General features: G+C 44.5%; 2 protein-coding genes across 4 annotated transcripts; both read right to left on the bottom strand.

Annotated features, from left to right (window-relative positions):
• Positions 1 to 16588: 16588 nt before the first annotated feature.
• Positions 16589 to 32943, bottom strand: LOC104633684 (transmembrane protein 182). 3 transcript variants are annotated; one of them, XR_012837218.1, is made up of 6 exons: positions 32671 to 32943; positions 29964 to 30081; positions 27807 to 27905; positions 25075 to 25212; positions 16828 to 17437; positions 16589 to 16750 (listed from the first exon to the last, which is right to left on the bottom strand). XR_012837218.1 is itself a non-coding variant. In XM_075763044.1 (5 exons), the coding sequence occupies exons 1-5, from the start codon at positions 32821 to 32823 to the stop codon at positions 17208 to 17210; spliced, it is 738 nt and encodes a 245-aa protein (XP_075619159.1). In that variant the 5' UTR covers positions 32824 to 32943; the 3' UTR covers positions 16589 to 17207. The 3 variants fall into 3 exon arrangements, 2 of the variants coding, with proteins under 2 accessions (XP_075619159.1, XP_075619161.1); XM_075763044.1 differs by having other exon boundaries at positions 16589 to 17437; XM_075763046.1 differs by having other exon boundaries at positions 16589 to 17437; positions 29969 to 30081; positions 32671 to 32841.
• Positions 32944 to 41852: 8909 nt separating this feature from the next.
• LOC104633683 (sodium/hydrogen exchanger 2-like) lies at positions 41853 to 70545 on the bottom strand. Its single transcript, XM_075762925.1, has 12 exons — positions 69525 to 70545; positions 67747 to 68210; positions 67125 to 67375; positions 62142 to 62359; positions 58440 to 58636; positions 53530 to 53619; positions 51388 to 51458; positions 50122 to 50286; positions 49335 to 49449; positions 47853 to 47987; positions 43402 to 43468; positions 41853 to 42823 (listed from the first exon to the last, which is right to left on the bottom strand). The coding sequence occupies exons 1-12, from the start codon at positions 69799 to 69801 to the stop codon at positions 42687 to 42689; spliced, it is 2187 nt and encodes a 728-aa protein (XP_075619040.1). The 5' UTR covers positions 69802 to 70545; the 3' UTR covers positions 41853 to 42686.
• Positions 70546 to 71283: the final 738 nt, after the last annotated feature.

Genomic DNA, 71283 nt, shown 5'->3' with positions numbered 1-71283 from the left:
TACAGTTGGTAAAGCCTGGCACGATAATTTGGAAACCGCAGCATCCCCAGCCCCACGGGCATTGCTGAGAGCCTGGAAGGGCTCCTGCTCTGAAAGCATCCCAGCTCACAGATGCTGGTTGTTGAGGTGTCAGAAGAGCACGTGGGGGTTTTCACTGTGTAATGGAGTGGAGAGAAAAGGTAGAAGAGCTTTTCATCATTGAATTGTATATTCCAACTGGAGTCAGCGTTCTCCAAGACCAATGCTGTGGCCATTCTGGCAATATCTGACTGCTTCAAGCTCAGGCGATTTTCCCCAGGGCTGTGCTCTGTAGTGGAGCTGGGCGTCACAGGACGGGCTATGAATATTTACAAACAGGAGCAAGAGCTTATTGGGGAACTGGGGTCCATCAGACTATGGCTTGTCTGGCTTGAATCAGCAGGTACAGAGACTTTGGCATCTTGATTTCTATCTTTCTAGTCCTTTATTTACTTATTTATTTTAAATAACTATGTCCATCTGCAGGACTTCAAAACTCTTGGAGTTACCCTAACCCTATGTTTACAGAATCCTTAAGCCAAAAGGAAGTGTGTGATGAGGTTGTTTTTTGGTTTTGGTTGTTTGGGTTTTTTTAATGTAGTCTTTTTGAGAGTCTCATTAGCGGGCTTGAGCTAGAGAAAATATTTGCCGATCTCTTAAGTGCACAGATGAACGTTACCGCTCACCGAGTGGGAGCGGCATATAAATGGCAGGGGCTATGTTGGTGGGGTCTGTAAGTGGCAAAGGAAATCACATTTGGGAGCAGATGATTTGAACAGAAAATTGTAATGATGAAGCCAATCAAGCTCATTAAAGCAGTTATTTTAATTCCATCTTACATGACTGAGTATACTTAAAACAGCCAGGGCAGAGGGACCTCATGTGAATGATGACTCTTCTGAGAAGCCTTTTAATTCTGAAAGGGAAAAAGTAACTGAGCACTTTCCGAGCTTGTCGCTGACACTGCTGAAGCTTTGCTGCTGCTGCTTCTTCCCAAAGGTCAGGTTCCTGTCCTGACTCAGAGTAAAAACATTATTATTGATATGTATTGAAGGTAAATCTCTGCGTGCGTTATTTGGGTGGGAACGTGCAGGCGCTTGCAATGACAAACTTTCTTTCAGCAACTTCTCAGCTTTGCTTGACTCTCCCACATTTACTTTTTTAGAAGGATCTTCCTTTATACAACTTACAAAATATGTATTTGCACTTTGACCTGTGCAAAAAAATGATCAAATATTGAGTACCTGCACCTCCGAGCTTTTCAGCTGCAGGTGCGAAAATCCAGATGCATAGTTTGCAAAGAACAATGGAGCTTAAAAAGAAAAGACTTCCCTTCCGAGTGAGTCCTGAATACATATGCTTCTTTTCCCTCTAACTCATGTGCCACTCTAGGACCAGAAAGCACAAGAACGATCTTGGGCAAACTGTTGCTGCACGTGCACAAACCAGTCCCAGGCAGCACCATGAAGGGTTTTGAGCCAGACGTTACCGTGCAAAAATGCCTGCTGATGTAATATGAGTGGGTGTAAAATCATGGGAAATGGGCGCTACAGATAAAGCAAAGAGCCGCAAAAAATGCATAGAGACTGAAAACGGGAGGGTGAACTTCTTTCATCCTTTGTTGAGCATGTTGGGATGAGAAATGGGAACACTGGTAAAACCCCAAAACTTTTAGAAGGCTTTAAGGGACGATGAGAGGTTAAGGGGCAAGGGTTGGGGTTACTGGGAGAATCAGAGGTTCAAGCAAGGCATTAAGCAGTCAAAGTCTCAATAAAAGAAACACCATCTAAAAAAAGTCACGGCATTGTGAACAGTAGGAAGAATATTCAAATACCAATGAGATAATAAACATGGGACTGAGAAACGTGAGTAGGATATATGGGAAAAGAAGGTGGCCAAAATTAAAGGCAAAAGAAGAGCCGAAGAAAATAAAAGGTCTAAGTGATAACCAGCATCAGACCTAACTGTACTTTTTTTAAAACAAGCCACTTAGATGCTAACCTGGAGATTTATAAAGGTCTTCTTGGGCAGAACATGCTAGTTACCTTCCAGTTGAGATGAGAAAGTAACTCAGCTGCGGAACTGTGATGAGTTTCTCCAAAAGACACAGCAAGATTTGTTAATTTACAATGGGGAAGCAATATTATCCCTTTAATAATAGATTATTTTACACCTCGGTCCTCAGCACAAGCCACCAGCCATTCAGAACCAAGCAGGGAATAGATAGGAGTTTGCAATATCAAGTAAATGTAAATGTAAATAACAGCCTATAGAGACTTACTGCCTTGTTACTATGTGCAAGTAGCTACAACCAGGAGCACTGCGTCTCCTACTCCAGCTGATGAATCCAAGCGTGATGCTGAAGTTTCAAAACACTGGAGCCTGGGCAATATTTTTAACAAGACAGACTGACAGTTTTAATAATTCCTAGATCCCAAACACATATGAAATGAGCCCTTGATGAGAAAGGTCTGATTACAAATAACCTGCAGAGAGATGAAAGTTCGCTTTTAATATCTGTTTTTTTAAGTCTGCTTTAGACTTTCAAGAGGCTTCAAAAGAAGGCAAAGACTAGAAAACAGTTTGATTTAATACTGTTAGATGTGTGAAATAGAATGCTGGACAATAAGAGATGTAAAACAAGCAACAAGTGCAAATGACTTAAATCAAATTAAAGAGCTAATTGAAAATAATGGAATTAAAACCTTTTTTGGATGTTTTTATTCATCTGTTTTTCATCGCTGTTTGCAACAGCATTTTTTTTTAATCTTTTTTACTTTGAAGAACAAGCTTTCTCCACCATAAAAGACAATGATTTTAATCAGTATCTGAAATGTCATTCTATGGGGATGTAGATGCTAAATGCCAGTCAGGGAGAGAAGCACCATCCACATGAACCAGCAGGACAGGCAGAGAACTATATGGCCTTTGTCTATAGAGCTTCCTGATACCACACCGTGATACCGAGCTACTTTATCTCCCATTGTAGTGATCCTCACTAACAGGTTTTGCTTTCATTCTCCGAACTGAAGGAAATAGGTTTTTTCTCTGTTGTAGGATACACGCTCATAGCTTCAACTGTGCAAACCTCTGCCTGCGGTGAGTAACCACGAGGTAAGGGCAAACTCAAATCTGCTTGTTTTGGGTGGGAGAGCAGATGTCCCAGCAGGAACGCAACTACCCTTACGGCTTTTCACTGTCCCACTTCTCTTACCCTCTCCAGTGCCGTTGCCCTGTCAAGTTGGCATCTCCTTGCTCTTCTCTCTCCCCTCCCAAGCCCAGCATACCTCCTCGGCGTTTCCCCAGCCAATTTTGAGCTCCAGGGCAGAAATGGCTCGGCAAAGATGCTTTTGTCCAAAGGGTCTGCAAAGGCCAGAAGTCTGCAATGCTTAGAAAAACAGAGTTGAGTAGCACATGGTTGCAGAGTGCAGAGCAAAACTCAACCCTAGCCCACCGACCTGTTAAATACATTGTGTACAGAAAACCCCCCTGCGAATTCCTGCCATCACTATTTAGAAAGTTTCCTCCTTTTTTTTTTTTCCAATGGCAGCTCACAGAAATAACGTCCCCACGGGTATCAGAGCATGGTGGGTTCAGCTGCCCCGTGGGGCTTTAGGGGTTATTTGTGCTTTGCTCCATCCTGCACACGAGTAAACTGTGCTGCCTTTCTCACAGGCAGCTTCATTTTAAATCTTCAAGAAGAACGGGGGAAAAGCCAACTGAGAAAACACGAGGCCAATTCCCTCGCTTGTGGGAATCGTATTTTTTAAATGAAATTATTTCCCCTGTGTACTGCTACGCTGCCTCTTCATTAGAGGGAGAGGAGAAGCGTGTGCACTTGCCCAACGCCCAGCGCTCATGGTATGCGAAGACTGCATAAAGAAATAATTTCTGGGACTACAAACCAAACCGCCAGTGCTCCTTAAGTTTGGTGAAATATCCAATCAGTCTCAGTGGGGTTTTGCAGGAAAAGGAATTAACTAAAAGGAAAAAAAAAGGGGGGGGGGGGGGGGGGGAAGGAAGAGAGAAACCCACCAACCCCAGTGCATTCCCATAATGAAGGGTCTAAAAATGCCCCACTCATTGATGCAAAATTACAGTTATTGTTTATCCTCCTTCTACTTCACACAGCTTTATACAATACTCACGACGAAAAATGCAAGCAAACAACCGACACATTAGTTAAGAGACCTTCCATTTTACTTTGGCAGTTCACGATAATGGAATTTAATTGTGGAAAAAGCTGAATAATTTTAGCTGAATGTCATTTGGTTCATTCAAACTGGGAATCAGGGACATTTTTAACAAAGGTTTTCAAACTTCTTTTGAAATCAGGAAGCTGCTGTGCACAGATAAGGGGAGAGGTTTGAGGATTCTCTATCAGAAATTTCAAGGTTTTTTCCATCTGCTTTTTCACATTAACTGGTAATTATCCAGAAAGGCACATAATAGTGCAGAAATGACAGAAGCTGACAAAGGTTTTCCTAAGATATGTAAATTGTCAGTGATAGGCAAGGTGCAACAGAAAGGCTTTCTACAGCACAATTATTTATGCCAGTTTCATTTGCTTTTAGGTAGCACTGATGGCATACCGCACCGCCGCACTTATCACAGGCGCCGCACGTTCCCTTCACCACCAGCACGCGGGAAAGATGGCAAAAACCGAGCTTGAAGGTTGGTGGTCTCCTCCGACTCCGCTATTTTATATTAAATATGTGTGCGCCTGTGCCTGTGTGTATAGATATTTCTGAGGACTCTCTCATTTATTAGAACATTCCCCTTCGTAAATAAATAAAGGAGTGGAACCCTTCCCACTGAAACAGCTTCCACGTTTCGGTTACGGTTGGTCTACGAGTCCCGCCTTCCTCTCAGCAGCGTTATTCGAGGGAGGATGTGTTAAAAGAGGCACTCAGCTGGTTGCCTCTGACGTTCGTTAGCCCTTTTCACTGATTGTGTATTTTCAGCAGGTAGGTGAGGCCGTTGAAGATGCTCCTCTGGTTGCGGTTGAGCAGGCGGGCGGTGGGACAGCCACTCCATCTGCTCTTAAAACGGTTGGTGCCAGCACCAGCGGGTTCGGATACTCTTAGCTTATACTGCCTAAGGGAGAAAAGAGCCTCTTTCCTTAAACTGCCAAGTCAGACTCAGGAATTATTACACACAGGAGTGCAAAAATGCCACCCCCACCCCCCCCCCGTGACGTGGCCCTGCAGGTCGCCAGGTGGGCTCCAGGTCTTGAATGGGGTTTTACAGGGTTTTTTTTCGGTCTGTGCTATACAAGCAGGGGGAAAGAGGGTGGAGGTTTGATAAATATCCCCTTTCAGAAGGAGAGGTTGGGCTTCTGAGTCCTTCTGGGAGGTTAATTTTTATTTAAGTAAAGTGTCAGGGGCTGTGCATGGGAGAAATTCCTGCCTGACCCTCGCCACGTTCGGCTCATACCGGAATTACGGGCTTTAATTAACCTTTTCTGGGAATAGGACTCCATATGTAACTACACATGTAATGAGAAGTTATAAGATCTTTAATGGATGAAGGGACTTTACCTATCAGTCCCTGATGTAGTGGTACCAGAGGTATTATGGTGGTATAATTACTTTACATTACCACGTGAGTGATGTTAAGTTACTCTGATGGGAGGTGTTTCCGTGTGTGTGGGTGGGTGGAATTAATTTTCCCTTATGGTAATATTCACTTAAGTTAATGGGAGCTGCGAGAAAGTAAACAAGGATGCAACACAATAGATTTATACAGAAAAAGAAACCAAGATTGCATTTGAAAGTCAATGGGCTTAGCTATTAGCTCTAAGGACCTTGTCTCCTATCTCCAGCTTTGTTTTCCCAAATCAGAAGGCTGGAGATCAAACCCATGTAAAAGGTTTTGGGGTGGAGGGAAAGGATTCGACCCACCAGTCGGGGCTGCAGGCTGCTGCCCGAGGGGGTCTGTCCCTGCAGGAACCAGCCTGGGTGCTTACTTGGCTTCCTTCCTTCTTTTTTTTTTTTTTTTTTTTTTAAGACAGATTTTCTTTCAGGCGCTTTCATGCCATAAAGAATAAACAAAACTATAGAAGAGCTGTTTTACTTGGTCAGTGCTTAACTTCATCAGGAGGTGCAGGGTCGGAGGCTTTGGATGTAATGTCCCAGGTGCTGATTTATGGGGGTGCAGCCCAAAGACGGCCCCTGTGCCCCCTTCTGTCCCCCCTCCTGTTAGCTCACAGGACTCCTGCCTCTCCTGCCTGCAGCTGCCTCTCTCTATGCCTTTTGGGTTTTTTTAAGTAGAGACTGATTTATTATTAATTGCAAGGGGAGGGAATGCCCAGAGGAGACCGCAACTCAGCCCCAGGGGAGACCCTGGGACAAGATGAGGTGGGGGACCTCAGCCCAAGCCCAGCTGGACATGGATTTGGGGAATAATTCTGGACCAGCAGCTAACTTCTGGTATTTTTACAGAGTATTTAGGATACTAAAAAATTGCCTGAGTGTTAATAATTTCATTAAACATTCTGGATTTGCTTTCACTTTACTTTTTAGGGTTTTGGGTTTTTTTCTTTTAAATAAAGTTTAAATTAGATCAAAACCTATCATCAGGCCTGAGAAGAGGGTCTTGGGTGGTCTGCGCACAGCGGAGCTGAGCACGTCGTGCTGTTCTCATGCACGGACATCAGGTTGGAGCTGGCGAAAGGCCTCTGAAAAGGCACGAAGGCACTTAAGGACAGAAACCTCTTTTACTGGGTAACGGATAGGGCTGGGCGAAGCACCGAGGCTGATCAATAAGCAATCACAGGAGCGGTGGCACGGATGCAGCTTCGTTATCGTAACACCTTTCTGCATTTGCTTGCAGTGACGTTTTGGTCACTGTGTGACTGACGGGCACAATCCTGAGGATGCTGCCCTGCGTCCTGCCCTGAAAACAAGTCCTGAGCAGAGTTTCTTTGCCTCAGACTACCAGAAAAAGCCTGAAAAAACCCAGAGGACCATATGCCTGAGTCTGCTGGAGCCTGGTGTCCCCATCAGGCAACGCCACGCATCTGCTTAGAAAGCGGAGGGAGGGGGGAAGCACCAACACAACTCCTGAGCAGTTGCACTTACCCAGCAGAGCTTCAATTTGACCATTAAATAATTGCGGCAAAATACTCACCGTCCGTCTACGGCCAGAGAATTATTTACTGAAGCTATACAGCAAATTAGTGGGAATAATGAATCTATCAAAGGAAAAAAAAAATATATATACACAGAAAAAGAGGTGAAATTCACTGGAGGAATTATTCACTTCAACTTATTCACTCAGCCCTGCTCGTAAAAATTTGAAGTACAGGCTTCAAGAGGCTGCACAGGCATGGGGGACTGCATGCGGTGGAAGGAGAGAAGGGTAAACTTTCATCAAGTAATATGCAAGAAAAACAGTCCCTCTTTTTAAAAACAATGTCCCTGTGCCCAAGCGCTGTCTCCTATAAAATATCCCATTCCGTTTTCTTTGTTCTGTTTTAATCAGGGACTGTGAATTTCAGAAGTGCTTCTGATTTACCTGGCACGGTGGTGGAAGGTTGGGAGCCAAAAGGGATTTCTGGAGGTGATATGTTTTGCCTAAGTCCCTTGTTGCAGAATTTTGGATGCGCTTAGGGCAAGCAGTGCGCCTCCTAAGATGACTCTCCCAGGGATGCTGAAAATGGTGAAGTAAATGGTCATCGGGGATGGCAGGAGCTCTGCATCTTTCTAGGTCATAAAAAGATGGGGAAAAAACAGTGTAGCAAAAAAAAAAAAAAAGCTTAAAATCTTTAAAATACTATGTTTTCATTCACCAAAGCCTTCCAGCTTCTGTACTGCCAGAGCTCCCAAACGTCAGACCCAGCATTTTGGGGGCAAAGGGGTGGGAATCAGAGCAGGCAAATCTGGGGGTCTAAATACAGAGAAATTGCCTGAATGCATCACTTGGATTATCTGGGGGTTTTTTCTGCAGCCTCTTGTTAGACTTTGAAAGAAAAAAAAAGAAAAAAAAAATTAAACATATTTCAGAGTAATTGAACTGTGCTCACATTAACTTACACTAAAATTATTTTTAATTAAATGACCTTCCCCTGTTTGTAGCTGGAAGGTACTTATGTGAGATAAAAACTCCATTCTAATAACGCTGAGACTCACCACCACTTAATTAGCATCACAACTCAAGGCAGACCAAGCAGGAAGGCAAGCGGGGAGGTGGGCTTGTGCTGCTGGGTGGGATTTTGGGGAGAAACGCTCCCTCCTACAGCAACCTCCATCCCAGAGCCCACCCAGCGCCGCGAGGCACACCGGGAGTGGAAATCATACCTAGTATTTGACACAGTTTGTGGCAAAAGCAATTATAATTAACATTATATTAAATATTAAGTCAAGATCATAAAATGTTGATTGGTACTGATTAGCTGTATAATCCATAATTAGAAATCACTGCACCCTTCACCAGGTACTGTAGTGCTTCGCTTATGATTCCACTGCTAAATTAAGTGAGTGATTCAGCTTTTGCCCTGAGTTTTATTTTTGCATTTAATTTAGGTCAGAACCACATTCAGGAAAAAAAAGAAGAAAAAAAAAAAAAAAAAAGCACAAGACCTGTTCCTGCTGAGGCTGTTCCCAAACTCTCCATCCTGAAGGCAGCTCCCCATCACTTCTACACCTGCAGGAAGGCGATGGCCAAATTCCCCTTGACCGGCCCCAGCACTGCTTCAGCTGTGTGTATGAGACACAGGAAGATGAAAGCTCCTTGCGTATTTTCTCACCCTCAGAAAATGATTAATGCCAAAGGTAGAGCCAAGGCTGTACGTGCCCACCTGGCTGCTCTCAAGCCAAGGCAGATAAACCAGCGTTAGGCACCTCCGAGCTAACGCTTTATTGGTAGCATAAACTGGGGGTACACTGACACCTCAGCAAGGACACCGAGGGAGCAAGACAAGACTCTTTAGTCCGATCTGATTTTGGAAGACCGAACCCATCTGTGCATCGCTCATTAATGGGATGGGAACACCGACCCTTTGGTGTAACAGTTTGGGGAGGACGGTGGGCTGGCGAGCTGCTACAGGAGGGCGAGTTATTCGAGGTGTTTAGGAGGGTTTGCTGCAGCAGCCCAGCCTCCCTGGACAAGCCTTCCCCTGACTTTATGGATCTGCTTATCAGGGAGATCCGTTTGTAATGGAGAATGTCATCATTGCACACTAAGAAGCATTCAAGTTTTGTTAAAAAGTGAAAAACAAAATCCACTAACCATAAGGTTTTAGGTCTTTGCTACTGTTTTTCAGCCACCACCTTGGCTGGAGACTCATTTGTGGTTTTCCGTAGCATTTATGGGTAAAAATAATAAAATTCGGCAGATAAAATCCCAAACCCGTGGCAGCCTGGCCATCAGGAGGAAACCAGCTGTACCTGCGTGAACTCCGGCAGCCTCCTTGCAGCGCTGCAGGCGAGCTGGTCCAGAGGGACCTTCAGAGGCTGAGCTCAGCGCCCGCTGGCAAACCCAGGGCTAGAAACAGAAAATACACTCTAATAATTTTTCTTTTCCGAGGGCGCTCTTTGGAGTGCTGTGGAAGAAATCTTTTTATTCCTTCTGCAACTAGAACACGCGCTGTTATCTTTTGCACCGATTAATATTGCCTGGGAGTGGAGATGAGATGCTGGGCAGAGCCCGACGCTCTCAGTCAATTAAATCAATGCAGTCGTGACGCTCCACCGATTTTCCCTAACCGAGGGTTTGGCCTAAAAGGCAGCGTACACAGCGTTACGGAGGACGCATGGGTTCACAGAGAACGTGGCTGCCGGCCAGGCTGAGAAAAACAGGAAAGCCGTGCTCCGGGTCCTCATTTCCCAGCGATGGGCACTGCGGGATGCAGCCCTGGACCAGGTCAGGGAAGCACTGCACCCCATGATGCCCACACGCTCGTTCTTGCATCCTTTTAACTGTTCTTTTTATTATATTAATGGTTATATTCTTATTTAAATGATGGCTTTAAGCTTGCATAGCTTGTCTCCTTCTTTTAAGAGCTGCTTTGGATTAGTCCAGGGAAACTCCGCTGTGGTCTCTCCTTCGCAGGGGCTGCCCTTGCTGAGCTCCCTGAGCAGCCGTGTGTCCTGGGCGGATCTTTACCTGTCCCACCACAGAGCATACAAAAAGACAAGGTCACTCACCTCCTTCCTCTGGGCATCCGGAAACCTGAAAAAAACCAAAGAGAGGACCAAACCTTGTGTGTTCTTTGCTGAAATATTTATAGTGTAGGGGTTACCTGAGGCAGCAGCTAAACTAGCAGATAATTGAGAAGATTCCCATGCCATGACTAGCCAAAGCAAGGTATTTCTACTCCTTCAGCATTTCCATTAAAAAAAAAAAAAAAAAGTATTAAAAAAAAAAAAAGTATTAAAAAAAAAAATCAGAATTTCTTCCCTGCATATCACCTTTAGGTGGGCAGCATCGAGTGTAGGCGGCTGCCACGGTGCTGGGCACAGAGTGCTTCATCCTGAGCTAAAACTGTGTTTGCATCCACTTTACAGCCCACATCTCCTCTGGGCTGCACAACAAACCCGTCCACACGGCAGACAGCCTGTTGGCTTGTGTAATACTAAATATGTCTATTTTTTTTTTTTTTCCCGCAGAACCAATGCATTAACTCAGAGAAGTGGCACCAGAACGAAAGCCTGGAGTCACTGCCCACCCTGGAGCCAAAACGCTTCTCGAATAGTGGCAGAGGGATTGCTGGGAAAGAAAGAACAAACTCCTCTCCAAAATGGCTGCAAACAGCAGGTCTCTCCAGTCCCTTCTTAACCACTGAAGATATTTTCGTTTAAAAATATCTACGTAAAGGCAGGTTTAATCTCACAACAGCATTTTCCAGTTTCAAAAAAAAAAAAAAAAAGTCTCAAGTTATTTCTCCTTCAATTTTTTTTTTTGCAATTAAATTAATTTAAAATGAGTGAAAAATGTTTCATGCCCTAAGATCCTGAAACCTCCGGTGTCAGCTGAAACCGGCACTTCTGCTCTCAGCCTCAGCCCTCGCTGCAGGCTCCTCTGCTTTGAAGCCTTTGAAGTGTTTGTGGCACAGGCAGAGGCTCTCTGCAGAGAAAGCCAGTCATTTTATATATATTTAATGTGTAAAGTGTGTGTGTGTGTGTTTGTGTTAGCATAACATGGATTTTTATTTTTTTTTCCTCACAATGCATGTGGAAAGATGTAGAAGAGTTCTTGACCTGCAGAACAAAACTGCAGGAAAAACCACTGTCTGCCTTGCCGAGAGCATCCAGAAGGTGCCTTTTCATAGGATCATGGAATCTTTAGGGTTGGAAAAGATCTCTAGGGTCATCAAGTCCAACCATCAACCCAACACCAGCCCATGTCTACTAGCCCATGTCCTTTTGCCCAAGCCTAGGTCACTTTCAGCATCGCCCTGAAGATCCAACTGAAACTTTGTGCTGACCTTCAGCGGGACTGAAACAGCCCGTTTAGTTGGGCCGATAGGACCCGCTCGCTCTCCCCTCTCCCAACATCAGGATTTACTCTTCGAAAGCTTAGAGGAAATAACGCTGCCAAAAAGGCACGAAAACACCGGGACCAAAGTGGTTGTGGATGCCGCCCTGGCTGGGAGCTGCAAAGCAGCTGATATAGCCGCCCTGTGTTTATTTTGGTGGTGTGACGCAAGAGCAATGCAATAAATTTGATTAATGGTTGGGGTTTTGGAGCTAATTATTTGACTCACGAGGTAAAGACCTTGATTCTGGAAATGACGCGTGTGGTTTGAGAGGCGGCATCTCTGCCTGCGTAAGAAATGATCCACCTCAGCAAGCAGTCGGATTAATTCGGTGGCTGATTTGTCTAAATTATTAAATTTCCCTACTTTTTTTTTGGCAGGGACAGATTCAGAATCGATGCCTCTATTTCAGAATGAGCTGCATTTATTCACCATGCACTGCAATTATTCCAGCCTGTAACCGATGAGGTTTAATCAGTAATAAAATCTTAAGCAGCCAGTTCAACCTATGTTATTAGAGCAGCATTTCTGAATGGTTTGGTGAAAAACTTCTCCCACGGACCGTTTTTTTTAAAATAGAAGTAAATACGAAAAATTTCTTACAACATCTAAAATGGAAAAACAATTACATCCTGTGTCCCTACGAAAATATTTCTGAGGACATGTAATATATTTTGCCAGGGTAATGTCCCTATTCTAGGAGTGGTTCTTTCTTCTCAGCATTTGTTGCTTTTTTTAATACAAGGCACGCAGGGAAATATTGGAAAATGGAGAAGGAAAATATAATTAACCCTGTGTTTTTCACACAATTGCCCTTTGTGCTACTTTATTGTTATTTTGTGTAGCTTTTATGAAGCCATCATTAATCTAGTCAGCCAAGGTCAGGTGAGACTTTTTTCTTCTTTTCAGACCCTAATGCTTGTAAAGCTTCAATCTACTCTTCCATAACCGAATGTTTAGTACATACCGGTTGGGTTAATTAGAGTGCATTCTTTACAGCTCTGATAATAATCACTACTACACCATCATAGCAGTGGCTGTAGACTACTTTTGCGTTTGTTATTTCTTTTTAGCAGTAAGCATTTACATACTAGCACTGTTTAAACGATTGGTTCCTGTGGGTTCATGCAATCATACCTGGAAATATCAAGTTCCAGAAGATAAGAAGAGCATCACCCGCTCATGACAGTTCCCAAACTAAATGCAGCACAGCATCTTGGATATACCTCATAAAATAAGTGACCTTTTTTTTTTTAAGAGGAGGAGAGCATATTTGTAGGGGGGGGAAAAAAAAAAAAAAAAAAAGAGAGAAGATCCCTGAATGTCCAGCATTGATTTAGAAACAGGCTTTGCCAAGCAGGGTGAAAAGGAGCCTTCCCAATCCATTCAGTGTATGGTTATTAGTATTGATAACAGGGCTCTGGCTCCCAAGAGAAAGAGTGGTGAATGAATTAGGAACCAAATCCATTTCTGTAAATAAAGTTTTTCCAATTCAGATGGTTTTTTTTTAGGAAGTGGGGAAAAAAAAATCTGCTTCTCAAATGTCAAGTACTTGAAAGACTAAAAATAGATCACCGGAATAAATAAATTAACCCAGAAGACAGGACTGATGCTCTGCAGGCATCAGGGATTAAATAAATTCACTAAATTCAAAGTGGTATTCCAGATAAGAGCTCTTTGTGCTGCAGCATGTACAGCTTATTGATTATAGGATTGAGGTGCTGTGCGCTCTTGTAAAATGTACTCTGGTTGATATGACTTAATCCTGTGGTAATGTACAGCCTGGTGCACAAAGCATGGAGCTAGCTTATATTTTCTTATTTATTTTAATTTTGTTTGTGTCTTAATTTGCCACACCACATCTGTGCCCTTTCCACCAGCATTTCCCCGGGCAGCGTTTGCTCAGGATGAGTGACAAGAGGCATTTCAGAAGGTGCTGAGTCAGCAAGATGAGGGCTGGGCTGCTCGATGGACGCTTGCAGGACATTAGCCATGGGAATCTGCCTTGGTTATCTTCCACAGGGATGTAAAGCCTGAGAGCTTCACTTTCCCGTTGCGTTGTGTGGGCTAGCTGCAAGGATGAGTCGCCCTGTTGATGCAGGGAGCCTTGGGGATCAGCTCAGGTGGAGATACTTGTTCTGCAGATCCCCTGCGTTTTGTTATGTGAGTCCACCAAGACAAGTGTGTCTAACCAAGGAGAAAACACTACCTGTCCAGATTAGATGGATGCTTCTGGACAAAAAGAAAAAGTAGAAAGTTTTGTAAATCCTGTTGGTCAAAGTAAACAATCCTGGATGGGCTTTTATACACCTAGCTGGAATAAGTGGTGGTGAAGTTCCAATTAACCTGTTTTCCATAGTAGAGGGTGCTTTCACCCTCCTGGTCAGATGTTGGACTGCCAAGGTCACTTCACACTCGTACAGAAGGACATTTCTTTCCTTCTTTGGAAGCTCTCCTGGCTCTAGTGCTCAGCCCAGCTCTCCTCTGCAGGTTTCTCTGAAGAGCCATCAGACCTCTCTGAACGTGGACTTTTACCGCATAGTTTACCAAGAAATTAAAAAACCTCCAGGCTGCCGGTGGTGTGAGAAAGCAACTGGGCACGGCAGTGATGCTCTCACAACATGCTGGTCTCCTGGTCCAGCTCTCCTTGGGGCTGCTGCTCATCACCCCGCACCTTCCCGGCCTCGGGGAGTCCTAGTTTTCTGAATCACTGGTTAAAAGTTGGTCTGACTAAGGGGAACAACTTTTATCATTAATTTTTGCCTCCTTGGTATGAAGGAACAACTGAATGAAGGAGCTGCGAAGGCTTGGGTTTTGGGTAACCCGCCCATATCCCCATATGTCCCACAGGCTTGGCAAATCTCCCAATATCTATCTTTACCAAAATCAAGCCTCTTAATCTCCAGACATATAGCCTCTGCTATGTAACACTGCCTCCTGAGCGTGATCCACAAGGTCTGTATTTTAACACCCAAGGTTCATTAATATTTCCTGCAGAGTATTCAGTAAGTAGCAAATAAAGCAGGAAGTGTCCCAGATGTTGGAGAGAAAAAATGGAATTATTCATTGCTTACTAACGTCAAATGCTAATGTGAGAAAAGCATCCTTGAAGAAATCCTTGACTAAAATTCATCAGTGATGTGAAATCACTGTTTTAATTATGCATTTTTGAATGTATTTATTAGTCCCGGTTCTGATCTGACTTACAGATGTGTAACAGTGATAAGGGTCTACTGCAGTCTTTGGAATTACTCATGATTTATAATGACAAAACTTGGATCGGAATTAGGTCCTTGTCACTGCTCTATGATATCCTTTCATCAAACTTCTTCACATTCAACAGATGAAAGAGACGGTGGTTTCCGCAATTTCAAACCCTACCACTGAGTCCATTAGCTTGTTTTTTGAAATTTCTCCTCCAGAAACGACGACTCTCACGCAAAATTTTGTCTGCTCAAGTTATATTTACCACAAGAAACTTGAAAGCTAGGGAATTAGACTCTTTAGTCCTCCAAAATGATGTGTTTGGTTAACACTTGTGCTGGCTACAAATGTTGCATTTTAACGGGGAAGGCAATTAATTTAGCTATGCTGGTCTATAATCTCATTCCCTGTATCCTTATTGTTGTGACTATTAGAGTATGCTTAATACCAGAGGGGTTTTTTTAAGGAAAAAAAACCAAACCCAAAACCTCCATTCGAGAATGATTCAAAAAGTCATGTGTTTTTCGAAAGAATGATGGAGTTTTAAACTATTGCTTGTTCTAGAGCTGATCCAGAATGAGCAAGTCCCCAGGGACGGTTTACTCCCTAAGGCACGAATGCATGATTAAGCTAAATGTATTCCATAAATGCCTTGATGACATTAAACTAAATTTTTTAAAGAACAGATGGAGAAAGTTAATAAATATTTCATTCTATAATATAAAACTCACTTCTATATTCACAACTTCAGGGATCCTCAGCTTCACAGATATCAATAAGTCTGATGGATTTCTTGCTGCATTCTCATTCTTCTGCCCTGGTGTCTCTTATGGGATCATCATTTCTGCATGCTTGGATTGTTTTATGGGATCAGTGAAAGGCAAGTGACTGTAAATCTTGACCTCTTCTGCTCCTGGATTATATACTTTTATTCTTTGTGACCATAAGTGTTCATCTCTACAAGGAATAGATAATTAAATGACAAAAATTATTCAAAGGGAATTTATAGTGAGAAATTGTCACTTGAAGAACTGGTGGGGCACAGGCATAACCCAAGGAGATATCATGAGAAAAACAGTTTAGAATGACCAAATAAAACACTGAAATATCTGTGTATATGTAAATACATGGAAAATCTATTCAACGGGGGGCGGGGGGGGGCAGGTAACCAACATGATTTTTACTTGTATGTACCAATTCTGCTAAAAAAAAAAATCTATTAATGGAAAACAGTGTGAATTTTGCTTAAGAACTGTAGACCAAGCCTGTTATTCATATGGAAGAACTAATCTTTACATGTGGGAATTACAATTTCTCACTCTACGTATGCCATGAATCCTGTAAAAGAATAATTAGAACTTGCTCCAAAAGGAAAGAAATGCCAGACTTGAGTAATATTTTAGGAAGAGCATTAGCAAACATTCCTATACTGCTTTCTAGAAGAGATTTGCATTACTTTAGTAATTAACTATACTGAGTCAATAGTATGACGTAAACCTTGTGAGATATATGTTTAGCACAGACTATGACATTCGTGAGAAGAGTGTGCATTTTTAGGAAGTTTGATTTAAGTGGGACCACTGCAAACCATCAGACAATGTACACCTGAGCAATGGCAAGAATTTAAAAATATCTAAATGGTGTATAATTTGTCTTTTTGGGGCTGACTCTTGTGCTGCATCTGTAGAAGATCCCACGCTGAGCCACCTGACAGGGTCTACCATAACAAACAAAATAAGAAATATCAATGCTAGTGTTTCCGCTCCCTTTCCCCCAGCTCTGACCATCTTTCAGTTTTTGTGTTGCGAATCTCCACAATGCTGCGTCTGGGGAAAATATTAAACGCATAGTAATGTGATGCTGTAAAGAAATACGAATTAATTCATGTTAGGTTTCATGCCACAGAAACTGGTTTATTCGCTTATTGAAAGTTAGGTTAGGTCCAGGTACATTTCTATCTTCAGAATCAGGGCTTTTAAGGAAAAAAAGTTTCTCATGTTTCCCGACATCCCATTAAAATGGTTGTCCTTTGACGTCAATTAGAGCCAGCTAAAAAAAAAATCATCCTTAATTGCTTTTCAGAAATAGACATTATAGCGTACACCGTCACAGCCAGATTCGATTACCTTTTACAAGAAACAAGGATGCTGGAACGCCATAAAACTCCAGCTCTGCCGAATATGGATGTGGGGCTCCGCTGAGAGCCGCGGGAGCTGCTTTTCACAGCGAAGGCTCTTCCTTGGGCTGCAGAGAAAACTGATGCAAAACCCATAGACACGTCTAAATTTCTCCAGAGTGTAAAAGTGCTGAAGCTGGACGTTCAGCTGGGGCTGGTTTGGGACTGACAGGGGTTGGACGCTCAGTGCTCCATCCCTGCCTCCATGTACGAGCGAGTGTGATCATGCACCTATGCTGACAATTATAGCTACAAAAAGGATCAAAACTTGTGTATGTTTCATTACAAGGAGCATCACCAATTTTCTTAAAAGCCTTCTCCAAATTTGTCTTACTCCAGGGACTCCATAATGTCTCTGCCGATCAGGTAGAAGAGGAGTCCGGAAAGTAAAGCCAGGGGCACCCCCGCTGCGGCGAACATGAACGACCACCCGTAATACACGTGCACGGGTACGTCGTCCGTGCACATCTCGCTTCTCTCCAGAAGGATGTACTTCTGAAAGTCAGCGACAAACTCCTTCCACATCACGAAGAGAAATATGAGCAGGAGAAATAAGGCTCCTGGAAAAAGAGACAAAGGTGAGTTATTCTTTGCGTATGAAGAAACACAGAAATAAAATCAAGAAAAGATTGCAACAGATTTCCACTTATTCTGGCAGGTCCTTTGAGCCAAAACTTAGCATTGCAGAATTATTATCCATGACGTTGGTCTGCAGGTTTCCATGAAAGCCAAGCCCACTCGCCATGGGAGAGACCCACACCACCGTGACCGGGTCCTGCCAGGAGGACCCAGGTGGGTTGTTTTGCCTTTTTTTTATTTTTAATTTGCCTGAGATGAGTGAGAAGGAGAGACTAAGACTTACATTTTCCTTTTTTTTTTTTTCCTACCCTTCCAAGTAGTGTCACATCCAATTTCCACCAGAAATGCAAACATACGTGGATCATTCCTGCTGATGGCAAGTGTTATCTAGCAGCGAACCTGCTACCCCCAGCACCAGCGCAAGCAGAGCCCGTGCAGACGCTGGAGCGGCTGCTGCAGCTCGTGGCAGATCATCTCCACGTCTTGTGTTACCTTTCCTGAAACCGAGCTGTGCAACCAAGTATTAAAACACATGGCAAGGAGTACAGACGATCCCATTTTGCAGAAAAATAACACATAATAGAGTGGAAAAGGGATGTAGCTGTGAGATATTAATCTCAGATGGGCTACTAAATAACAGAATAATAAAAAGAATAATAAACAGCTTATACCATGAGGCTAGAAAGTCTTTTTATGGCACAGCATCGGCAAGCGAGACCTCCTGTGCCCTCCCCTGCAGCCAGACGGGAGGAGAGCCGAGCTCACACGCAAGTCTGGTCAGCATCCCGCTTCGAGAGGGTCCGCTCTCCTCGGAGCCTCCCGAGCCTTGCAGGATTCTGCGACCCAAATAGCAGCTCTCCCGTGAGACCCCGCCATCTCATATTTCCAGACGCATACCCGTCGGAGGTCAGCGTTCGCAGGAAGAGCTCGGTCACATCTGAAAAGCACGTGGTGAACAGGCACCTCCCGGCCCTGGCGCAGCCCCCAGCGGGTTTGGGGGGGTTGGTGCTTTAATAGGAACCTCCTTTCCCCAAAATTCAAAGTGACAGTGGTCGGAGGCGGCAGGTCTGGCTCCCCCGTATGAAGCAGATGACAAAAACTAGAGTGGCCCCAATATTATTTACTGTGTCGCATTAAAGAATATATATAGTGCATTTTAAAGTCAACATACATTAAAACTAAATAGTGACGGTGTGATGACAGATCTGAAAGCACGTCAGTAATATCTGATCTTGCTACTTCACAGCTAGAAGCAGGCTATTTTTAAATGATGCTGTATAACATATAGATATATGCACATACACACACACATATGAAAGAAATACATCACAGATTATAATATTTTTATAGTAGAAGTGAACAGTTTGAAATTAATTTAGTTGACAAGTTACCACGCAGTTCTGCGGATGTGTTGTGGCTTCTGCTGGATTTAATTTCTCCCCTTGCAATTTTTAAATCAAAGGTAGCATATACTATATTTAATTATTCTTCCTGGCAGCTTATACACTACAGAAATCCAGCTCCCATGCTAAGCAATGGAAGCGGGTAAAGCTCAACATTGATGTATCTGCTTAGCGATGGTGGTTACCGAGCCCTCGGCCAGAGAAAACATCTCAGTGTTTAACTGTGTTTCTGTTTTTCATGGCTATAAGCACATCTGCTGCTACAAACCTCCGCTTCACGTCTTGTACCAAACCCGAGATTTGTGTGAAGGCATAGAGGGTTCAAAGTCCTCGCTGCGTGTTACATAGAAGTCGAAGCTACTCATCATAAGCTGTCGCATCTATTAAACTGCCTCCTATGCCCTAAGACTGCAAGTTGATTCTTAATAATCAAAAAATTGGTGTAACCATACGAATATACTTTCCGTCACCACACGCTGTTATTTCAAGCCGCTCTCCCTCACACGGAGAAGTCCTCACGTTTGCTGGAGAGGCAGGCTAGGAGTTAAATAGCAGCTGTTGTAACATTTGCATGTTCATTGAGATTTTGATACCACTTGAAATTAAGTGCACAAATAAATATTTTACACTTAATATGATAGTTGTATGATTAAAATACCAATTATTCTACTATAAGAAAGCGATTGCATGTTTAAATAGTCACATGTCCTTTACAGAATACAATATATTGATAAGAAGGCAATTAAGTCTTTATTACTGATGTAATTTAAAATTAAATTAATTAGATAGCAACTGAACCTTGAAAAGTGCTCTTTTAAAGATCAATTTCTATTTCATTAACTTATAATACCTACCGTAAGAGATGCAAATAAAAACGGAGCAGGGGGGTTGCGCTGAGTTGTCCCAGGACAATTTAGATGGCCTAAGCCTCATTTACGGATTAAATCAGATTAAAACCCACCAGTTCTCACTGAGGAGGGTGCGGGGAAGACCCGTGAGCCGGTGCCACCATCCCCGAGCTCGCCAGGAGAAGCACCGAGTCTCAATACGGAAGGATTTATTATTAAACAGGTACTGGAGGTGACAACACGACCACGGCATCTAAATTAAGAACGTTTTCACACTCTGGGAAAATGACAGGAAAATGTGAAGTAAGCAGCCTTCTTCCCTGGAATAATTACAGCCGAGTGGCGAGGAGTCCCTGGGATTTACACCGTCTCCTCGGTGAGAAAAGAAAATCAAAAGGGCAGGTGGAGCCGCAGAAGGACGGTGGGAGTGCAGGAGGGGCAGCGCACTGAAAACTGTTCAGCAAAAAAAAAAACCACTTACTTGGAGCAATCACAAGCATTCATGAAACTCCCTAAAATTTGTCATCATTTTAGACATGAGGAGACTCTTCATAATGAGGGTATCAGGGTGTTTCACTCTCATATTGCCAAAGTGTTTGGCATTGGTGTTTTAAAATGTCATTATTTTATTTTGGATTTTTCATCCTTTGAACAAGTGTCACTTTACCACCTCCTTTTGGGGGCTTTTAGACTCAGCCACAGCAGAAAGACATCTTCGTTCCCTGCCAGCCCCAAACTGCTTTTTATGTAGAGACAGATTTCTTCCTGCCTTGGGGCAGCAAGATGAAAAACTGGAAAATAATAATCTCATTTTCTGCCCAAGGAACGAGCCTGGCATCAGCACGCGCACCTGAGACATGGGATGTGTGTTGGGTTTGGGTAAGTGTAAGTGAAGACCTCATCAAACCGGCCCATCCCCACACTCCTCTCTGCATCCCTGCGGTTTCTACCACTGGAAAATTAGCCAAGTGATCTCTCTCTTTCTCTCCCTTTTCCCTCTTTGCCTCCATTCATTAGCATGGTATGGAAAAAATTAACTGCGAAACTCCGTCTCAATGCTGATGAGGTCAACGGCATCTTCTGGGGAGGGACTAATTGCAAGAAAAATTGAAGTGGGGTATTAAATCTTTCTCCTTCGTACACTGCTAACTGCAGGACAAGGAACCAAGTCGCTCCGTCTCCCCCTCCCAGGAGAGCTGCACCATCGTTGTGAGTAAATTGGAGTTGGGCTTTTCCTTTTTCTCTCACTTTATATCCTTGTGACACCTTTATAGCTGCTAATTGTAGGGACAGGTGAGTGAACTCAATCTTTACCTCTTATTCTGTGGAAGCTAGTGAACTTTCGTGTAATCTGCTAATTACGAGAAAAATGAACTTTGACTCGTTCGCCTTTCTCACTAGTTGCCCGTTAAGGATGTTAATAACGAGGAAATGGAGGGGTGACCTTCAGCTGCATTTCCATAACTGTCAGCCTTTACCGCGCTTGGGGAGCCTGAGGTTGCCAAAGCGCTTGATTTGGGAAGAGGAATCTAAGCACAAAATTCAGCACTTTTGGTCATAGGGCTGGCCCTTTTTTTTAATGCGTTTGGCTCACACTGAAGAACAGGTTGATCCGAGCACACACCATGTCCTCTGGCAGGACCACGACACGGCTCCAAAAGCGGAGGAGAGGCTTTGTGCTGCCTTTGCCGCTGGAAACAGCCCGTGGCCACAGACGGACCACGTCCCCTGCGGCCGCGGGATGCTGCGAGCACATCCTCGTGTGCGCCACGCAAGCGGGGATGCTGCAGAGACAGCACCGGGACCGCAGCGGCTGGAAGAAGCGTAGACTGTACATGGTTCATCACGTATCTGTGCTTTCCAGCGCAAGGCGAGCTGGCCACCAGCTCCTCTCGAGGTTGTTTAACATTACCTGGGGCACGTATCCTTATCGTTTGCTTTGAAAACTCAACACACACTCGCGTTTTGCCTGTCCGCTCCCTCCAGAGCAGCCTCCTCACCCCTGAGCAAGCCACCAGCCTGAGCTCAGGTCATTTTTTTCACTTGAGCCTACAGCTATGCAGCTGGTCTGAATGTCTTAGGCCAGCACAGCAAGCTCAGCGAGTGCCCTAGGTCTGGACGAAACATGCGCTCGCTTCTAGGCTTGGTCACTAAAGCGCCCAAAGGAAATGAAAACCGAGGAGCACAAGCACAGAAAACTGAGGAGCACAAGCAAATTTGTCTCAGCAATTCAAACATTTTCCAGAAGCTGCAGCGCAGCGTTCACCCAGCCCTCTTGGTGACATTGTAGAGATAATTAATCATATTGTCATCTGACTATTGAAACAAGGGGACCATTAGTCACCAGACAGTATCTGCCTCCCCCTTGCAACCGCCGAAGCTCAGTCTAAGCTGGCAAACGTTAGGAGGAAAGCGGCACTCCGGCTATTTGCTCATGCAATTTGGGTGCTTTAGGGAGCAGGCTGGCAAGGATAACTGCTCAGCTGGGGCATTAGATGTGCAAATGCAAGCAGCAGCAAATGTCAGATGGGCTCAAGTCACTCAGCAGAGGAAATCAAGGGGGATGTCTCCGGTCCTTTGAAAGGGGTCTCGGAAACGCCACCCACAGAGCACTACATTTGTTACGGTAGCTGGCGGACGATCAGATTTATCCTCTTGAAAGTACAGTAAATAAAAGGCATCTCAGAGAGGAAACCCAAAGGGATCTAATTGAGCGATAACAATCTTCACCGTTAGGTGTTGAATTCCCCCCGGCGACGGAGGGGCACACGTCACTCCTCAAGATCACGTCAGGCTGGTTATCCATAGATGTGCTCGGGAGTGCGTTTGCACCAATAATCTCTTTAGAGCCTTTCAGTGGCAAACGTTGCATCATTTTGCAACGATTAACCATGGCCGTGATTTCATGACCTCAGGGTGGGCTGCTACCAAAAGGGGCAGAGGGAGTTTATGGACAGAATGAAGTTGCCTATAAAGGATGCCCTGAGAGGCCGTGATGCCCCATCTCACCATCCGACTGCCAGACCACGTTCCCACTCTACAAATTGCCAGCATTTTCACACTTCCTCAAGGAGAGATCATTTCTGCGAGGGAGGTTAATTAACACTGACCCGCGGGCCATGATTAGAAGACAAGACGCACTTTCTCCTGTGTCGTCTCTCCGCATCCCACTATCCAAAGGAAGGAAACAGCTAGGCATTGAAGCTGTATTAAATCTATTGTTCCTACTGCTTAGCAGAATAATGCAAAATATTTTTAGAAGGGATAACAAAAAAATAACCACGGAGGGCTGCATCCTGAATCCATCAGGAAGCCAGTGCCAAGAAGGATCCAGAGTCTGGGTTCAGGATACCCCTCCCGAAAAAAAAGAAAATAGGATCAGCTGAAACTCTCAGGAAACTTTGCTGAAAAAAAAAAATTGCATTCTCCTAGCTATCCTTTAAATTGAAAATTTAGCAGGAATTATCTTCCAGCTGAACTCGTTCCTCCTAATGACAGTTAATAACAATGATTGCTGTTCAGATTGAAACTGCTTTAATACAAACTTTGATTTAAACAGGAGCATCTTTGTCCAATGCCAAGAGGTTTACGTGATACATAATCAGCTCTTCTAAAAGGTGTCAAATTCTATGCCCCAGCCTTTTAATCAAGCAGTAGTCAAATAAAGTGCAAAAACAATGAAAAAAATGGAATACAGTGATTCAATATTACTCGACACCCTTTTCTGCGTGATATTTTGTTTATCTGGCCAGTGTCAGAAGGTCATCCATCTGAGTTTTTCGATTTGGGCTCAAAGTTGAGTGTTCTGAAGAAGTAGGTCTTCAACTGAGGTAGCCAGAGTGTCACATCTGAGAGGATTCAAATATTTGGCCCTACTCTGAGAAGAAGAGACGACTTCAATGCACACACATGTCAAGTGGCCATCACTACACAGTAGAAGGCATTGGTACCCAATGGAGATCAGATAGCAAGCCGTCTTGCATTCCCAAATGAAATCCATGTGTGTAAAACCACATGAAACTTTCTTTTGGAAAAATGAAACCCAACTAAGCATTTATTAAACTCTATAAGAGAGAGCGAGAAGCAGATACCCACAGGCTTGCTGCCCTCGCTTCAATAACTGAAGACCTAGAGGCAAATGGAAAATTGGACAAAACGCAAAGCGAATTAGCAGAGACAGGTAGGTCCACATCGATTCAGTGCCTTCCAGAGTTTTTAGACAAATAGATAGATGCCATCTAGCTTCATTTTAACAAGCAGCTCAGCTGGCGTCGCGTGGTTAATTATTAGTACATCTGGAGGAGACACAGATTAGGAGAGGAGCTATGAAATGGATGGGGAGCTAAATAACAATGGGAAAAGAGTAAAAGGTAATAATAGCAGGGCATAGTGAGATTGGAAGGTGTTTAGGTGGAGCTCCTCCAGGATGAGTGTTGGGACCTTTCTTGTTAAATATTCTCATGAATGTTTTCAGCCCTAAAAAACTTGGGCACCAGTCAAAGCCCAAACTGGGAGCAAAGACACCGGCTCGTGGCTGATTCATGCTGTGTACGAGGAAGCAGGACCGGGTGCAGGATCTGTAATTAAGCGGTGGTTTTTCAGAGACAGGCCTGACTTCATTACGGAGTTCTTCACTTGGCACGGCTCAGCTGAGCTCCAGCCTTCAGCTGCTTGACTCGTAAAAAAAGCTTTTTTCTGAGTTTGAGTCACTGTTATAATTCAAGTATTTCTACTAGTTAAGCCACTTATTCCTTCTCAAATACAGAAAAGGAAAAAGCCCAAGTGATAATTCAGTGGAATCATCTGTAATGGTAGTGGGAATAATGAATAAATGCCGATTTTTAATTCATTTTCCTGCTGTGCCACCACTTTATCTTTTCAGGTTTTATTAAGCCAGCCCTCCCATTTTGAATCGCCGGGTATGCCTTTCATCGCTCAGCGGGTTTCCAGCTCTACCAGATGTTAACAGCAGAGACAGGAGAGGCCCAAATGCAAAGACTGACTTAGGGGAAGAGAGCGTGGCTGATTGCTGCCCAGGGTTAATGCAGCTGCGGACGTTACTAAAATAAAAGGCTCTGCTCCTCTGGGTTGCATGGCGGGGGCGGGGGGGGGGGAGGAAGTATTTTTTCCAAACCCCAGCCTCCCTAGGACTAAGGACTATCTTGCTAAAGCTTGACTGAGCATTGAGGTTTAATTCCAGTGGGGGAAGAGGGAAATCATTTACTCTGAGTCAGCGCAGCTCCCATCAGAGCCCCCATGCCCCCCCCAGCAGCATCTCCCCGCCCCCCCCCCCCCCCAGATGCACACACGAAGCGGAGCACGGCCGCTGCGTTCCTGCCCTGGCCATATCCCCTTCCCGATGCTTACCCGAGGCGAGGAGGAATCCGCCTCCAACTTTGTAGGACCGGGGGCTGACGAAGGGCACGCCGCACACCAGCAGCAGCCCTCCCACCAGCCCGGCGGCGACGGCCAGCATGATGAACGCCGTCCAGAAGCCTCTGTACACTGCACGGTTAAAAAGAGTAAAGTCAGGGGAAAAGAGAGGATAAGCGGTTTTCTTCAGTCCACGCTTAACTCCTGCTTCAGCACCGTTATAAGCGATAACCTACAACGCTGCTCGTGTTAGGCAGAGCCGGAGCTCCTGCTTTGCTAACTCCCTGCCGCGGCATGGGTTGCAACGTGCCTGGAACCGGTGCAAGTTCAGGTTGAATGTCGTGCCCTACATAATGGGATTGGAATGAGAACAAGGGGGTGGAAGGGTTTGCCAGGGAAGCACGCCACAAAAGGGGGTGAGAGCAAAGGACACCGTGCTTAGCTGTGCCTGTGGGGGATGGACGAGCTTGGCAAGAAAGGAAAGAAAATAGAGATGGAATTTGGAGAGATGGAATCAGACCACATCTTTGTTCCATTTTAATTAACACTTACAGGAGGTGCCAGGTTCCCAGTTTAAAATAAAGGTGGTTTTTGTTAGCAGGACTGCAGGGAAAAACGGGAGCTCATGATTTCCCCCATTAATGGCCTTGCTTGACTCCAAGTAAGAGACCAGGGCAAGAGAGCAGCTGCCTCTTCATCCACGGAATTTGGGGGTTTTGCTGTGACTTCATACAACCACGCCAGCCGGAGCCGAGCAAGCTTGCGTCCATCACATCCCACAGGATGGGACGTAGCCCACTAATTTCAGTCTCCTGGCAGCCAAGTCTCTTCCAGTCACTGTCCTAAACCTTGGCCAGAGGTGGTGGTCTTCAGGCAGACCCCCTCTGATACTCCGCTCCCCCTGCGTCTCGCTCTGCCTGTTGTTTTTCAGAAGTGCTAGTTAAAGAGATTTAAGCTGAGCACGAGCAAATGGGTAATGCTGAAATGATTCACACTTGAAAGAAAAATGATACAGAGAAGATGCGTTTTGCTCATTTGAAACCATTTTGTCAGGAGAGCCACTTAGGGAGAGATAAGTATCTTGAACTCTCCAAAAACCACAGAATTCATTTTCATGTTTAACCTCCCGTCACCCGTTTCTCTCAGGGAGGCTAAGAGGATGCAGATAAGGCAGAATTATCTCTGGAGCAGGTAATAGCTGGAGGACCCCTCTTCTTGGACAGCCTCCTGTTTTGTCAGCATTTGCATACGAGGATGGACTGGTTTGAAATAAAATGAGCATTAACGACAGAAGTGTCTGCTCTCTGCAGCCGCCCGAATGCTTCGCAGAGGTGTTGGTGCAGCAGAGGAGCCCTAAATGTGGGTGCTGAGACATCCCCGTCTCCCCGGGGATCATAGCGGGGTGGGTGCCTGCAGAGCCCCGCAGCACCCCGGGGTGCAGCCCCCGCACAGAGCCCGTCCCCTGCACCTTCCCGTCCCGAAGGCCGTTTCTGAGAGGCAGCTGGAGAGGGTTTCATAGCAAGGGCTGACAGGCAGGGACAGATGCATCCAGGGCCCTTTATTTAGTACGGAAAAAAATAGTGTGTTTATCAGCGAGATCATTCAGAAACTAGACATCGTGCCTGCCTGTCCTAAGCAGAAAAATCCCATCGCTTAACCCGCTTGTTTGCTGCACACAGCCTGCAACGGGCTCCTCCTTCTACCATCGACAGGTCCCTCGTATCCATTTTACACTGCGGCATGTTCCCCGAGGCAGGAATCTTGCACAGCACAGCAAAAGAAACTAGCTGCTCTCCCTCACACGCTCCTACTGACAATATATTTTTTTTTTAAATTAATTCCTCTTTAAAATAAAAATAAAAATAAAAAAGGTACTGCTAAAGGCTAAGGAAAAGGTCAAGATGTTTGTTTATGCAGTATGCCTGCCCCAGATCCCCAGAGGCAACGCAGAGTGATGCACACTATTTAAAGAAATCAATTCATTTCAAAAAAGATCATTGAATTAATTCTAGCTGCTGCCACCAATTTAGCAAATTAAAATTCCTAACAGCAGCTGATTCATTAAAGAACTCTGAAAATACAGAGAAACATAAATAAAAAGGGAATCAGTTGAAAGGAGAGCTCTCCAACTGTGTCATATTCAGTGTATTAAAAATAAGCCAGTCACTTACGCGGATCTCCTAACTATTTGGTCTTTAACTGATTTTTCCGGTGTTTGTTTATTTTGTCTTGCAACAAATCAACACTAGAGTCCTCCCAGGAAGCCAGAGTCTGGAAACGAGTCAGCACTGGGCTGCCACAAGCCTGCAGCCCAGGAGAAATTATTTTTCTTGCTTGCCCGCAGGGTCTGGATTTGGCCATGGGGCTGAAGCCCTTTGCCTCCAAGCTCCTACCAGCGAGCAAGAAGGTGGGAGAAGGGAGAGGTTGGATCCAGCATCCTCCCTTGCTCATAGGAGTAGGCACCGCGCACCGGTGGGTGGGTGCATGGCTCATGGCCAGGCATGGCTGGCTCTGGAGGACAGAAGACGTAGGAGAACATCTGGATGTGCTCACGGCTTGGGGCAGTCAACTACGCAAGGCCATTTTGTAAAGGAGCTTTCCAAAAGTCTCGGCCATGCTCGGCCACATGCATTTCCAGCGGGACAACGACAGCACTGACACACGTCGTAAATCTCTGCCCGATCGCTTGGGAAAGGAGCTGCTGGGGGAGCAGGGAAGAAACTCACCTGCGGTTGTGTCGTAGGAAGGATGGGGGAAAGGTCCGAGAGCGATGGGCATGGGAAAGAGGTAGCCATGCATGCAGAACTTGGGGTGTGCTTGGCTGGCTGAAAAAGAACAACAACAACAAATCCCTGTTTGCTTTTATTTTCTGCAAAAATTACAGTTATAGTATTCAGATGGCAACGTACTATTCAGCAAAACCTATAAAACCCTCACTGAAATCAGAAGGCTGGGGAGTATAGAAGGATAGTAAATCCTGGTTAGAAAGAAAAAAAAAAAAGAAGAATGATGAGAGAGGAGATATAACAGGATCTGAGACTGCTCCCCCATACATCTTCTCATCTTCATAACCTGAGTCTGAGGTGGACATAAATCACGAAAGAGGGAGCAACTGAAATCAGTGTAAATAATCCCACTGCTGTTTTCATCCAGAAAATGTGTCAGACCACCTGGAAGGGGCAAAAGTATTTGGGTACCAAAACAAGCCACCTTAACAAGACCTCCAGTTTGTGAGAAGGGAAAGCACAATTAGAATGGAAGTGCTCCATCAATATTAATACCAGTGAGGCTTATCATGATTAACGGTAATAGAATGAATGTTAAATGAATTAATTAATGGTTGGCCACTTATTTAAATATGTTCCCCAGCTCAAAGGAACACTTTATAATAGGTGGACATTAGTTCATGCTAAATTGACTATGGAATACCTATTGAATTAATTATTACGTCCATGAGAGCAGCAAATTAATTTGCCATGATCAATCCTATTATAATAAATACCTAAAGAAGTAATACAAATTTGCCAGTTATCAGAAAGAGTCATTTTACTTCAGGTAACGTTATATTGTATCATGTATTTCCATATAATGTAATTAGATAGCAAACTCCCTCTCTCAAGCCTGTCCTCTTTTATCAAAAAATTTCTGTGTGAAAAATCTGATGTTTTTCAGTTGGACAGTGGCAGGAACTGTTCCTGCAAGATTGTACAGGAAACACAGGCCAGGGACTGTGGGACAGCAAAGTCATCTGAAATTTTAATCACTGTGGACTAAATTTATTGTGGGAACCTGCATTATTTGCAGCCAAATGCCCTACGAGATGACCACGCTGCTCCAGACACTCCTAAGTGTCTTTGAGCGGACCGAAGCACCAGCAAGCACAGGGTCTATGCGGTGGTTAAAACCTCTGCAGAACTTATTTCAAATCGCTTTTTTTTATGCCCAGTACTCATCTAGGGCTGTGGCATTCCAGGGAAAGGCTGTCCTCTAATTATCCACCGTGCATTAATGCAGGCGAGCTGGATGCTGGCTCGGACGCCGGCAGGGCTGGTGCCAGGCGTGTTGTGGGGTGGTCTCACTCCTTTGCTCTTTCTGGTGGGAGCACCTGGTTCACTGGGCCAAGACCCCACACTTCACTGCACGTGGGCCACCAGTCAGCACCAACTGGTGTCTCAGAACAGGTTTCACCTCCTCCTTTTTTTTTTTTTTTTTGAAGAGTGAATGTGCTTTCAGGGAAAAAAAAAAAAAGATTTTGCATCCATCTCTGTTTATTCATACGCGTAAATTCAATGACCTTAAAAAGCAAAACAGGCAAGATCTTAAAATAAAGGTCTTGTGTGCTGAAAAGCATAAAAACATGTGGTTACAGCTCTCCATGGCCCACCAGTGCCCACTGCTAGAGGTCCTGAGCACCCAGGGAGACCACATGGGTACACGTCCATCCTTCCCTGTGCTGAAATCAGCAGGAGGTGGGCATGCTCAGCACCCCGATGGCTGAAAACGCTGACAGAAGAGTAATGCCAATGGCCAGGAAAGGTGTGGGCTCAAATTTAGCAGACCTTAGCGGAACACAGACATGAAGAGGTGTGGGGGAACAGTTGTCCTTGCTGGTGGAAACCAACCACTCCATAAGACTTTGTAGGTGGTATATTAAATGGCATCATACATTTCTGTGAAGAACCCTCTGAGAGAAAAATCCAAGTCAAAAAAAGAGCACAGAAAGGGTGAGCCAAGTTCGCTTTTGTGAGAGAGAGACAATGAGAATGAAAAAAAAATTAAATAAAGACAACCATCTCCTCATCCCTGGGAGCCCTTCTTGCGCTCGTTTGCAATTCAAACTGTGAGTGAATGCTGCGGATATGGTGCAGTGGCATCATACTCACTGTACCAGAAGGTCCAGATGGTCTCCGGGTGGCCCTTGCCAAAGAACCAGCACCGCCAGAAGAAGCCCTCATGGTGGAAAGTGAGGATCTCCTTCCTGACCTCTGTTGGCGTTTCAGCCTGCGGAGGAATGAAAACCCAAGCTGATACAGGGATGACCATGGTGAAAAGGTGGAAAGTGTGTATTTTTTGCTTAGAGAGTTGTTGCTTTCATGTGTTTTTGGAGTTTTTTGTTTGTTGTTGCTGGGGTTGGTTTTGGAGGGGGTGGGGAACGCAGAGGCAGCTGCTGCCCTTGACTTTCTGCCGTATCACAGCTACTAAATGTTCTGACACCAAATCGTCCTGCAGACTTTCACTAAACAGCTTCTCCTTTCCCTAAAATCTTTAAACCACTGATGGCCAGAGCTGGGCAGGCATGTCAGGGAGCAGAGCGTTCTGAGTGTATCCCACTTCTTAAACGCTTTCCTTAAGTAAATGGTATTGCTGTTGTAACCAGTACAAAGCAAGCTGATTACCAGGTAAGTAATTTTAGGCGTGATGCAATGCGACAGTTCAGATATCCTTGCTACTCTGCAGGATCCATGTAAGGTCTGGCTTAACCCCAGAAGACAGTCCAACTCTAACATTCCCAGTCATCAGCCCAAAGGTTTTCTTCTTTCTCTTTCTCTGCTGAGCCCAGTGGAAGTTATGCTAAATTTACGTGAGACACAAATTACTCTGTCCACACCAGTCTTCTCACAGGCTGCAACAGGGATGTTGACAATTTTTCCTTTTTTGTGAGTCTACTTCAACCCCCAGACCAGACCGGCGAGCACAAGGTTTAGGTCTTTCCAGAAGGGAGGATATTGCAAAGTTGAGACACGGACTATTTACCAAAAAACTTATTAAAACTGTAACCAAAATCAAATTTAACTTTACCACATAGAGTTTGGTAAAGGATGCATGACTGCTACAAAATTACGTTTTGTGGAGGATGGAGAAACTCCATAGATTGTGAGTAGAAAGGAGACGGGACTCAACGGGGAGCTGCTAGAAGACACTTCCCTCGCCTCAAGGTTTTTATGCATCAAGTTATAACCGCTTCCAGAGCTCTGATCTGATTCTCCTTTTACTTTCAGGGTAAAACACTAGCTATGACAACGGCAACACGCAGCCCTCAAACTTCATCAGCTGGCTGGTTGCTGACATGGTGCGTCTGCGGCACGTTTAATTGCTGCTTGGCAGAGACTCGAGACCATCCTTATCTGTAAGGGACAGGATTTGCCAGTTTAAGAAAGGGCAGAGAAGGTAAAAAACACAGTCTGTTGTACACAACCAGTAACTGAAATAGAAATAATAGAAAGAGTGGCTGAAAGAGAAATAAAGTAGCTCAGAGGAAAGAGTAAGGGCCGTTCCTATTTCTGCCTGGCGCTTTTGAAGTCGCTCTGCCTTACTGACAGGCACCCTAGCACTTGGCCAAGAGCGTATCTGAAATGTTTGAGATGTTTATTCATGTCGTGCAGCGCAATGTCTCTAGTCTCACTGATTGCAAAGACAACAGCACAAGCAAAAATCCGGAACAATTAACATTGTCATTTCCCAAGTGCATAAAAACTGAGCGACGCTCCTCTGTCTGTGACTCTGCCATCTCCGGGGCTTTACTGTGCTGCTTTAAACAGCAAAGACAGTGTCTTCTGCCAGGCAGTTTTTCTATCTTAAATATTATTTTTTCAATAGAGGAAGTCATTTGGAAATGTGACTCAAGTGAACAGTGTCCTACATTTGATTATGGGATTCTGAAATGAAAGAAAATATTTCTTGCCGGCATCATGACGCTTACCCAGCGTGACTCACCACACCAGAAAAAAAAAATAATCAAATCTAATTGGATTGAACTTTGAAATAACAAAAAGTCTGCACACAACAAGGATCTTCCTGTCATTTTGTAATTGAAACCACACATTGATCGGCACAAAAACATTTTTGAAGAGTGGGTGGCTCAAGGAACTGATCTGGTTGTTATTTCATTGAAGAGTTAGACAATAGCAAGTGCAGCTAAAGTCAAACTTTTGAAAGGATCTAGAAGCAAGTAAGCAGTTAGCACTAAAATACCAAGTTGTCCTTCAAAAATCACATCTTCTGCTAACTAAAATCCTATATACATTTTAATTTTAAAATATATAGGCCTCCTCTTGTTAGATGGGCAGGAACTCCTGCCTACTCTGCTCTGCATCTGATGTTTGCTTTTGTTTTCCACCTGTGCTGTAGTCATATCACTTCAGATGTAAATGATTGCCAAATCCTGTACTTTAAAATTTGAATTACGTTTAAACGAAGAAATAACTGAGGGAGAAATCTTTTAATGGCAAATATCAGGAGATATCTTTTGTCTTTAGAGGCAAATGCTGTCAACAAGTAAAGCTCTTATGTTTTTGCTTTTCATTCCCTAATGTTTATATCTGCCAGATTACAGAGGTGCTGTCTTAATGTTTCCTAGACGCACTTCACTTCAGTCAAAACGCTAGATACTATGGAAAAGCTGGTTTGGATCTTAAAGTTAGCTCAGGCTGATGTTTTACATTAGCAGGTCACTTTCGATGAGCATAAACATTATCACAGATTAAAAACTGCCAGCACCCAAATTAAAAGTATTTGTGTTCCCTTTAGAGCAAATTATTTAAATAAGTCGACTCTTTCTCTTCTGAAGCAAGGCAAGATTTCAGAGTTTACCTCCCTGGTCTGCAGGGTGCTATTCCCATGCTCAAAGACGCCGCAGGTCTCTGTAGCCAGAAGCCAGTAATCCGTCCCAAAAGCGATAAGGAAGAGCAACACGCCGGTGCCGCCGAGGATCCCGGCTGTGAGAGCAGCTACTCCAGCCTTCATGGGGCAGCGGGTAGGGAGCAGAACTGGAAATCAGAAAAGGAGGAGGAAAACGCTGGAGTTTCCAGGGTCACTGGAAGAGGGGGACGAGAGAAGCGCTATTTTTGGGCACGGAGAAGAATCTCCTCCTGGCTGGTGTGAGTTTCAGTGGGTGGTGGGAACAGGACTAATAAAAGCAGATGACCTGCCGTAACCAAACAGCTGTGGCATTAGGGAACATGACAAATAGCTATTGAGACAGAGCAGGAAGATTTCCAAATAACCATATGGCTGTTCATTTCAGAAGAGCGGTGCAGAGAGCCCTCAGCCTCGGCCGGTCAGGCAGCGTCCATAGGTCATGAGTGGCAACGACGCAGAACTGCCCAGGACACTGGAGAGTTTTTAAAACCTTGTTTGTGCATAAGATTAGCAGAGAGACTGTGCATGGCATGAGCAGGTCTGGACTCGAAGATCTTTACCATGTCGTGGAGTCTGCAGTTTCTGAGATACTGTTAGCCATGTGTGGTATAGAAGTGGCACTTGTGGAATACGCATCTCCTGCATCTCCTGCTGCCTCTGAACAAAACGCTATCGCACCTTTCACACAAAGCAACCCCAGAGATCCAAGCAATAACATTAAAATGTGGGTGATATCTCTTAAATATCTCTTAAAATCTTGTTGCTCTCACAAGTGATGTATCATCCCGTGCAAACACATTTAAATCAGGCAGGTTCACATCTACCTAGACAAGGAGCGTTAAAACCAGGTGTACATACCACTATACCTAGAGCATCTTGCTGTGCAGTTGCAGAAGGATGTTCTCTCTCATGCCACAGAAGAGCGGACTATATAGCATCCATACCCCTCCCACTGCCCAAGCCTGCTCTGGAAGAAGCGTCTCATGGGGACGAGGACATTCCTGCATGGAATTTCATTGCCATTTGGTTCATAATGTTTTTGTCTTCTGCTGGAGCATCTGCTGCAGATCACTGCCAGGAACAGGATGCCAGACTAGGAAAATTATAATTTCTGTAGGACAATAACTGTATTCCCGTGACATGCCAGGAGTCTGGGGGAGGAAATTTAAATTACAGCGAAAATTCAAGTTCTGATTTTCCAACCTTAGCCTAAGTCATGACCTGTTCTAAAAAGGGGGATAAATGAAGATGTTGACGTCCTTATCTTATGGGATTTTGTGTTGCCAAATTAATTTCTGAATCAATTTAATAGTTAAACTTAACCATGCACATATGGGTATTGCAGAGAAACTGCACACTGGTTAGGGAAACTGGAGAGACTTTGGTAAAATTTTGACTACACTTCTAGCCAACTGTTGAGGCATATGGACTGATGAATGTGCTTGTTCTTCTATGAGCACAATAGACTTTAAATTATAATAATTTATTCTACTCTCTGCATTGCTCTTTCTTAAATATTGCAAACTGGAATAGTTTTTAAATAATACATTAGACCTCTCTTTCTCACTGTCAGAGCTGCTGTTTGTTTAACCTGACGGCGAGCACGTGAGGCATCTGGTAGGATCCAGGAAACAGGTCCCTGCCCATAAAAGTCTCCTCATTGACATGTGGAGAAAGGAAAGGTGGGAGAGGTTGCAGACTTACCATCATGCAAGGTCCAAACTCATCCACAGTCACCGCAGCCCCGTTAGAGCCAGAGCAGCACTGCATGGCGCAAGAGTGCAAGGAGGGCAGAAGATGTCATTGCATCTGGCATGGTGCGGCAGATGGTGGGCGAGCAAGGCAAGAGGGAGCTGCAGGACAGAGCCAACGGGTTGTCTCAAAGGTTAGGTTTACATCTTGGTCGCTAAAATGGAAGAATGCCTCCTGATGTTAGTATAACGAGATGGAAGTCCTCACGGCAGGGCTGAACGCTGCTCTCGCGGGCAGAGACATCATTGCGCAGCCTTCAAACAGGGAGCAGTGGAAGTGCATCTGATGGGACAGCTGCGGTACAAAGGCCATTTTCAGGGAAGTGAAAATATGTTTCATGTCTCCAGCCTGCTTAACCATTCCTTTTCTTCCAAGCACGCTACTTAGTCAGGTAAGGGAGAGGAGAAATCTTTCTGACACTGAGACCCTTGGCGTGCCCATGGGGGACCAGCTCCACTCCTCTCGCGCCCTCTCGGCAGTGCTGCTTGGGAAACGAGCCCTCCTCAGCCCTGTAACTCTGCGTGAATAAACACGCTCTGTCCCTTCCTGGCCACTTACTCACCCTCCTGCATTTAGCTATCATCTTCGCTGGAAGTGATCCCAGCTACTGCAATGTGTCTGCACGTAGGTGCTTCTGGCCAACCCTCCCATCACCTTTGCTCATCCCATACCTACACACATACTGACCTTCTCCCAGCCTGTCCCTGGGCAGCCCAGCACATCGACTCTTTTTCCATAGTTTTGAACTGGGATGACATATCCATCTCGCCATCATTTGGTTGCTTCGCAGGCAACGATTGCTGCAATGAGATGACCTCTTTGTATTGAATATAAAATGGTTGATTAAATACAAAGTGCAATATATCCATCACCTAATCAATCTTCAATAAGTGTCATTTCAATCAGTTGCTGTTTAACTAACATGTAACACTGGTTAAACCTGTCTGAAGTGACAAGGAAAATCAGTTGCCGCCTATTCTTGTGATCTGTATCTCAAAGCTGAACACAACGATGGGGGAGCTTTGGCAATGCTTGCAGAAGCTGGGTGAAGACAAGAGTTTGCACACCAGAAGTGAGGACTTTTTTTTGCAGACTGCACTGCAATTGCATAAAATTAAAATGCAAAGTGGGCACTCTTGTATTTTTTAAAAAAAGGGATTAATGCACACTTCCACATTTACGTGTGTCCTTTTCAGTCAGCTGTATTTGGCATTGCTGTATTTATGCTAATGCATATTCGCAGGTTAGCGCTGTTTGCCATTTGGAAAGTGTCCTCAGCAATTCTCGGTCCCATTGGCAGAAAAACCCCTGCGTGGCTGAGGCAGAGCAGTGCTGGTGCCCAGCCTTGGCTCCTCATGGGCTGTTACGTGCCCAGCCAAACATTTTCCAAATTCTTAGGCTGTGGAACAGGAATTGAGTTTGCAAGGTCAAAACGTCTCTCCATGCAACGAGCTTTCCCTTCTCCTTGGCGTGCTCCCACGCACATGCTCATCACCATGAGGGTCTGAAAAATTCCTGGACATGATGGACAATGAGAACGTGCCTGGGGCACCGGCAGCTGCTCCAGCAGCACCTGGTGGGAGCACCCAGCCTTGCTGGGGACGGCTAATGCACGTGACGGGGCTACAGCCCCCTTATGTTTCCTTCTGTTCAACTTTATTATTATTATTTTTTTTTTAATTAGACATCAATCCCATCGCGTCCAGTCAGCCCAGGAGGTGCTGGCACCGCATGCCAATGGGCTGGGGGGGCTACCAGAGGAGCAAACTCCATCAGTCCCCCTCAGCCTTTTGCAACCCCCTTCCTTCTCTATTTCCCCATTGCTCGGGGAAAAAATGAGATAAAATTAAGATTTTTATAATAGGAATGTTTTTTCATAAGAATTTTTAGTCTTACAGACTAAATTAATAGATAAAATAGTTCCTTTACTCTTCAGAAAAAAACATCTTTATTAAATATAAGATTCTGACCCATTCCAGTTTCAAAGTGTAAATTAGCTTTCTGGTTTCCTTTTGTGCAAGCATTTTGTTCATATAGATTTTATACAATGCAATAGACAGCCTCGTTAATAGACAGGACACACATATACTAGAAGAAAAGAAAGGGAAAAAAAAGAGAAGAAATGGCAAGAAAGCCACCAATAAATCATTCCAGCCCCCCTCCCTTCCTCTGCAGTTAGAAAGGGCTGGGGATTTTCTGATGAACTAATCAGAAAATGTTGGCTTTAAAAGCCAAATAATTTTTGAGGAATGGGCTAGGGTGAGTGAATGCCTCTTGAAAAATTTTAGGAAAGGCATTTCTTAATTATGAATGTTTCATTTCAACATTTTCAAAGAAAAAGTTCCGTCCTGGAGGTCAAAACACCTTTTTATATCCATCAAATAGATGAAAGCAATTATTAAATACCTATGTCAATGTCAAATTTTTAATAAAATATTTTTTAAAATTATGATCAACTAATCCGTATTTTTTCATCTTATTGTTCCCTGGGCTGCTTTACGATGTTGCCTTTGCACCTGAGCTCTGTGTGGAAATGTCGCCCCTCCGGGAAACATGTAGAGTGCTGGGGGTCAGACGGCAGAGCTGGGGCGGCAATATGGGCATCCAGCAGTTGTTTTTTGGGAAGCCATGAACAAAGCACAGTGAGGCCACAAGGATGGTCCAGTATCTGCCCAGCCTGAGCTCCGCAACCCTTTGTGGGTTTGCAACATATTGCAGGGCAGGGGAGGACAAACCAGGAATAAAAGTCCTTTTATTATACAAAAATACTGCAGGATAAATCCTGAAATCAATAGTAGATTTGCGATTTCCCTACCATAATGGGATTTCACTCTCCACCTCTCAGCCCCACCAAGGGCTTAAGGAGGTCTGGTTTCACTCTTCCAGCAGAGATGTTCTTTAATTTAGAGAAGGAAAGAAACTATTTCCCAGCCAGGAGCAGCAAGCCCTGGTACCGACCACTTGCCCCACTGGCCCCGGGTCCCGCAGATGCTCTGCCCGGTCCACCCCACCCCTCAGCACGAGGTCCGAGAGGCACCTCCAGAAGGTGATGCAGCTCTTGGCTGGCCTGAATGACCGTTAGGACCACGCTTGTTTCCTCCTACAAAGCAAGTCTCCACCCGTCAAACAGGCTACCTTATGCACCGGTGCTGGGCAGACCAGGAGCTCCTCTGCCAGCCTGAAGGCAGGTCTTCGTCTGGGGAAGCCCCAGAGGGGAGCAATCATCCCAGACTAGTCTACAGCCTCCTCATCACTAGCTGGTGCCTGAATTAATATAACACCCCTGGAGCACTATAGCAACAGGCTTAGGATACCCATCCTAAAAAAAAACACACACACAAAAAATAATGTCCTGCCACACTTTCTAAGCCTATAGAAACTGGTAACGATGTTAATTGTCCTTTGTAGCTTGCATTGGGATCTCTGGAGTGCCACACCAAGGCGAGGTAGGTGTTATTAACTGAGCATCACCCATGATCCGTGCAATAGTCCTATGCAAATAGCACTTAATTACCCAGGATAACGGCCCTGCCAGTGGGCCCTTACCTCTTCTGGTCCCAGCACGGAGCTGCCTGCATCCAGAGAGACCCAGTGAGGGTGCCACCACACACAGCACTAGGACCTAGGTGTAAGGAAAGGGAAGTCACATCCTGGGTGTTTTAGTGACCTTTATTTCCTAATTGACCTTGATGATTTTTTGCCCTTAAACTTTTAAACTGGAATTGTGAGTCTCCAAAACATACGTACTCTAGCAAGGAGCTGGGGCTAGTCAGCTTGGATTTTTCCCAGAATCAGAGTTATCATTATTTTTTTGTGTTTTGATCCATGCTTGCAGAAAAAATTATACATTGTGTAGATAGATCAACATATTTTCACACTCTCATGCTGAAAGCAGGGATTTTTTCCTATTTTATAAAGAGACGTGATTTCGGGTCTGCTTTCAGTGACTTCCCCGATTCCCTTTGGAGATCTGCCTATCTCTCTGTGCATTGAAGCTTACCCTGATGATCTGCCCTGCTCTGAAAGATGTCCCACGTCATGTTTCCCAAGGTAGATGGGGCAAATAGCTCTTGTGGGTCTCTGCCTTTACTCTTGCTTCCACGAACCTCAGAACAAGAAGAAACGGAGGAGAGCAAAGCCATCCAGCCCTCGAAAAGTGCTACTCAAGCGTTGCCAACTTTGCTTTGGAAATGGCACCAACATCCCCGGATAGTTTTGCCAAGAGCAGCCCCCCCAGCATGAGCTGCGCGGGAAGGGAGAGGAATAGATATCCATATTGACGTTTGCCCCTTTAATTCTGCATTAAAGTTATAATCGCTCGTTCATCTCCATCACATGCTCCTTTTTCATCTCTACCGTCAACATGTCTCTTGGAAGGAGCACATAAGCCTGTATGTTGAAAGATCCTGAATGTTTCTTCTGAGGTTGAATACCCCCGGCACTTGATATCAGGAGAGAAAAAAAGCTCAATTTGCCTCACCTCCTTCTTAAGTGTTGCCAGCACTTTCCAGGACTAAGCCATTATAATCTCCTTAAGCAATTGTGAAATAAAATAAATGCAAGTGTGATTTTCTGGTCAAAATAAAAATTAAAAAAAAAGTCCGCGTGCTGAACACTGATACTTTTTGGAGTTGCGAGGGCAAGGGAGATTTACAGCCTGATTGGTGAATGCGGCTGCTTGATCTACGCACCCAGACTTTTCTGATGTAGTTTTTGAGCTCACACTTTGCCATTGAGCTACTCCCCATCATTAGCAACTTTTGCCTGTTTTAACCTTAACTTTCAAAAGACTCCTGTACACTTCCAGAGTAAGCACAGAGCAATAACTCTCTCAACTACTCAAGGAATCAAACTGATGCAATTTATTTCCCCAGAACCATGCAATATTCAATGATACACTGAATCTGTGTTTTTAACACTTTTTAAAGGACTAAAACCCTGCAAAGAATTAATTAGGCATGCTCTGAAGCCTGAGCATTTAACAGTTTTTTCACTCAGTTGTAGAATTTTAAGACCACCAACACTGGATACTGGCAAAGATTATCAAAGGTATTCTGGGCTGAAATACATACTGGTCAGAGGGCTTGGCCACTAAGCAACTGGAAAATACTTCATGAAAGCTTTAGCTGTGCTATTATATTTTGTAAAGAAACTTTAAGAAAAAATCCATAGCATCTAGAAGGTTAAATTTGGGGCAGAGTGACTCATTGGGAAAGTATGTACCGCGCAGAATATTGTCTTCTCTGCAGATCAAGCAAATTGTTAATACAGCAGAGAGGTATTTACGGTCCCAGCACTGCAAAGCAGGGTTGAAGGGGATTAACGGGCTGGGGTCTGCGCAGGATCAGGCCAGTGCATGTGCACAGGCACGCGGGGATGGCTGGAGCCGGGAGCATGGCAGGAACCTGCCGCAGCCTCCGCTCTGCCACGCGTGCCCAGCCGCACGCCTGGAGCCGAGCAGCATCTGGAATTGCTAGAAGCTGGGAGATCCTGCCATCATAATGTCTCGTTGGGCTAAAGTGAGATGAAAATGTACAATTTCGAAAAAATGCAAGCAAAATGTTTGGGTGGGGTTTTTTTTGTTTTTGGGTTTTTTTTCTTTTTTCCATACCTGATAAAATTTCAGTTCCGTTTTCTCAAAGTGCCCTGATTTTTCCAATCATCATTTCTGCTGCCTACTACAAGATTATAAAGGAATCTACGTGTGCCAAAACCAGTCACCACTTGATAAGGTCCTTGGTAACCCATAGCAATATTGCAGAGAACTCATTTTACATGATGGGAAACTCAAATGCAAAAAGATCATTATTTAAGTACCCAATACCCAGAAGCATGATGGATGACGTACAAGACAAAGACAGTACAGGCATCCAGATATTTAGGACAAAAGCAAGACAGTTCAGAAGCCAAAAGGAAAAAAAAAAGTAAAAAAACAAAACAAAAACCACAAACCCCAAAACAAAACCAAAAAACCTCCTACAAGCAAGAATCAGCCAAGGGATTCACAAAGTTGCTATCCTTGATTTAAAAAAAAAAAACTTGATTAAAAACTCCTTGGCAAGCAACTTGATTTATTTTCCTTTTTGCTCTCCAGCTACAGAATAAAAAGGACCCATCTTAGTAAATCTTTCTATAGCTATTTACTGTGCAGAACTTAAGGAGAAATTTTAAACACTGTGGACATTAAACTGCAGGTAAACAGCGAATATTTCAACCCCAGATAGCCAAGGACCTTCAGATTCAGCAATTATTTTTTTTTCCCCCCCTCCCTTGTTACGCCCATAAAGAAACCATTTTTCTCACTCCTTACAATCGCTTGCCTTGCTCGTGATGTTGTGATCACTGGCCAAGGGTTGCACGGGGCAGAGCTGAATGCGCCGCTGTTCAAAGCGGATCTGCCGAGCTCGCTGTGCCGGACTGATGACACCCCCCGCATGTCACCGGCTACCGCTGACATCACCGTGAGCATTTTGCGGATGAAGGAGGTAATAACCCGTAGAAGATCTCATAAGACAGCACATTTAATTGAGATAGAAACGTGGAACACGAGTATCACATCCTCAAAGATGGGCAGTTTTCTAAACAAAGCGTAGACAAATCCACGTAACTCCCATGCGAGACAGATTAAACTAAGAAACAAGCCAAAATTTTAATAAAGTAGCTGAAGACAACAATGGACTCATACTAAAAATCAGTAAATATGCACATTTATGTATATACACACACACAGAATACACATCTAAGGCTAAAAGGTCCAATTTTCATTTGCAGTGAGGTGAACTTCCAGTGGCCTTCAAGTCAAAATGAAATACATCAGCTTATGTCACGACATCATAAAGGCGTTTGTTCAGATGAAAACGAGACCTCCGTGTCATTGTAAATACACACAATGTGGTGTCTTTAGTTTAAAACAAAGGTCCCGGTGTACCAGGCAGTGGTCTCCTAATGGAGTATTTCTGCACACAGCAGACTGGCTCTGGAAGTCCAAAAATACCACGGAGGGGAGTATGCGAATTCCTACAATTTCCTTTATTTTCAGTTCAGAAAGAGTCTCTTTGGCCGCTCTTTAAGATTAAATGCTCTTGGGTCCTTCAGTGCAGGGGAAGGGTTAGAGAAAGAAAAATGTGGATGTTTGCAACACTAAAACTTAGCCTATTGGGTTCAGCTAAGGACAAGAATTCAAAGGCTTGAACGCCCACCTGGAGTTTCAAAGAGAATTACCCAAATGTGGAGATTCCTCAGGTGCTGTCCCTGGAGCATGTCTGCATCTGCTCTGCAAAGGGGATGGCACCTCTCCCGGCAGAAGCGCTCCACAGCGGCGAGGTTTTGGGTCCCTTTCTCCACTGCATCTTCTAAGGAGACGCATTCGAGCCTCGGCCCGCGGCCACGGCAGCGGAGATCTTTCTGCCTTTGCTTGCTGCGAACCACCAGCCACAGCACGAGGCTGGCCCATCTGTTTAAGGGCTGGCACGCTCTTCTCCTGCTATCGTCACTGGATTTAGAGCTTCCCCGTTTTATTTTTTGAGGTGAACCATTTCTTAAATAAATTTTAAAAACTCGGTAAGTGTATTTTCCTCTTTTAACGCAGCTGTAATAAGTTTTCATTAAAAGAACTGTGTCTAGGTGTGGGGCAGTACCTCTGGCAAGACACAACGCCTTAGTTAACTCTGTGGTTTAACTCTGGGCTTCACATGATTAGTGTTTGTAGTCAGGACCCATCAGTTCCTGAGGAGCAGAAGAGATCTTTCGCTGTTTCTGCTGTCTTTCCTGGTGGCATGCTCCATTGCCTAATAAAACCTTCCTTGAGATTCTAAAGTTTTTCCTAACATATAATCTAAATGCTCCCCGCTGTTTAGTCTGTCCCCTGCTGACTAATGAGAAGATCTGATATCTCACCTTATTAAAACATCCTTTCTTGCACTTGCAGACAGTTTCAGCAATTTTCCCAGGCTGATCAGACCAATTTTCCTGAGCTCCTCTCCCAGACATTACCTCGTGCTGCTAGTGCTCAGCTGCGCGTCTTTTCCCTTGGTCCCCTTTAAAAACCCCGCCTCGTGCAATGAGAGCACGTGTTTTGTAGACCACTCAGGATATTCTGCCCTGTTCACGCTGTCCTTTTCGATATTCGTCTTATTTACATTATCTACACGGATAGCAGCCACCCATGAAACGGTCGGACCCATCATGTGAAGCATGACGCAGCATCGCTCGTGCTTTTACATCTCCAAAGTCAGCTCTTGCTCCGTGTCTTTCTTCTCACCCCAGGCCGTCCCACTGGGCTGTGGCGGTGGGATGACACACACCGACTTCGACCGGTTCCGTTTCACTTCCCGAACTTTTTCTGCATCCCCCACTGCAGGAAGAGAAAAAACACCAACTTGTATGAGAGATGTTCTCCTCTGCGGGTCGACAGGAATGAAGAAATACCAAAAGCTGGTGAAGTGACAATTTGCTCATTGGGGATGAGATATTCCACTGCAGGGATCACTTTTTAATTATAAAACAGAAGACAAGGATCAGTGTTTGGATTTAAAAAAAAAAAAAAAGCACGCAATTTAAACCCTTGTACTTTGAAATATGTTACGTGTCTGGATCAATATAATAAACCCCACCCAGAAACACTACTGCTTATCACTTTGCTCTGCTCATGTTTTTCTTCAGGAAGAACATAGTTTAAGCATTTATTTATAATAAACTGTGGATTGAAATAGCTACATCCCTGGCAGATGTCCGCGCTACGAACTCACGAACGCCACCCAGTTGTGTTCCTTCCATCTGCTCTCGCAAACCTGCAGTAAGGCACCTCTGTGCGGAGAAAGGGCCAGCTATCCTGCGGCTCTTTAATTAGCAAGCTTTTAGTTCGTTGTTTAAAGAGAATTACAAAAGAAGAAAATACTAGAAATAGAAGGACAGAAGGATTCCCCAGCTTACCGGTGAAGGAGCGGCACAGCTTGGGCTGTGTGCTGGAGTCGCCCTGCGCTGAGTAGGAGTCATCCTTCTGTGATTAAGGAAGAAAAGTACTTTAATGCATTTATGAAGATTGCTAGCGAGTCTGTTAATGACACTCCTGCTTCATAAACAAGCCATTTGTAATCCCCAAGGACTCTGTTTCCATTTGTTTTACTTTGGCCAAGAAAAACAAAAAGAGCTATTGCTAAAAATAGACCAAATAGATGGTAGGAAATATTTACAGACACCGATTTGTTTCGAGTTGGTGGAAGAGGTCTGAGCTCTCCAGGAGCGATTCAGCAGACAGGATGGGGCAGGCGAGCCCCGGGACATCGACATTTCTCACCTTGGCTGTTCCCCACCTTGGCTGCAGGCCAAGGAGGCAGGTAACGAGCTTGCACTAACGAGCTCCCTGTCCTTTCATGCCAGTGCTAATTTCCACCCTTCAGGAGAAAAAAAAATTTAAAATAATAATAATAAAAAAAAATCAGGTAGCACAATGCTGCCTGAATTGTTCAGTGCTTCTGTAAACTGGGAATAAGTCTCTTACACAGCTGTGATTTGGCACCTCGGTCCAGAAATCCAGACTGCCAAAATAACTCTGGACACCTCCCAGCCTGGTTTTCTGTTTTGTTTCGGTTCATTCTCCTCCCTCCCCTAACGAGGACCGATGCCTTCCATCCCTTGTTCGCACTTTTATTGACCATTTTAATAACAATGCCTTCCCAGCTCCAGCAGCATCGCCCGACTCCCTGGAAAGCCATTCCCAGGGGCATTTAACGATTCTCAGAGCATGCTCCATGAAAGGGCTCCGACATAATTACCAAAGGCAGTATGTCATTTACGCACATGGCTTACAGGCAGCTCCAAATAAGCTCCTTCTGGGGGAGCGTACTCGCGTTTTGGCAGCAGAAAAGAGGACGAAGTTGCCTGGCTACAGGTGCAAGGATTTTCTGGGTGCTCGCTGGTAAATAAAAGCTATCCCGGGTCTCAGAAACCGCCCTGCCAGGGCGCTCTGCGTTGGATCCTTGCCTAAAATAAGGCAAGCCTAAAATCAGGAGAGAGTTCAGAGCCAGCGCGATGCACAGCTCCAGGAAGCAGCAGCCTTCAGCAGGAATTTTGTCCTTAGGCAGAGGAAGGCGAACTTTCTGCTGGAAATAGATAGTCTTGGAGTTAATCCTCTGGGCTACGATTCAGATCTGAAGTTACCTCGTAGTCTTGCCAAGATTTTTCTGCCTGGTGTAAATCATTTAACCTGCGCTGTTGGCTCGGGAGGGATAAGGATTGTTCTTTTCTTACTTCTTTTCTCTGCCTTCCCTATTCAGTCTCCAACTTCTCCTTGGCAACCTAAGAGTCATCTCTCACTACTGTGACAGCAGAGGTAGACACCTAAAGTGCAGTAGACCCCTAGGGCACCCAAAAGCCACCCAGGTTGGAGGGAAGAGGTGATTCATCCTGGCCGAAGCCAGCTGTTGGCCACGGACTGCTGCCTGTCCTGGCAAGGGCATCGTTTTCTCTGCGCTGACTGTGGAAGGAGATGGATTGTCCGTCAGGCAAGATGAACTTCACTCTTGGCTCTTCCCTGGCCTGGTGGAGCCACGGACCTATGGAAAGATGCTCTTCCTCCAAACATCCCTTATTTTGTGCTGACTGACACAGGGGGGAAAGACCAACCAGCACCTAATAAACTATGAGATTAAGCTAACTGAGCTATGACAGCTTCATATTTTAGTAGCAAAGGACTAAGCAACTTCACTAAAAGAGAAAAATATACACACAGACAGCCAGAGAGCCAAAAAAGCAGTGGTTCTATACTGAACCAAAGGGATTTTTTAATTATTCCCTCAGCTGATAGCACCTAACTGATTGAATGTATCACCAAAGCTCTTCTCAAGTAGATTGGCAATGGAAGACGGTGCAGACGTTTCCCCAGCACCGGAGGGTTTCCAGCGGCTCTTTGCTTGAAGTTTTTTACGGTTCCTGGATTTCCAGTTGGGTTTGCAAACACAGTTGTAATGCTTCCATCTCGTGGTGAAATGCAGAATAGAAAAACGTGTGGCATGAGAGCGTCTGCTCTTTCTTGCTGACTCAAAACCTGGAAGGCCAAACCCTTCCCTTCAGGACTACAAAAGATGGAGTATCTGACAATTAGAAAAATTTCAAACACTAACTAGCTATATTTTTCATTTGTCTCTCTTTTAAACAGGAAAATGACATTTGCTTGTTAACGTGTCAGGAAACCAAATCTGAGTGGCTTAATTTTTTTTCCCCAAAAATTTAAAATATTGAGCTGCTTTTAATGGGCTGAAATTTACTTTTTAGCACAGTGTTCCTTCTTTCTGCTGACAAATTCTGCAATCTGTCCTCCTACAGTGTGAAGTAACAGCATTCACCCACCCTCCCACCTCATCTTAATATTCCATGGCTCTTGTAGAACATTATCCCATCACTTTTGGGTATCGCCTTATTTCTATTCGCAGTAAAATGAGGCAGCTATTCTAAAACATTGACAGAGAAGCTGCTGATCACACAAAACACGCCTGATTTTTCCTTTCAGGTGCAGAGGGATGCTTCTTGGGCTTAGAGTCACCCTTACAGATGTCACTGGAATCAGGTCCCAGGATTTACATCTGTTGCGCTTAGACTGGCACAAAGCACAAGGAGCTGCTGTAAAGATTAGCACCAACAAAGGACACCAACCAGACAGCAGTATTCAGCATCAAACTGGCGCTTTGCACGACCCATAGAAGCATTCTCCACCCTCACAGGGCATGAGCCACCATCCGTGAGTCTGTACGGAGTAAATTCTATTGCTTCTGCAATTTCCCCCAAAAATATTCTGGACTCTGAAGGGCCAGCTGTAAGCATTGGAAGTAAGAGGAGAAACGGTCTTCCCGAAGGTGCCGAATTCCCTGCCAAATGCATCGCGGTACCTAACGGAAACAGTAGAGAAGGGGAAAGCAGGAGCACAAGGGTTAACAATCAAATGTCCTTAAAGTATGTAACGTCGTGCTCAAAATCAGCCCTACTCTGATGTTGTTCTTTTGAAGTTTAATTATACCAAATGTTCTACAGGAACATGCCATGTTCTTGCCTATCTATTTTGAATTGTAAGTACCAATCAGCATGTAAATGATCAAATTAAATCTTTTAAGTTGTTTGCAAGAGCCGGAACACCTTTCTGTGAATGAAGGGCTGAGCAGCAGCGGCATTTGGTGCGTCAGTGCCGTTCTCGGTGGGCTCTGCAATGATTGGCATTTGAACAAAGAAATCAGAGTGGAAGAAAGCCTGCGGCAGCCACGAGTTCTTGTGCTGTCGTGGAAATTTACTATCTAAATAAAGATAGATAAATCATTTCTTTTTAAAAGGTCATTCCCTTCTCCTTAGTGATGGAGCCTTGCTGCTCAGATTAGAGCCTACAGTTTGCATTTGGACAGTGCTGTAGCTCAAGCCGTCAAAACCAAAGGTTTGGAGAAGCGGGTGAAATTTAGGGATGGCTCAGGAATTACAGCTGCAGACCTGAAGGTTTGGGAGCAAAATACAGGGGGGCTTAATTGCTTTTCTGCTAGAGTAAGAGTTACAGAGGATGGGAGGAACTGCAAAGACCAAGCCCGTTCCTCGTGCACCATTCCTGGACCACTTTGTTTTTCCACGGGGAAATGCTGGCCCAGCTTATCTCACTGATTTTGAAATAAAAGTCAGCAAAAAGGCTTCGCCAGCCACAGACATTGTATTCACCTTGCTTCTCCTCTAATTCAGAGCATGAACCAACGTGGAGCTGTGCCAGCAGTAAATTTGGACTCAAAGCGATTCTCCCAGGAATCCGGTATGCAACGCTTCCCTCTATTTTACTTTATTTATGTCTGCCCAGAACCGTAGCTGCTTTTACAAACAAAACACCCTCACCTGCAGAATAAATAGGAAAGCTCACAATAATGCTTCTGTCCTTTCAAAGAGTTGGGGGGGGGGGGAAAACACCAAATAGTTTCAAATATTTACAGTCCATCTGGCCTGCTGACAATGGGTGTACCAAATTCCTGCCTTCGACGAAATCTCCCAGAAAAAGAAAACATGGGAAAAACAGACCTCTGAATCTACAGACTGAAGCCCAATTAATAACATTTGCTCAGCAAATAACTTTCCTAGCATGGACGGAAGCCTATGTTCACAAAGCACTGAATGGCGCTGCGTGCAAGATGGCTCGTTTGTTTGTCAGGAATTGGGTTGGGGTTTTTTTCCTCGGTATTTCATACTCATTGGAATGCAATTTAGGATGGAGAGACACTTCTATTTTTTTAAGGCAACAGGATTTGTCTTTAAAAGGAAATACCGCCAGCAGCAAAGAGTGCTCTTGCTAGTTCTTGTTACACCTGCGCGGGGAAGCAGCCCGTGCACGGTCTCTGCAGGTCCAAGCCTTCCCTGCTCCCTCTTACCTCCTTCCTGGAGCTGACCGCGTCGCCTCCGCTCACTTCCACCCGCAGGCTCTTATGCCGGAGGATGAGGATCTCCTTGGCATGCTCCACAGGCTCCGTCTCTCCGGGAAGGGTGTGCCTGTTGTACGCTGGGCCCTGCATGGTACACCGGACAGACCGTTGTTGGAGGTGGGACCGACCCTCCCTCCACAGCAGCATCCCTTCAGTAGTGCCTGCATCTTCCAGGGTCCTTCACCCCCCTGCACGCATCCTGCCTACTTATGGGGATAAACTGACCCCCCCAAGAACGAGAGGTGGGGATGGAGGGAAAAGACCCAAGGAGAGAAAACAGGGCTCCAAGCTCTGCTTCTTTATGCAAATTTGCCCTAGCGATCACTGACTAACAAGACTGAGATGCAGACTAGTCCAGGCGAAACATCAACCATGTGGAACTGTTCTGTTCTAGGTGTCTTCAGCCAGAGCTGCCTCAGTGCCTCTGCCCAGCCCTGCAATATTTTGTATCAGCTCCACCGTCGTATATGAATTGTGCAAGAGCATCAACGGAATAATAAATCCTGCTTCAAAAGGTGTGAACTAACCACAGTTAAATCTCCCCCTAACATCAGCAGAAGGTGAGATAACTCTGTCGCTACAAGGGGTGAGGCTGGGTTTAGACAGGTGTAAGTGCAAACAGGAGGCATACCTTCATCTTCATCCCGTTTACCACTCCTATAGGTTTCCTCCCAGCCTTATCTAGTTGCTTCTCTCGACTCAGCAAAGGGACAGGAGGGGGTGGTTGATCCCTCTGTACTCAGCTGCCCACACCAGCCGCATCCCCAAGGACTCAGTATTTCGTGCGTAATCCGTAAAACAAAGGCTTAGGTGGATTTTAAGGATAAGGCTCCCTGTATCACCATGTGAACAGCAATTACAATGCACAGTCCTAGGTGCTGTGTAAAACCTCAGACAGATTATTCATGAGTTATTCTGTAAACAGCAAGTGGTTTCCATGCCATTTACCAGTTGTACCAGTTTCATGGCAAAACTGCCGAGCGGCTTTAAAACCCCTGCAGATTAATTCTCGCTTGCAGCTCACTGATTGTGCTCTCTTCTGTGGGGAAAAAAATGCAAGGTGAGGATAACCCCATCCCTGCTCTGCCCTGCTGTAGGTAACCAGGAGCTGTTGCAGCTGCTGGATCTGCTAACCTGATGCCTGAAGATCCATGTGTTCCTCCTTTCTGGTTCTGGGTACGGATGCCTAAAATACTTCACAAAATTATAGGCTGACTGGGTGAACCTTTCAAAAGCTGTCATGCTGCAAACAGAAATGTGCCACTGACTTGGAAACTGGATCTGGCTTCACACAGCCAACTATTCTCTGCTCACAAAGAGACATCATTAGTAATTATGTAAATATTCATAACATCTGCTCAGGCTGTTAGGATAACTGAGATAACTTTTGTTATTGGACACCTAAAATACAGATTGAGGGAAGAGTTATACCGTTCTCCTTATTCGGTACAGGTTCCTTGCCAATATTTCCTGTATATTTTCCAGGACATCCGGATTCAGAGTATCTTCCAATTTTTTGTCTGTTATGACAGTCCTGTCGTTGTTGCTGCAAAGAAAACCAGAACGCCTTATTTTGGAAGACGCACAGCAGCGCAACCGGCGCATCCCCAAAGCCCCGTGTTCACAGCAGCCCTTTTGGATCCCACCACCAGCAGACATGACCAACAGCTGATCCTTGCAGATGGAGCTCACTGCAGAAGGGGCATCTGTAATTTGCATCAAAGCTGTGCCCTCCGTGTGCTCCCTGGGAGATAAAAGAGCTGTGGCAGAGCAGAACCGTCTGTGAGAGACGAGATGGCCATTCCGACACACAAATAGTTGATGTCCCAGCCAACGCTCATTCTCACTGTCGGTTCCTTCAGTGCATGTAATGGTGCAAAGCCATCAAAAAACGGTGCGAGAGCCTCTTCCTCAGAGCACCATTTCCGCGTAACTTGGGGGGGGGGGTGTGTGTGTACAGGTGAGCCTCCATGTACAAGATCAGAAACCGTGTTCATCAGTGCCAGTAGATTGCTCATCCACCCGATCACCCACCTACTAGTCTTTAAACAGTGTTTACTTTCCATTTGTCCAAGCTATGTTGTCCTTCCCATGGGACAACCCAGCAGGGAAGAGCAGAGGAGACAGAGAAGTCTGCAAAACCTTTTCATAACTGTTCCCTCCAACGGGAGGGTCGGGAGGAGTGACGGAAAGGGGACGACAGCAGGGGAGCACTTACAGCAAGGATGGGTGAGACGGGGCATGACCCAGCTGCCCTGCTTCTGCCAGCTCAATGGCATGTTTCCGCTCCAGCTTTTCATAGAGAAGCACGATACTTGATTTTGGCTGGTCATATTCTCGAAGCAGGATCTTCTGCAGGTATTTGCTGTTGAAATATTCTAATCTGTTTGAGAACAAAACAAGACGGGCTTAGCCTCCTCCCACAACTCCCCAGCACCAAAATGGACCTAGCAAGCCGGCAGCTTCACAGTCCATGACTGCCCCATATTCCTTTATATTCCATTAACTTCTTTCTGGAAATCAATGCTCCAAGAGGTCAGTCCCTAATTATTTCTGCACTACAGTACATGAGTTAAGATATTAAAACTTTTACCAAATACAATAAAAACTCCCCAAAGCACCAGATTTATCATGAACTCTTCTGTAAGTGCTACAAGTGCACGCAGTAGCCCCAAGGCATGCAACGGATTTAAACACTTCCAGATTCCCTCTCGAGCCATTTCCTCTCACTTTCTGCTCAAATACAGCACAACACTTGGGAAAGATGGAGCACCGCGGTATCAAATACCGACGCTCAAGTTCGGCTGTTGTTAGCTGTTCACAAACCTGCTCGCAAGGAGCCAGGACACTCCTAGGCAGCGGCGATTCCCAAACCCTCTAGTGGCACTTCCAAGCACTGACATTCCTAAGAAAATCCCTGCCAGCTGCATTTATCAACTACCATGAAGTTAGCTGCATCTGTGTCTGCGCAGCCAAGGAATTAATATTAGTATATTTTATTTGTATTAAAAAAAAAAAATCCTATGTGTACAATCTACACCGAGCACTTCGCTACAGAGTTCTGTAGACATCGTCTGTAATTTGTCAATCCACAACAAGCAATTGCTCCTCCAAGTGCTGCAAGCTCATATTTTTAATGCTAATTGTGCACACATTGGGTTGGGGTCCTCAGCTCCTGCGTGGCCAGACAGGCAGGAGGGCACGGCCCTTTCATTTCCAGCAGGTCTCTTTGGACAAGAAGGGACAAACACAATAGGAGAGGAGAAAGGAGTCTTTCAGAGTGAAGTACAACATGACCTGCAAGCAGGGAAGCGCCTGAGAACCTGGTCTCACCTCAGACAAGGAAAAGCCGCCCCTTTCTCCCCTGGGTCGTGCCACGAGGATGAACAAGGCTCAGCTGCCCACAGCAGAAATTTAGGGAACAGAAACCAGACTCATTTTTTTCTCTACACATGTACACAGTTGTATTTTGGCAAATCCTTACTTGTCTTTCCAGTAATACTGTCCCCAGTGTCCAGATATATCTTCAATGCCAGCCAGCAAATGATCCAAGAACTAAACAGAAGAGAGGATTTTGCTATACACCGGTTGCATGTGTTGCATACATGATGAACTCAGTCCACAAACATCAAAAGCCAGCAGACAAAACCGGGGGATGCTTTCAGCTCGGTACACAGCTCCAGTAAACAAGAAGAGGGACCATCAGGCTAATTCTGCATCCAAGCATCCACGCGTATCCCCGGGTTCTGGAGTACAATAAGTGGTTTGGCTGCTTGCTTTCGGGTCTGTGCAAGCAAAGAATAACGGCCGAGGGACGTGGGTCTGCTCTTTAGGATACGCGCAGGATGGCTGATGGCTTGCATGTCCTGCATATTGGGCCTTGATAAGCGGGAAATGCTCACATTGAGGTTTTTGAGGACAATTTGTCTCAGGAGATCAGTATCTTCAGGATATAGGTGTAGATAATGTATAAATGATGCTTCGATTTGAATAAATATTGCCTTCCCCCAGACACTTCCCACTGAATGAAATAATTGTCATATCATGTCTTATACAAAAACATTATTATTGTTTAAAATTATATTAAAAATATAGACAGGTTGATTTTTTTGACCTAGAAGTTAAATCTCTGTAATTTCCCAAATTGTTTTCCCTCCTACTGGCATCTCTAAACTGGGAGAGGTCTCTGCTTTACCACGAGTCAACGCCCCTCTACATTCAGGTACTGATGTCCCTGGAGCTTGCTCCAACTCTAATTTAAAAAAAAAAAAATAATTTTTTTTGTGGGGTCAGAGGCAGAAAAAATTCAGAGCAGTTCACTCAGCCCTGCAGTCTGGTACAGGTACGGAGCCCTCACATTTGCTATTAGCAGCTGTACGGTCCGAGGACCGACAAATGACACCCCACTAGTCATCACTCTTGCAAGCAAGAGCATCCCAACTCTCTGGACAGAGAAATAAATTTGAGGAAGAAAGCTGCTCCTGGCTGCTGCGTGCCTGGTTTCCAACTATCTGCGTTGTTACCTTCTCTACTTAATTGGTACACAGCCATTTTCAGCTCACATTTCCTAATAAACACATTTCTAGAGATGATTTACTATTCATACACTAACAAAAGAAGAAAGTATTCTCTGCTCACGATAGGAAAAGCCTCTTCAGCCTATTGAACTGTTCTGTTAACCTCAGACAAAGCCCTGCAATACAACCTAATTGTGAGGATGCCAAACGGTTTTTATAAGTGTCCTCAGACCTAATGTCTTTATTGCCAGCTACCCAAAAAGACGAGAAAAATATTCCTGAAGGAGCCATACCTACAGAAATGTGACAATTAGATTCAGAAACGTTATTTTACGCTGGATGCGGAGTATCACGGCATTAAAAATCCCCAGCCACAGCTCCCTGTCAGGCTGTAAGTCTCTCATCGAAGGAGACCTGGAGCAAAGCCTCTCCAATTCATCCCTCATGCACCGACAGCATTGCGGTGGGATCCAGCAATGCAAAGCCTCGGCTGGCTGTGCAGAGTACCTTGCTTCCTCATGGAGTTGACCTGCTCTCTGCAGAAGCCCTCTAACTAGAAAGGCCAACATTTGGATGGCAAGAGCAAGGTGCACTAAATTCCAGCTTTGGGTTACGGTGACTTCAGTGGTTCCTTCCAACCCAGTGTTTTCCTTACCTTCCTTGTTCTAATTTTTTATTTCTTTTTCCCCTCAAAATCTCCAAACTAATAGTGGTGAAGTGACCAGTGAACACCTGGAAGATCCTAACCGTGAAAGTGACCACGTCTCATTTTCTTTCTTTCACTCTTTTCAGAGAAGCAAAAAAGTTAGTGTTAGGTTCAGGTATAAACTTTTGAGCAAGTGCTTATCTTTTCCTGTCATGTTTGTTCACCACCTAACGCAACACCAGTCTGATTCAGCTGGTGGCTGCTATTCCAATGCAAATAATAACTCATGGTTAGGAAGCTGCGTCGGACTTCAACCTGCAAAGGGACTGACCTGCAGAGGATTCAGGTAAAACTGCAGGTCTGAATTGTCCCTGGAGGCACACCACCTTTCAGAAGGACCACATTGCTGCACGCAAAGCAGATTGGAAAGCTCTGGCTGTGTGTTGATGGAAGCATCACTTACCCGAATATGGATCTGCTCTCCCACTGTGGGAGCACTCTCTCTTTTCCTCTTGACAGCCAACAAGTCAACGAGAGGACGGATGGTCATTCCCTGCGGCATAACCACAAAGACAAAAATCAGCCTTTCTTCACATCAAATGTTCTTAGCGGTACCTGCACTGGAACTAAAATCACCAGCACAGGTATGAGCCGCAGCTACCTTGTTCTTTGCCAGAACAAGACCTGCTGTTCGAGCCAGCACCTCTTACCTGCTTGGTTTGATCAGCAAGATAAAATCTGCGAAGCTTCGACAAGACTAGAAACTCTGTTCTCCCAACTGTAAGCCAAACATTTTATTTGCTCGTGGTAGCAGCCTGTCAACAGGAGCTCACACACAGACTTCAGGATGGGGGTAGGCAGAGAGGGGAAATGCTCCGCTCTCTTCATCTGGCATCTCAAAGACCACAAAAAGTCAACCAATAATTTCAGGGTCAAGCCTTAGGCTTGCAATTGCTTGTAGCCTACCAGATGGAAAGGGGTTTGAAACGTTCAAAGTTCAAATGCCTGAAACGATGATAATCCTTGATACTTCACAGCACGCAGCCTCCACCAGCATTTGTCTGCTAACTTTTTGAGTATTATGTGTCACGGATCATTACTCCAACGATCTTTGATGGCCAGCCGGTGGCTAAGTTTACTAATCAAAGTATCCACCTGGTGGGAAGGGTCAAGGGAAGAGTTTTAATGCCCTTTAAGCCTCGTGAGAGAACTTCTAAAATGCCTCTGCGGTGCGTTTCTTACTCTGGCTTAGTTATGAAATGACTTTTCTAGGACATGTTTACAGCGAAAATGATGGAGTAGTTGATGTTTATGACTTCTGAATGTCACAAATGCTGGCACAGAGGAGAGTTGAACACATTTTTAATTGCAGAAACAATTAATGTGTCATTTTAATAGCTAATAGCAATAAAAAAATGCATAGCTATTCAGAGTAAATAACATAAAACTCACAAATTCAGAAATAACAGATATTACAAAAACTAAGTAGAGACTACGCAATTTGGTCTCTTGCCTTCGCTGGATAATTAGCTGCATTTGTTTTCATTTTAAAGTGACATTTTGGAGTTTTGTGACCAGGACTCTCAAATTTAGGAACACCTTAATTCCTTTGGCCCTTCCTGGCCTTGGGAGCATTATGGGAATCCCACGTGTCATTTCACAACATGCTCGTAGGTCCCCTCCTCCACCCGCCAGGGATAACACCTCTGAAGCGCATCACCCCATGCTGACGGCTCTATCATGGCTCACACACGGTTTTTCGACCATCAGCCATCCGGTATCTAATGGGTCAGGGTGGGCAGCAAACAAACAAAACAAAATCACAACTATTATATTTGCTAACAATTTTGTGGAAGAGGTCAGAGGCCAATAGGCTGAGAGAGTGAACTTCAAATGGAGAACATGGTATTTCATTTTTAAACCGCACTGAAAGGCAGAACAATGAGGGCTTTTTTGTGACATTCCAGACAAGCCCACAGCTCCTTGGAGTACTTTCTGGTCTACGTGGCACATATCCAGGCCTGCCTGGAAGTGCTGAGGACAATTGCTCACTCAACCTTCTCAAAATTATTAACCAGGCTTGTTGTGGGAAGAGCCTTATGCAACTGAGTTAGGCCAAAATAGATGAGTTTCCTGGGTTGTGTAATGCTCTGATAGATGCACGTATGGACAAGCCCAACTGCTCACGTGTTGGTCATTAGTCTGTGCAGCACGAGGCTTTTCAGCCAGAGTGGTCAGGATTTCCAAGAAAATGAAGTGGGTTTGTGCTCTGACAGGATGCCTTGCTGACCTTCAGCAGCTTAAAAGAGCCCAAATCATCTCTCCCCTAGTTTCTGTCCTGTCTTAACACGAACACCCCCTGCCAAGTCTGTACTAATGTCACTGTGCATATAAAGAAAACTTATTGCACAAAATAACAACAACAAAGAAAGTCCACTATCCATAGAAGTTGTTTTGTAGCCAATAGTCACTTGTCCTTTCCACCCGAAGTGACATGCACCATGAAAGATGCTGGGACGTTAAAGATATTCACTCTTCAATCCTGCATCCACCGATGTGGCTGGCAGCAGTGCCATGGACTTCAGAAGCTGTAGGACTCATTTGCAAACCCAGGTTTCTAAGGTTCATCTTATCACCTGCTTCTATTCACCTATGTCTTCCGTGTCGAGCTACAGCAATATCTTTCTGGTTCAGCTTTTAAGCAAGTTTGCTTTTTTCCCCCCCTCGTTCTTGTGGTGGCCTCAGCTACACAATACTGCAGGTATCTGGAGCCTGAGCAACGTCTGTTTTTATAGATGCTATGCTCCCGCTGAATGGCTGAAGGTCAAGGGGTCGCCCGGCCAACACGTACCCACAAGGGACCTTGTTTAACTCTCACCCTTTCGCAGGGAGATGACATCACCAGTTGAGCTTTGAGGTTACACAAAAGCCCTTTTCCCAGTCCTGGGAAGGATTCTCCAAAGCCTCAGTAGAATGGAGCTGCTGCCTTAGAACAACTTTTGTCTGAGACTCAAGAGCGCCTCTGCATGAGCGGACGTGCCTAGTGACCAGATCTTTTCAATTTCTGACCCACATTTGCATCTTAAAACTTGTCAACCTCCACCTAACTACACTCCCCCCAACCCCTGGCCCCTCCTCTCTGCCTTCAGTCTGAAACCTGCGCCCGGTCCAGCTGCCCTGTGGGACTCAGCTCCAAGCCCATCAGCACATCGCGCTTGTTGACCATTTCTTCGGCTGATGGTGTGGATTAGGTGGATGTGGGGAAGCACAGTCAACCCCAACCCTCCGCATTGTCCAAGCGCCCAACACTCACACCCGAGGGGTTCAGGGAGGCCAGGCAGAAGGAATTTGCTCTTGTGGGGTGATGCTCAGCCATAGGGCAGCTGTCACCATGATCCACCATCTCCCAGAGCCCCAGCAGCTGCTCTGCACACTCCATCCAAGGGCAGCCCCGGGTCAGCCGCTCTGCACAGACCTCACATGCCTGAGCAGAGGAGCTCCTGGGGAGCTTTTCTGCACAGCATCACTCCCAGACCCCCACCCCCCTTCACTTCAGCCCTATGGAGACCCACTCTTCACTTTTTGGGACAGACCGCACCAGGTAGACATCAGCCTTGCTCACTTTGGGACCAGACGACCCCAATTTTCCCACCACATCCTCCTTCAAACGTGACACCGTCTGCCAGGGGAACTAAAAGGTACATTTCAGAAAAACCCCAAAAGGAGCCTTGCCCTGCTGCTGGGCAGAGAAGAGCAGGGAGACATCCAAAGCCCTCATCCCACGGAAGGCTGCAGGGATGCTTTTACCACTAGATGTCACAGCAAGGCCGAGAGCTGCTGCCTGCTCCTCCCGAGCACAGTAACTCCCTGCAGCCTCAGAGTGTGCCCAAGAGAGAGAAAACCTTCCTCCATCCTACACCTGGAGGGATGCTAATTAAGAATCTGTGAAAAATAAAAGGCTATTAGTCAGGAGAGCAATAACCAGCACCAAGTTCTGCACCTCCCCAGCTGCAGACTGACCAGCCTGGGTCCTTGCCCGCTCTGCAACTGCAGGCAGGGTCAGATGTGGCACCTCCCATATGCTCCCCAGGAGCAGCTCCAGCTGCAGATGCTCCTATAGCTTCTGTGTAGGTTTGGGCTTTGCAAAAACACCCACAGCAGAAATCGGTCTTTTTAAAAAAAGAAAAAAAAAGTAAATTCATCTATGCTTTAAACAATAAACCCAATATCTCAGAGCAACCAGGGCTGTGAGGGTCCACCTCCCTCTCCTACCCTGGCAGTGGGGGATTAACACATCCACAGCCACCCCGGGCAGGTTGCACTCACTTGCAGAAGCTTCCCCGCTGGGAAGGAAACAACTCAAGAATCACTAGGGCAGAAAGAGAAAGCAGGTAGCAACAGGGCTTAGGGATCAGTTATAAAAGAAAAATTACAGGCAAATAAATCAAATGTGCTATGACTTTTTTATTTGCTTCTGATTTTCCTTGCTTTTATAACAAGTAACACACCCAATTTATTTTTTTTCCCCCAGTGGAAGAGTTAAAGCAATCCCCTTCCTGCTGCATCATCATAAAATAACTGCAGCTGCTTTGTTGCATGAATGTGAAAACATCTCAGACATATATACAAAATATTTTGATAAACAACTAATGACTGCTGTTGCTTCAGCTGTCAGATGCCCAATAAAATGGAATTCATTCTCCGAAAATCTTAAGAAGTCACTCCTGCAAAATTAGGTCCTTTTAAATTGTCCCACTTGTGAACTACCAAAACTGAGACGACCAAACCATAAACCTCTTAGAATTCCCACTGCCCGTGTGAGTTTGGAGCATCTCCAGTATCTTCCATCTTCTCACCTTTGGGATAAGGAAAACTGACCTTCATCACCACATGGCTCAGGTAGCATCTCATTTCACAACACGGCTACACTAACAAGTGGTTGCTCAAACAGCAAACTGGTTGTAGAGGTTGATTTGTGTTGGTTTTGCTCTCACATAAAACACGTAAAAGCCCTACTTCAGAGAGGAAACCTATGCCAGCATTATTCTTCACAATTTTCACCAGCGCTTACCCAATATGGATGGACCAGATCAAAGATGGGACAAGTTATTGTGGAAAATGCTACAGCACATGTTGTAAGTCAACAACTGCTAGTCAACCTCACATTCTCACACTTTCTGCCTCTTTCAGTAGTAATTTTAAGTTTTTATATGCTTAACCACTTGATGGAGGGAAAGTTTTAATGACTGGTAAATCCTTGTATCCATCTAATGTTTTAGTACTGGTTATTTGTCGGGGGGGGGGGGGGGGGGGGGGGGGGAACCAAACATGCTCATTCTTTACATCTGCTGGTGACACTGAGATTGTTTTTACCTGTACGAACACGGTGAAGAGGATGACAACAGTTGTTGCTGCAATGAAGAGTTTCTTTCTGCGAAAATCAGGAAGCAAGAAAACCAAAGAGAAACAAATGGCTCCTCGGAGACCCCCGTACGCGATAATGAATTGGTCTTTGCTGGTGATGGTGTTCACGTGAAATCTGTTCACAAAGAAAGTCAGCACAAGGACCCCTGAAAGCAGGAAAGAAGATGGGAGCACATCAAACAAAAAGAGCAATCAGATAAAACTCATAATCTTATGACGTATTTTCAGTAAAACATCACTCGTCAACACCAATTGTGAGGAGCTGGCCAGGCCCCAGGGTGGTATATTCCTGAGACATCACTGGAGAAGGGCTTTTCTTCCAGCCTGGCCCAACAGGTTTGCATTTGGTTTGTCCACATCCAATTAATCCCCAACACATTTCTGATTTGGGGGATTACAGACACCGTTGACCGGCCACAGTTCTGGGCACTTGCACGACTATAAAGTTTTAGGTAGCTCATCTCCTAGCAAATTCTCTTGTTTTTTAACTCACCCTTGTGCTTATCACAGTCCAGCTGGGAAACCAGAGTTTCCTTTGGAAGGACTTTTACAGGGGACTTTTAGCATCAGGACCGCGGATCTCCAGAACACACCGTTTGCCTGGTGACTTGGGGGTAAGCATCAGCTAAATATTGAACGAACAACAACTACTGGCAACATGGGATGCATTAGCACATTTATTCTGATGGTAACTAAAGTTTTTAGGGCAATTCTATGGTCAAGCGCCAGCTGAAACTTTACTCGTATAATGATATGGAGCCAGATTCCGAGAACTGAATTGAAATATTAATTGATTTATTCTAATTGGTGATAATAAATGACTGAATTGCTCAGATTATAAATGGTCTCGAGGCACACCCAAGTAACAATTTAGCCACAAGTTACCCTCCAATTTCCCAAAGTTTCCAAGCAGTAGCTTGGATAAGTAGCTTTATTCTGCCTGTGTTAATGTTTCTTCACAAACCTTTCACTCAGATTTATACTGTATGAATTTAAGACTACGTAAGGTGACACAGCAATTGATGTAATTTATGGTCATTTGCAAATACATAAACAGATGCAGAAAGGTACAGAAAGTCAGGTCTTAAATCAGTAAACTGTGATTTTAATACCAACAGATATGATAAACATCTTATTTCCTGCAGATTAATGGCCATTTTGAGAACCGATGACACAGACTGTCACTGGCTTTTGCTAGGAATTAGCTGGATCCACATCATTATTGCTTTCCTAAAGGGCATTTGTAAAAGAAACGAACTTCCAAAATAGTGCATTTGTACATATCAAACATCTTCCCATGCACGTACAACTGAAAATATCTGAACTTTGATTGCACATCAGGCTGGTTTGAAGAAAACGAAGACCTGGGGATGTTCAGGAATAGCGAACTCGATTAACTGAACCTGGCAACACCTTCCCCATCTCCGGAGCTCCGTGGAGCTGGTGCCCAGACCAGCAGATGTGAAGTACTTTGGTTTCAAGGTATGTTGTAACTTTAAAGAAATAAATAAATTAAGCAAAGCATACCTCAGATCACATCTGCAGCTACTGTAAGCTCAGGCAGTGGCAATGATTTAAAGGAAGAAAATTTACTTGAGCTGATATCCTGGCCTTTGTCTTAATTTAATCCTTCCTCATAAATTATTATTAGCATTCCCTAAACTAACTCAAGGCCAGTTTGCTCCAAAAGATGACATACAATTAATCATTTTGAGCAGAATATCTTTTCTTCTGCAGATATACCTTGAGAAAGAGCAGAAGTAAATCTCCCTCATGCTTGGATAAGAGTAGAATAGTAGTGCTGTCATGCAATTAATATAGTTGGCTTTCTAGATGATATCTCATATCAAAGTAATTCCAGTCCCCAGGGTTCATAAGAATCATTTCTCATTTAAGAGCACTGAGAGGGTCCAATAAAATACAGGTTACACACCAACCCCAGCACTGTCAACCCAAAAGTCCCCAATTCCTGCAAGCAAACTCTACGGGTGCCTCCCATTTCTGGATCGGTGCGCCTTGAGCACATCCAGAGCTGGATGGGTCTGAGCCGGTCAGGGTCTAATCCCAACCACCACCACCACAGCAGGAGTTTCCCAGCCCGGCTTCGTGAAGAATTTTTGAACTAAAAAAACAAGTCAAACTCACTTGGAGCTTCTTTTCATTTGAGCAAATAATTTAAGAGAAACCACTTAACTGTAATAAAACATTTGAGTGTACACACAACTGACTAATAAGCATGTTTCCAAGTGCATTTATGGTGCACAGTTATTAAAACAAACCTTGGCATGTATTAACAGCTAATAAAACCCATCCTGCTATGTCTTGCTAATCATGGCCTACCCTATTTAAGCAATTTCTTGAAGTGTCTATCAAATTTGAATTCACTCTGACTCAGTGGCTTGTAAACATAAATCCCATTGAATGTTTTTTAGCTCTCAAATTCTTTGCCAAAATGTGTGCTCTGTTATATTTGCAGATATAGTTAATATACGAAACCATCCATAAATGAGAAGGTAGGCACTCTGCACTCACTGAGGTGATGGTCGTGCTGTAAGAGGCAATGGAGAATCAGCCTCTCTGAACACCAAATCAATGCAAGATACAACTGGGGACGATGGTAAAACAGCATATCTATTTTTCTGGTCATTTACAAGGCATGAAAATGCAGTCCCAGAGCATTCTGGCACCAGGACTCAGGTTTTCATCGTAACTGATCTCAAGAAGATTATCTTTAGCCACAATTATCAGGAGAGTATTTTCATGCATAGCTCGCTCTTCCTCTTGTCATCACTAAGTCTTGGTCGCTTTTTTGCTGTGAGGTGGGTCAAACACTGCAATAGGTTTCCCAGGGAGGTTGTAAAGTCTCTGTCCATGGAGATAATCAAAAGCCATCTGTCCTGCCTAGCTGACCCTGCTTAAGCAGGGGCTTGGACCAGATGATCTCGAGAGGTCCCTGCCAACCTCAACAATTCCCTGATTCTGTGCAATTCTGTCATTCTCAGTCCTTATCTGAAGTTCTTGAATAGGAGCAGAAGCATCCTCACATTTTAGGTCCCAATTCTCATCTGCCCAGCAGTAAGCTGGGTAGATGCTCTTCTGTAAAGCAGAACAGCATCTCCACAGACAGTTGTTTGAAGGTTTCTCCAGCTTCCCTTTTAAGGATGCTGCTGTTATGAATTAAATCTCTTAAATCTCTGCAATTCAGAATATGCAGAGGCCCCACAGTTTTACACAGCTCTCTGATCCCAAGCTATGTACTTACAATCTCCCTTCTATTGTGAATATACCAAGGGACTAAGAGACACTGACATGGAAGAGGAGATCATGGCAATCAAAGGAGGGTCTAAGACAGAGGTATCAATAAAACAGATGTCATGAGAATTTTTATTTAGCACCAGTGCTGTCTACGGTGAGCACACAGACTAGGAAATTGCAGCAAAATGCAAGACTTGCTGTTGAGCAAGTGATGGAGGTGGGGGGAAGCATCGGCTGGGGTGTCCCACTTCAACCCTTGTGTTCACATCTGGGTTAACCACACATACAGAGCGAGCAGGAAAGGATGATGGTGGGGGCAGAAGCATTCTGGAATCGCATTTTTTCACTCCCATAAATAATAACGTATATAAAAAAAAATATAGGATTTCACCATACCCAGTGCTCTCCAAATGAGACAGAAAATAACAGTGAAGCAAATGTACGGCCAGTTCCACTCATGATTTTCTCCAATGGTGGAAACTCCAAGAAAGATGAAGATGAGGGTATCACTAACACTGCTCCACATCTTCATGAAGTATTTGACTGTGGTATGCGACTTCAGAGAGATGTTGGCCTCCACATAACGTTTCATGCCCATGGCACAAGCAATGATGCTGAGAAAATTAAAACAAAACAATACATTTTTCTACTTAAGCACACAAAATCGACACATTGTCATTTATAAAAAAAAATAGGCTTCATTAAGTCTTAGATGTTTGCAGACATCTCACTGGGTAGTGATTCGCTTCCCACATCAGTCCAATAATATCAGGAGGATCACCAGGACAATAAGATGATATCTAGGTTGACCAGACTGACTGAATCTGGTTTTTAACAGATAAACAACTCACCATCTGTTGCATTTATCGCAGACACACAGCAATACCTACAATTAACTACACCCAACTCTTCCCACCGCAATACACCATTTTCGGTTCTTTAACTTTGCCAGACTTTAACTGTCTGGGCTGAAGAGTTTTCATGCTTAGGATCCCACATTTCCAGTTTTGCCTGGATGAGAGAAAGACATTTGAGGGAATGGGAGACTTGTTTCTCAGCACAAGAAATGTGTAAATAGGATTCCTGTGAGTTTGGCTGACATCTGGTCACTACAGCAGAGTCTTGCAGGACTCAGAATCGGTGTAGTTTAAGAGCAGCCTGAATGCTGTACTCCTTCACCCAATGGACCAAAGCTAAACTTGGAGAAACCCAAGCATACGACGTGCCTCACGCTGTATATTTCTAAGCCAGACCAGATTTGCACTGTAGATTACTCGGGCATGACTATGAAGCCATTGACTCCATGCAACCAAGAGAGAATAAAATGCTCAAGCACACTCATAAGGCTGCACAATGAGCCAAGAAATGTTGTTGCTACAGTCAGAACATCTGACCTCCTCAGGTCACTTCAGGAGTGTGCAGCACCAATTAAAAATTCTGCCTTGCAATATTTCATGGATAATTGGTTCTTCAAGTTACAGGGTACATGTGGTTAGCCTAATTCATCAGCTTTTCAAATCAATATGTTTTCAGGCCAGCAATCTTAGAAGGTCAAAACAATTGAGTGCTCAAAGCGTTGAAGCTCCATTTTTTTTATATTTTAACCTGGACAGAAACATTTCGTTCTACAGACTGTACCACCAATAGCAAAACCGCTTTACGTTTCTGAGATCTGATTTCTATTGGTATGTGGTAACTTCATCCACACCGAGGTTTATTGCACTAAAAATTCGTTTCACCTGGGACACGATGGTAGCTCTCATTACATTATGGCACATGCAGACAAGCCCACAGAGAAGTAGAACCTTGGCTTGCAGAAGTGCACCTACATCTGGCAGACTGACTTTAAAGATAAGCTGGGGCCAGGGCAGGTAAATGATCCATACCCATGCAAATAGGTGTCAAGATAGGTGGTGGCTTTCGCAACCTGTTATCCATGTTGTTTCCTATCAGCCAGAAACTATTCAGAAAATAGCCATGCAACCATTGCTTTGCAGAGAAAAATAGCACATTTAACCCCAGAATTTCACAAAGGGGATTCTTTGCATTATTTGGGCTTTGATGAAAAACAACACAAAACAACCAGGGTTGTCCCTGGCCCCAGCGAACAGGACAGTTTGCAGAAGCGCAGAGCTGACTGCATTCTGCTTATGGTTTCATAACCTGTATGAAACCAAAGACCCCGATTCTCTCCTCCACAGCTATTTATTTATTTCAGCCGCCGCATTGCTGCTCTTAATCTGCACCGCTGCTACCAACAGCGGAGTAAGGGCCACTTTCCTTCTGGCTCATCAGTGATCACTAACACCTTCACTGCCACAACTTGGCATCTGTCGTTGGACCAAGGTAAAGGAACGAACAACAGCTACATTCATTTCTGCTCTTAAAGCACTAAGAAAAATCAGCATAAGAAAAAAAATCAGTGATACTATTATGGGAAAACACTTATCAGATATTTGGTGGGAACAATAAATAAGAAGTTACAAGGGAAAAAAACCCAAACACTTTTTCAAATGAACATGCACTTCCACCCACTGTGAGATACTGATTACTGGGCTCTGCATTCAAACAAAAAAACCCCAAATACATACATTTCTATTTCTTTCATTTGAAAATAATTGTTCGTTTTCCCTCATTGCCATGAAAAACACAGACATTTTTTGAAGAAGAAACATTTGGGTTTGTCTGAAATTAAAACTTAAGGGAGAGGGCTTGTAGTAAAGGCACAGGATACAAAAGGTCAGACTCAGAAAAGCCACAATAACCTGACTGGGGAATGAGATCCCGTTTTATCCAGCAGCATGAGACCAAGATTCAAATCCCTTTTTCATCTCACATTGTTTGAGTTCACATCTTTCATCTCCTAAGAAAGTGTACCAATACCTAAAAATATCCTGCAACCAGTCTTTTTTGATTTATCCTTTTTAGATTGACCCACTTTGCATAAAACATTGAGCCAGAAAGAGTAACAGGGATTGAACTACAGGCTAAAAAGAAAATAATAAATTCTTCTGTTTCTGTATCTATCTCAATAAATAGTGGATAAAATAGTTCCAACTAGGAACGAAGGGATCCAATGTGTATTTACGGGCAAGTGACTTCCAGAGCCGTGGTTTTGGAACACTTCTTAGGAAAAGCATATGGGTTCACACCAGATTCACAGACCAGGAATAAACTTGACCTGTTCTGTCACAAATTCAGAGGCCACTGCCCCTAGGGCAAGGAAAAAAAGAAAAAGGAGGAAAAAAAATTAAGTCAAACTGAAAAAATGTTTGCAGAACTGTTTAGCAGATTGGGTTGCATTCACAGATTTTTTTTTTTTTATTTTTTTTTTGGACTATGTAGAATTGATTTTTTTTGGCAATCAAACTATTTTTCAAAGAAAAAACCTGCCAAGATCTGCTTCTTATAATACAATATTCCCTGGTCACAAACGACCGAATTGTTTGAAATCGAGATATAAAAGAGGCATTTATAATTTGGCAATTATAAGACCGGCAGTGCAGGAATCAGCTGCCTTTGCAATTGTTTTGCTTTAGAAACAATGCATTATTCAAAAGAATAGAAAATGGGTTCCATAATGGGTACAGTAGATTGTGATTGATAAAAGGAGACACCATTAGGATTGAATGTTTTCTGCTCCATGATGATTATGCAGCATATTTATTTCACTGTTCTGTCTTGCACTCCTATAAATAGGCTTTCGCTTACCTATTCCCAGAGCTAGAATTGTTTTCAGTAACGCCAGAATATTGCTCCTATTAACCATTCGGGGAAACAAAATCTGCAAGATATAGGAATGGTTTATATCCAAAGGAGTATCATTAGTTTTAAAATAGATCTCCCAGATACTCCTGTGTCTAGCTGGTACCTGACTTAATTTTTTTATTTTCTTTTTATCTTCATTATTATCAGATTCGCAGTTGTTTACACTGTAGCTATCAATGCAGTCTAAGTGCACTTTACAGTCTTTAGGGAAATATGAAGTAGTTGGTTGTGATCCTACTTAGTTTAGGTAGGAGAACCAACTGCAACAGATATCAGCCCACAGAAACCAGAAAGACTGAATCACTCAGGTTTTCATCTCTCTCTGCTTCCAAGGTGAGATTTCTTTGACCATTAGGATTTTATTTTTTTTTTTTTTCTCCTCGGCACCTGCTCTGGAAGTGAAATGCACAAAGTAAGCCCAAAGCTCAGCTCTTAAAACTGAAAGATCTGCCCCAAAATTATTCATATTATTGAAAGACCCATCCAGTAAAAAGAAAAAGGAATTAACTGTATTATCTATAAATTACAATTTGTGAAAGACTGAATTTACAGAAACAAATAGTTTTGCTTTGCTGATCCGAAAAGTTGCATGGGAAGATGCGAGGTGGTACCTGACACAGCGTGGGACTGTGCTGGAGGACACAGGCAGTGCTGCTCTGCCCCGCGCCGCTGTAACCCGGTCATACAAAAGCTTCACGGGGTGAACCCTTCGGTGCTCCAACGTGGTTTTTAGACTGAGGGGTGTATAGGACTGACCGCGCTGTAGTAAATTGCAAGCAGTTTGGGTTTAGTACCTTTGAAACCTTGATCTCTGACAACTTGGACTGAAATTGGTCAGCAGATTTCAAACGGTACTGGAGAAAGAGGAACGGTGGACACCACCTTCACTCAGGAGACCAAACTCATGAGCTGTGTCAGAGCTGCTTCTGGCGGTAAGTCTGAATCTCCAAAGCAGAGGTTTCCATCAGAGCCCTCCACTCCCCAACAGCAGGAACATTTCCAGGCTGCAGCTCCGTCAGGGATGCACAACTCCCACCCCATCGCTCTTACTTTGCTCTGTCACCGTAAGGTCTGCCTCAGCACGCCTTTGGGGCCACCACCCAAAGCTAGCTGGTAGGTAGGGCATGCAGATCAGGAGGAGGGTGCTAGACCAGACATACTGTAAGCTCAGACCAAACCTTTCTGAGGATTTGATTAAATACTCTTTGCAGCTCTTCAAATGTTAGTTCTGACTGGGTCACACATGGAAAATAACAAAATATGCCCAGAAAGCCTCTTCTGGCTCTGCCAGGCCCTCTAGACCTCTCATTGCTGGAACGTTCAGGGTTTCCAAATGAAAAACATTCATCCATAACCTACATAAACCAATCGGCCATCTGAAGCTTGCCCAGCATTGCTTGTGACTTGCAGCTATTACCATCGACGTGTAATTGTGTAACATGTGAAACGGGGTTACACCTCTCGGCTCTTCCACAGGCTTTTACACTCGCTGTACGCTGCCATACACAGATTCCCAACTAAGCAAACTTACATTAAAACTTTTTCTGATACTTTTCAGTAAACATAGCCAAAAAGCTTTCCTGGACAGATGAGATGCTGGGATATACTTACGCCACAATCCCCGAAAGGTGAAACATTTCGGCAGTGAGGTAGGAAAGATAGCTGTACAGGAAGACAAAGAGCGGTTCGATGACACGGATATCCTTGGTGAATCGCGTGGTAAAGGCGGCGGTCATCCCAAAAGTAAGACCTACTAAAACTCCTCCTAGCCCAACCACAAAGAATTTTCCAACTCCAGCAAAAACATCCACGCTTTTGATGGCTGGCATTTCACAGAAAGATCGAAATAGCTTGTAGAGCACCTGGGTGAAAAAATGAAAGAGAAAAACAGCCGTTAACAAGAGATTCACCAGACATGGCCATACGTAGCAATGACATTAAAATACGGTGCTGGGATTTCTGCTGGTGCAGGGTCAGCATCCTTCTCTGGAGGTCAGGCACCCAGCAAGGGAGTGCTGTGGCACTCTTATGCATTTCTGTCTCCAGACATAGAGTCTAAGAGCTGTTCACCTGAAAGCTTCTCAAGACCTCAGGCCAGAGAAGTGGACCAGGAGTCCTCTGCTATAAGACGCTGTTGATGTCTTTTCCCTCTGCAGATCTCATTTCCCACCTCTCAGCACCAGAGCATCCCTCCTCAGAACATTAAATACTCAAAATAAAGGCTGATCCTTACCACCGTCACCGCGTCATTCAGGAGCGATTCGCCAAAGACCAAAATGTGTAGTTTTTCATTGACATGTATCTCTTCAAAGACTGCCAACACCGCCACAGGGTCCACGGCGGCGATCAGGCTGCCGAACAGAAGGTTGTGGAGCAACGACACGTCCTGCAAGCGAAAGGCTTTCACCTGGCAGATCCCGTACAGGGAAAAGCCGATCCCAAACACGTTCCATATCGTTCCCACGACCGCATAGAGGAGGATAGTGCCGATGTTCTCAAAAAAGGGACGGCTGGGCATGAAGTAACCTGCGTCAAGGACGATGGGTGGCAGGAGGTAGAGGAAAAAGATGTCGCTGTCCATAACTGGTGGTGACTTGTCATTTAAGCCGTAGATGATTCCCCCCATGATGAGTCCGACAAATATCAATAAACAGCTTTCGGGAACGACGGAAGGCAGCTTGTTATATAGATGAAATCCTGGAAGGGAATGGATAGATTAAAAAAGTATTACCTCACCAGCCCAAACTGGTTAACAGGCACCCACCAGCAACTCGTTGGGGTGAGGCAGCTCCCCGTGCTCCCACCTCAGCAGGCTACGCTGTGGAGTAGTGATAAATGCATGCCGTTAAGGGGAAGTCACTCAGTTAGAAATTGGCTAGAAAATCTGAAACATAAATAACTAACATAAATAGCAACTGCTAATTTTAAACACAATACAGATTCTATACATCAAAAAAAAAAAATCACAAAACCCATTCTCATTAATTATAAATGGTGCCACTTTTAATATTATTTAATCATTAACACTTAAAGCTGAAGGTAATACTGAAAAAAGTCCAATCAAGCCAGCCTTGAGCAAAGCCCAATGTTAGAGAGAAATGCTGACAACCACCACGACTACTCAAGGCGAGTTATTAAAAGAAAGTAATTGAAACAAACCAAACTGGAATAGGAATAATAATAAAAAAATATCTGTGGTTATTGTTTTTTCATGTATGTTAATAGAACTGAGACCTCATCCTATAATATGAAAAATAGCAAAATAAAAAGAACATTTCCATCTGCAAAAAATTCTAATCTAACAAAATCTCAGAGACTTTTCCCTTCCGAAGAAAAAATAAAAGAAAAAATGCTGTAAAATAACTTTTATGGAAGTAATTTAACAGAAGTTATCACAATTCCTGGAGGGGAAAAAAACCCAGAAAAAACATCATTTCCACTTTCCTATGTCCAGTTTTGCAGGGGGCGGGTGGGAAGATAGAATATTTTGTATAACTTCAACCTTTCTTAGGTGTTATCACCATATAACCTCCCTGATGCAGAGATATTTTATTTTAGGCTGTATAACACCCTGCACATGGATTGAATTATTCCTTGCGGCTGGCCAGATGCAGCCCCTTTTTTAAGACCAAGGAGTCTTCATTTTAAGATGAAGATGTCAGCGGACGACCTGCATGTAGCATGGCTGGCAAGCTAATCGAGATGAATACAGACCTTGGTGTACACTGCAGTTAAACAAAATTCCTGGAAACCCAGACATTTTTCCTACTAATAGCAACACTACGCACAGGTGTGAACTTTTGCTGGAAAACCAACATTTCCAACCTAAAATGTGACTGGGTAGTTATTTTCCATGAGTGTGGTATGTCTGACACACCACATGCACATCCTTAGGACCTGGCATGTTATCTCAGGCTCCAAGTTTAGAGAAGAGGTGAAGCAAAGGCCACCCCTGCCCACACCGTCCCCACAGAGACCCCTGTCCTTCCTCACCCTCTCAAGATGCCTTACCTATTTTGGCCAAGGATGCAAGCATGATCCAGAGCGTGATTTCAAAGGGCACTTGGACATGTTGATAATCCAGAGAGAAAAACGCGTGCTCTGAGGATTCATTGCCCTGGGCTTCCTCGGCAGCCCAGCTGATGTTCTCCGGGATCACGTCCTCCAGCAGTGGCATCGGTGGGGAGCCCTGCAGGGCTCTGACCCTGGTGACTTGGAGGATGGAGGAGAGCAAGGACCCAGCTAGAACAGCAGCTGCAGCTTTGCACCCTGACCTCTGTCCCTCCATTCGCCCTGGAAGCCGTCTGCTGCGGGGATTTGGCTGCTCCCAGCCGATGGCTCCCGCTTCAGGAGACACCAGAGCTTGGCTCACCCTCGTTGAGCGGGTTGCCGCAAAGAGAGGATCAATCGCTCCGCCTCACCCTGACTCTCCTCTCTGGTCTATTATTTTCCAGCTGGGAGACCCTGATGGAGACTCGCACCCTTTGGCACCACGTGCCCAGATCGGCAGAGGCTCCTCCTGCAGATGCTTCCACGAAGGAACACCTCGTGCGCCCTTAGACCAACCGCACATCTACGCAAGCTTGAGGAAGAACGAAAATGCAACTTGTCTCTAACTCTTGACATATTTTGGCTTCCAGTCTCTCAGAAACACTTCTTGGAGGGGGGGGGGGGGGGGGGAAAAAATCTTCACTGCTGCTAGAACAGCCAGGATTTGATGGAACAGGTCCCACATAAAAAGTGGACCCATTTTACAGTGTACTTCACTGGATTTCTCATCTGTAGTCCAGTGCACACAGAGAGAACACACAGCAGTAACATTATTGATAACCACAGTTTCCATTTGGTAAATCAAGCAGAGCAACTGCTTTCCTATGCTAAAATAGAGCTGCAGGGTTCTGCTGGATGGATGTCATCTGTACTGGAAGAATAAATTTCAATAATTGCTTAAAGCTTCTTCCTATAATAAGGGCTAACAGGAAAAGTTATCTTCATCCCTCTTCACTACTTGAAAACGACGCTGAAAGCTGACTGATTTTGCTTGGAAAAGCTGGAGAGAGAGAAAAATAAGAAGTTATTTGCAACAGTGTTAGATGTATTAATAATACAGAGGGGAAAAAACCCATACTGGGCCAAATTCCTCCATTGTGGAGGTTCATTTAAGTTGACAATGTTTCAACAGGGATGAATTTGGTCCAAAGAACACATGTAATTAAAATACAGAGGCCCCAGGCTGTTGCTAGACTGATCAATGGCCTATTTGTTTGTCTTCAGCTGCCTAAATCACACCAAAATTGAGCCGTCGATAACGAGCTGGTGACCCACTTTTCTGCTGTAAAGTCCAAACCCAACACCACGCAGACCCAGATCCTGGCTTTCTCAGTACCACGTGAGCTCCGTTTCTGATCTGATTTATAAAGGAGGAGGAGGATAAACTTTGGGAGTCAGGCAAGATGCAGCAATACGCTCTAGGAGTGACGTCTTTCCACCTTACCACGGTTAGTTTGGATTTACAGTATGCCTTTATCAAGCTTGCTGACTTTAAGACAAAACTCTTCCTATTAGAGCTGTCTTTAAGCAAACTAAGCTTTTTAAACTCAGTGCCACTTCTTCCTTTGTATATTTTAAAAACCAAACAAAAAAAACCAACCCTGCGGGACAGACACTTGGAGGACAGAAATCGCACCAGGTTTTCCTCCATCTGTTTTCCAGTGTTCAATTCCATAGTGTCTGGAGGAGAGGAAGAGGTGAGGAGATGGGATCCCTTGTT

This window comes from Balearica regulorum, chromosome 11 (genome assembly GCF_011004875.1).
Source record: "Balearica regulorum gibbericeps isolate bBalReg1 chromosome 11, bBalReg1.pri, whole genome shotgun sequence".
Classification (NCBI taxonomy): Eukaryota; Metazoa; Chordata; class Aves; order Gruiformes; family Gruidae; genus Balearica; species Balearica regulorum.
Note: the sequence above shows the minus strand (reverse complement) of the source record. Positions and strands in the feature narration are given on the sequence as shown.

Excerpts from the sequence above, each read along its gene's own strand:
- LOC104633683 (XM_075762925.1), bottom strand. The coding sequence starts at position 69,801 with ATGGAGGGACAGAGGTCAGGGTGCAAAGCTGCAGCTGCTGTTCTAGCT. Across the intron at positions 68,211-69,524 it reads TGCATCCTTGGCCAAAATAG|GATTTCATCTATATAACAAG; the intron begins GTAAGGCATCTT and ends ATTCCCTTCCAG. Across the intron at positions 50,287-51,387 it reads CAGTATTACTGGAAAGACAA|ATTAGAATATTTCAACAGCA; the intron begins GTAAGGATTTGC and ends GTTCTCAAACAG.
- LOC104633684 (XM_075763044.1), bottom strand. The coding sequence starts at position 32,823 with ATGAAGGCTGGAGTAGCTGCTCTCACAGCCGGGATCCTCGGCGGCACC. Across the intron at positions 30,082-32,670 it reads GCACCCTGCAGACCAGGGAG|GCTGAAACGCCAACAGAGGT; the intron begins GTAAACTCTGAA and ends ATTCCTCCGCAG. Across the intron at positions 27,906-29,963 it reads CATCTGGACCTTCTGGTACA|CCAGCCAAGCACACCCCAAG; the intron begins GTGAGTATGATG and ends GTTCTTTTTCAG.